At 39.7% G+C, this 60,948-nt stretch overlaps 2 protein-coding genes across 3 annotated transcripts; one reads left to right on the forward strand and one right to left on the reverse strand.

Annotated features, from left to right (window-relative positions):
- Positions 1-16,205: 16,205 nt before the first annotated feature.
- On the forward strand, positions 16,206-22,332 carry mgme1 (mitochondrial genome maintenance exonuclease 1; the record flags this gene model as incomplete). The annotated part of the gene is given in 4 exon segments (NM_001127060.1): positions 16,206-17,176; positions 18,529-18,745; positions 20,500-20,632; positions 21,471-22,332. Coding segments are annotated over 4 exon segments (1,044 nt in total). The 5' UTR covers positions 16,206-16,638.
- Positions 22,333-27,636: 5,304 nt separating this feature from the next.
- ovol2 (ovo like zinc finger 2) lies at positions 27,637-59,400 on the reverse strand. 2 transcript variants are annotated; one of them, XM_012962887.3, is made up of 4 exons: positions 59,205-59,400; positions 55,333-55,592; positions 48,327-48,513; positions 27,637-29,601 (listed from the first exon to the last, which is right to left on the reverse strand). In XM_012962887.3, the coding sequence occupies exons 1-4, from the start codon at positions 59,251-59,253 to the stop codon at positions 29,285-29,287; spliced, it is 813 nt and encodes a 270-aa protein (XP_012818341.1). In that variant the 5' UTR covers positions 59,254-59,400; the 3' UTR covers positions 27,637-29,284.
- Between the last annotated feature and the right edge of the window lie 1,548 nt (positions 59,401-60,948).

The raw sequence follows: 60,948 nt of genomic DNA on the forward strand, positions 1-60,948 counted from the left end.
TAGTTACGACACTGTTGTGGGGCACTGGTTAAGAAAGGGTTTAATCATGGGTAAGGTGATAAATTGTTAATGGATAAGAAGAAGAAGTTTGGGATGTGGGACAGTGGTGTAACTTTATGGACCAAGCACCCCGCAATGAGATTTTTTGTGCATCACGGGCCACCCGCCACACCCCTATGCTGGTCCCATGTAGAGTAAGAAGTCCTGGGCCCCCCGCGGCCCTGGGTCTTCTTCTTCTACTGTATAGTAACGCCACTGGTGTGGGGCACTGGTTAGGAAATGGATAAATCATGGCTAAGGGAATAAATTAGTAATTGATTATGAAGAAGAGAGAAGTTTGGGATGTGGGATAGTGGGACCAAGCACCCCGCAATGAGATTTTGCATGCATCACGGGCCACCCACCACCCTTATGCTTGTCCATATAGCGGAAGTAGACCTGGGCCCCGCGGCTTGGGTCTTCTTCTTCTATAGTTACACCCTGGTTAAGAATGGATTAATCACAAGTAAGGAAATAAGAGGGTGATTACAGATTTGTGTGTGGGGCAGTGGTTAGTAAAAGGGTTAATCATGGGTAATGGAATAGGAGGGAGAGAAAAGTTTGGATGTGGCCAGTGGTGTAAATTTATGGACCACCCTTCACACTTATATGTGGGCCCCTGTGTAGATGAAGTAGATACCTGGCCCCCCGCAGCCATGGGGTCTGCTTCCTCCATAGCTATGCCACTGGTGTGGCCCATTGGTTAGAAATCATGGGCAAGGGAATAAGAGGGTGATCCAACTTTTGCATGTAGGGCAACTTTTAGGAAGAGGGCATACCGCAATGAGATTTTGCTTGCGTTGCAGTTCATCCGTGACCCTCCATGTTGACCCCCTGTAGGAAGTAGACCTGGGCCCCCCGCGGCCACAAGGTCTGCTTCCTCTTTATAATTAACCACTGGTGTGGGGAACTGGTGAGGAAAGGGGTTAATCACAGGAAAGGAAACAAGAGAGAGACACAAGTTTGGGGTGGATGGGGCAGTGATTAGGAAGAGGGAAAATCATGGTGAAAAGGTGGGAGACAGAAGTTAGGGGTGGTGGGAGCAAGGCTATCTTTATAAGATTTATACTCACCATAGCTCAGACTCCTAAATGATCTTACCTTTCTTGTTCCATCATTTAGAAGTTACAGTTAGAGATCCGTGTTGGTGTTGGCATCAATGGTAGAGAACAGCTGACATTCACAGAAGATGGTTTAGCGTTTATTGCAGGTGGATTGGTGGTTCTGGGGTGCAGCGTGATGGTACAATGTTATGGGCAGTAGCTAATGATGTTATCCCACATTATAATAGAGGTGATGCCTTACTCCTGCCAATTCCAGCTGGGATCCACATAGGAGAAATTTTTCCAGTTGGTTTCTTCATTTGGAACACTGAGGGGAGAATGCTGGCTGGTATTCATGAAGGTCGTCTGCTGATGGCTATGAACAAGTTAAAAAAAGTGCTTAACCTTTTATACAGCGTTGTATAGTTTCATTTCCATTGCCACTGTTTTTAACGTTATGACACCTGATTAATTATGCCCCTTAGCCTTCTGAAAAATACCCACATATATACTGGAATATGTTTTAAAATCTTTATAGAAAGCAGCCTTTTAGCTTCACAGAAAAAGAGAATACACTCCTTTCTTTCTGTTATAGGGATATGGGAATCAAACTAATGAATAATGCGTCACTTAGGGATTGCTAACTGCAAGGAAGAAAATGGCTAAGCCAGTTGTCTGGTGTTATTATGGAGCTGACCTACTCTCTATCCCAATAACAGCAGGCGTATTAAGTTACTAGGACAAACTCTTTATCTTAACAATACCAGTCCTATCACTCTGGTAAATATGAAGAAGCAGCAAATTATTGGGCTGTCTTCCTGAATGTGGCCTTAAGTCACTAAGGAAGCCAACTTGATGGCTAAATTTGGATCAAAATGTATGATGATGTTCCACATGACATCACTTGAACAATGGAAGAGTAACTGTTACACCCATGTTTTCATATATTTAATATATCTCTAACAAAGAGAACTCAAGAGTAAAAAAAGGAGTATAGTAGGAGCCCCCGGCAGGATATTACTAGATTATTCATTTGGTTCAGCGCACAAATTTACCATTCCTGGCTGGAAAGGAGCGGTCAACTTCGGTTTTCAGATCTTCCAGTTGATTGTGCTGTAGAAAGCATGCTCCCTGATGTTCCCATTCAGTCCAAGCGCTGACTTCATCATTCTCCAAAAGCTAAAGAGAAAAATAGTCCTTTATTTGAATATTGCAGATATATTATACTGGGTACCGTCTCCACGAAATAGGGGAATAAGAATAAGAAAAGGAAGACTTTTTTATTTATAGCTTAAAAATCCTTATAGAAACAGTTCTATTTTTTTTTACAAGAAGGACTTGACTTGTAACCATCAAAAACTACACCTCCTCATACAAACTACCAGTATTTTAATGCTTACAGAACTAAAACTCCTTCTCAAAAATACTCCTGCTGGGTATAACAGGTATCCCTGTAGGGGCTCAGGTGGGTGCATAGGCTGTACAGACTCTTTCTTAGACATTTCTGTACTGCGTATGCGCCCAGCTGGAACCAGTGCAGATGTTACCTGGAAAATCTGAAAAATGGTGAAATATTTTAAAGAAGAGGAGGGCCAACATGTAGGCAAAAGGATAAAACAAATTTGGACCCTGTAGACATTTTCTCTTACTTTGTCCTTTTAAAAAGTTTGCCACCAGGGACACCTTTCATTCCTTCTTCTCCCAGTTTCTATGAACCTCTTCCCCAATATCGCTCAAATACCTTATCATATGTTAATGTTTTGTCTCCTTTTTTTATCAAATTACTTTTACTGTTACTTCAGGTTAATAAACCAATAAAAATAAAGTTATATAAAAGGTCATCATTACAGTAATATGAAATATATATGTGCAGACCTTTGAGTTAAATATGCGGACACAAATGGGACCTCTGATACTTATGTATACCACAGCTATATACAATATTAATTACACTGCAATTCCTTTATGTATTCCTCTATTTAACTGCTGATATTTACCTTTGGCAGGAGGGTCCAGCATTTTCCTCGCTCATATAATCTGGGTAATTAGGTGTTCTCATTTTAATCATGAATCGTTTGCCTAAAAAGGCTGCCTGAATGTGGAAAAGGCAATTCTCCTGTGGCCATTTCATACATTGTAGCCCAAATGACCCACCAATCCGCTCCTGCGTTATAGTCTTCACTCGATAGAATCTTTGAAGAAAAAAATAAAAACAACTTAATTGGCTACTTATATTTGTGACTTTAATATGAAACAAGGGTTACATTGGCAGTTTTCTCCATAGGATTGCTATCTGGACTGCTTCTCATTACTGTCAATAGGAATCACACTGCAATTCTTGCCCATAACCTGGCATGGCCTTTTTGCTCTAACACGGAACACCTGAGATATGACAGGAAGATACTGGTCTCTTCTCCCTACCACATAACTTTTCCTCCATTTCAATAATAGAATGTTAGGAAGCAAAGCTGTATTTTAGGGAACAGCAGCAAGTGTTTGCATTGGGGTTTTACTATGGGACCCCTGTGTCAGAAAGACTTTCGGTTAGAGGTACCCATTAGGTTAGAAGGCATTTATTTTGATCAAGTAACAAGTGCTAGATAGCGCAAGAATTCCCAGAAAGAATGGGGTGAGGCTAAAACTCATTATTTGGCTTCAGCTCTCTTAATGCATTTGCCAAACTGTTGACATAGGTTTAGGCACTTTGAACATCAAGTTTTAAACAGCCCAAGATTGCAGCACCAATGTGCCTTGAATTACCCCTAATAGATTCTAGGAATCTAAATAACCCGACATTGCATTGTGCCAGCACTTGTTAGATTGATGGTTTCCCATGGCAGTGGGATCATCTAAGATGCTAATGCTATTCTATAGATTTTATATACAAATCTTTCATCCTTTTATATATATATTTATATATATATATATATATATATATATATATATATGCTACTAGGTATATATTGTAAATATTAAAAATAAATTATGTCACCTCTGGTGCCCGGTATCCAGGGGTTCCTGCTAAGCCGCTCGTCTTCTTCTTGCCAATGAGGCCAACTTCAGCAATGCCAAAGTCGCAGATCTTAATATGGCCATCTTTATCTACCAGTATGTTGTCCGGCTTTAGATCACTGTAGGCGAGATATTAGGAACAATATCAAAGAACGTTACAAGACAGATCTGCTCACAGTGAGTGGAATCATGATAACAGTGACTAGTTTAAAGAACACATTAAAGGTGTTAACACAACATATTGAGATTTTACTGACCGATGAATGATTCCCTTGGAATGCAGGAACTGGAGGGCAACCACCATCTCAGCTGTGTTAGAACCTTTCCAAAAAGAAAATAATCATCATTCTTATATCTCACCAATTTCTCATTTTTTTTTTATCTATCTTTTGCCTATTGTCTAATGAAATCCTGTGGTTCTTATTATTTATTGAGTGGAACAGGGCAAAACATGTTTGACCCTTGCAAGGTAGAAGTAAAAACTTATCCACCCCCCTTTGTTTACATTAATATATATTGGTAACCCTATCTTAGCCATTTTCCGGCTAGTGATGGTAGAAGGAGTCACCTTGGCCTCCTTTTCCCAGATGGAAGAAAGTTGGTGTTGTGCCACTACTCCCCTCTGCTACAATAATAAACTTATAACAAAACAATTGATATGGTAAATATCAAAGCAGAGTTTAACCCTCACACCACTATGGAGGCACTAGGTAGGTTTAAGATACACTTTTAGGTTGCCAGCCAGTGGTCCAGATCCGCTCCAACAGAACATTTTAGGAAGTATATACTATGCCAAAATCCCTTCAGGGAATCCCTTGCCCTCAGGGAGCCCTATCTGTAGCTATAAATCCTTAGGTGGAGCACAACGCTGCTCTTTCTAGCTATGTCTCATTATCTTACCTTCCTAGAAGATACTCCAGACAAAAACTAGTCCATAATCTGAAATAAACCTCATTCATAGGGCCCCTGCTCCCTGGCTTTATTTAGAAGAGTTTTCCCTCTATGACAGGACTCTTGGTAAATTGGGCCAGGCTCCCTGGCACATATCATCCATATTAAAGTGGTCACTAATTCTATGGGCCAATAACAAAGTTTCCACTTAGGTAACTTAAATACATTACCAGGACCTAGCAACTAGGGGATTAAATACAGTATATATATATATTTATATATATATATATATATATATATATAGACGGGTCTCTTTGGGGAAAGATAAAAAGCTCTGGAAAAAAATAAAAATGAGCAAGTATTGCACCTGTTTTTGTACATTTACCCTGGAATTGTCATTTCTGCCTGATAATACTCACATGATGCTTGACATTGGCAGTTTTCCTTTGCAATCAATCATATCCCACATGGATTTCCCACTGCAATACTCCAGGACAAGAAGGCTTCAGCTGGTAAGGACAGATTAGAGGAATGTGAGACATGGGACACTACCACCCACAAATACAGCTGGCAATAAGATAGGATTCAAGGTACTTGCTTAATGAACTTAATAAAACCATCCCAGATAACTTGGGATGTCTGCAGTGACCTCTTCTCCCCCCCCCCACCCCGCTGAACTGCACCACACTCGGCTCCAAATAAGATGCAGAGCAGCGCTGTGGTCTGGTGGCTGCCATCTATGGCTGCTTCATGGCATCTTCCCAGCTCTCTGACTGTGATCACTGAATGGCACCAGCTCTTTGCCATACACCATTTAGCTAGGATAGTGATAGAATGCATCAGCCAACCCTGCTGTGCTACTCTGCATTTTAGTAACAGGGTAAATAGAGCGGTATTAGGGTAATGTGTGGTACCTTTTAGGATGTGGGTGGGAGACCTCTGCAGGGGGCTAAAGTTATATAAATAAGTTATATATTCCAATGATAAATATTATCCTTGTAATACACACCATGAAGGTACCACTACTTTACACTAACGTAAATTTATTGACATTGACAAAGTAATTTTTTTGGTGAGTACTTAATGACAATAAGGTCTGGGAGTGCCAAGAACTTAATCTCAGACACACACATACAAAAGAAACATACATATACACATACAGTATGGTTACCTCTGTTTGCAAAACTGCATAAGAATGGCTTAAAAATGCACATCCTCTGCTGATCTTCAAAAAATAGGCCTCTTTAGTGATGGTATAGGTGTTGGGTCTTTGCAGACTTCTTCTTCAAGACCTTTATTGCTACCAGCTGTTTATTTGGTCTAAAAGTAGCCAACATCACCTAATAAAAATAAGAGAAGACATTTAATATCACAGTGTCTCTTGTAGAGATAAAATAATTCCATATTTAATAACTTGGAATATACTTCGCTCACCTGGCCAAAGCCTCCTTGTCCCAGCTCTGAGTGGAACTTATAGTTTTTGATATCCAGGGGATCAGGTCTTTTGATGTCCAAACAGGATCTCTTCTGTATACTTCCACCTTGTTAGAGAAAAAAAATCCCATTAGTAGCTCAATATCACATATAAACTGTACATACTAGTATATGTTTAATTTAATAATTTAATCAACAAGTATACGTATGAAAAACAAAACAACTATTTATATTACATTTATAACTGATAGGTATTACTTATATCTATGGCAACTTGCAACCTCATTTTAAGCCCCAAGGGCCGATATACATTTGTGAGAGGCAAGATGCAAACAACAATTGTACTATAAAGCGCCACATTTATTCTACTTTGCACCTTAACTCTCCTCATTTATTCACAGAGCTCATAATGGAGTTACGCTTCTCTATCTCTGTAAGGGTGAAGACACACGGAGCTACTAGTAGCAGCTCCTTTTTCACGACTGCTAAATGCCAGAAAACCTGCCAATACTGAGAACTGCCTCTGCTAATATGATCTACATGGCAAGTAGCTGTTACTAGTAGCGCCACGTGCCTTTACCGTAAGTGGATCTGCCTGTTTTTCTAAATGTTGCATTGAGGAGCAGTGGGATTTTAGCAGCACAAGGGGTATATATAGAAATTGGCAGTTAAACTTGCTGTTAGTTATTAGCAAATAAGGGAAAGGGTGAAGGGGGACATATAGGGAATAATAAGGTATATTCCCTGCCACACATAATAAAGATTCAGACAGGTTAAATGGCTCCTAATAACATTTATAATAAAGTCTTTGAATATGATAGAGACTTAGCAAAAGTGCTTAAAATTGCACTGAGCAATTTCCCATTTAGTTACAATGTACTGTATGTGTCTATTAAATATATACAAAAAGTGCAGTGTTGTTTCCTTACCTTCTAAGGGGTCTTCTGGGCTCCTTGGTCTTTTATTCCTCTCTTCCGTTTGCTCTATGTTTTTTTCTTTACTGCTTTGTTGACTTTGCTTTTCTTTCTGTTCTTCAGATTTTCTTGTAATGCTCCCATCCTCACTGGTCTTCTTCTCTGCTTGTATTTCCTTTACCTTCTGTTCTTCTTCAGATCTTCTCCTATTAATGCTCCCATCCCCACTGGTCTTCTTCTCTGCTTGGTTTACCTTTTCTTTCTGTTCTTTTGCAGATCTTCTCCTTTTAAATCTTCCATCCTCACTGCTCTTCTTCTCTGCCTGGATTTTTTTTTCTTTCTGTTGTTCTTTAGATCTTCTCCTTTTAATGCTCCCATCTTTACTGGTCTTCTCTGTTTGGCTTTCCTTTTCTGTTTCTAACTGCCCTTCAAGTCTTCCCCTCTTATTTCTCACATCCTCACTTGTCTTCTTTTCATTTACTTTGTATTTCTCTTCACTCCTTCTTCTTTTAATGCTCCTATTCTGAATTTTCTGTTGATTTCCGCAGCTTTTTTTATCATTTTCGGCTTCTTTCTTTTCTATCTCCTGACTCCTTTCCTTGCTCCAATCCTTGTTGGGCTTCTCTTCTACAAAGCTTTTTGCTACATCTAATTTCTCTCCAGATGGACTCCGACTCCTTTTCTTACTCAAACTCATGATGGTATCTTCTCCTACACTGTTTTTTATAAATTTTATCTGCACGCTCTCGCAATTTCTATAATTTTAGCACTCGTTGATCGAAAACACTCCCTCTCCTACTCCCTATCCAAACGTCAGTTGGTCTGAACCCAGCAAATGGCAGTTAAGCTATTGTGAGGCATGTGACCAGCAGCAGTGACATGCAGGGCATCAGTGGCGTTACCTTGGAGACATGCATGAACTAGAGAGCTGAGGACATTGTGATGGCACTACAGGCCTTTCTCCAATGCTCTAAGAGCAAAAAGTTGCCCAACTTAAAGAATATGAAAAGATCAATAATAAGCAGAGCTGTAATGGATCTTATAATGCTTATTAAATTTGAACTGGTCAGGAGAATAATCGGTCAAAATGTATACTGGTTGGTGCTATCAGTTGGTTTATGTATCTACTTCAACGTTTCACTGTATTGTATTTCCTTTTCTAACATTATGGCACCATTATTAATTTATGAATGAAATAAAATAAAAAAGCTTTCAATACATTTTTTATTTGTAGAATGCTAGGTTATAAAAATAACACTAGTAATGGAATATGAATAGGAATAGGGGTGTGACCATAATATATCACATCATAAGTCCCCGCTTGTCTAACCACCCAGTTTTTTAGATGCTACCTGTATTTATACTCCTATTAGGGGTGCAGCAGGGGGTGTGGTCTAGATCAAATGAAGCATGGTTTGGATTAGGTTGAATAGAGCACGGACTGGCCACAACAGGGATGTGTCCAAAAATCCCCCTTGTACACTTAGGGGCTGATTTACTAATCCATGAATCCAAATCCGAATGGGAAAAATTCAGATTGGAAAACGAACATTTTGCGATTTTTTCGTAGCCGTTACGACTTGCACGAATTGTCGCAACTTTTTCATAGCCATTACAAATTTCGTGAATTGTCGTGATCATTACGAAAAAAAACGCATTCGGACGCTTTTCGGACGTTCGTGGATTAGTAAATGTGCCCCTTAGTGGCACTTACTAACATGAACGAGTGCTCAGGTTATTTATGGGCTGATTCAGGATAGACACAATACAAACAGTATATATACACATATATAGGTGATCTCATTCAAGGATTCCATACCTGTGTTTGTTTTACAGTCAAACAGTGGTAGCTATAATACCCAATTATGGAAGCACAAAAAGCTGTATATGTGGGTGCAAACCATGGGTGCAAAATGCAAAAGTATGTAAAGTTCTAAAGTTACGCAAAGATTCCATAACTACCTATGCAATCAAAAGGAAGAATGATCAGACAGTTTAAAGCAGTATTTGTAACTGCAATGTGATTTTATTTTATGTCATAATGTAACTGCAATGTGATATTTAATTATCAAGTGTAAGGGCACGGTTGATAAAGGGCACAACCTGCAACGTAGTTTGAAATCACTTCTACAATAAAATCACATTGCAGTTACAAATACTGCTTTATCCTTTTGTCTGCATAGGTGCACAGACACCTTTAATATGAGCAGCCTTAATCATTTTCAAAAAAATGCAGAGACCAGGGTTTTATTTTTTGTGTTTCTACTATATTAAAGGTAGTATACTTTGTATACTGTGTAAAGCAGGGACATAACTACAGTAGAAGAGGAAATTGTGGTGCCAGGTGGACCCAGGAGTATAAGGGGCCTAGTAAAGCCATAATCAGTTTTTAATATATCTTGGTAGAGACGTCAACTTACCCAAGTTTTGGGGCCCTAAATTAAATTTGCTGTAAAGCCCAGTTACACCACTGGTGTAAAGGCTGCACCCCACAACACCTAATTGCACTTTATAAGGTAAACAAACCAGAGACCCACATATCCATTGGTTACTCCAGAGTAAAATATTTACAGGTTTTGTGAGCCTTTCAACAAAATCTAATAATTCTGTGTATTCTTCTCCGATCACTTTATTGTCCGTATATTCCTTTCTTCATCACCTGATATCTTTCTCTTTGCTCTTACATCCCCCTCACAAACTTCAAGTCTCAGTTTTTTTATCCTTTCCCTTCTTCCATGTGCCACTTTCCCTTCCGTGACCCCCACACCCTCCCTGTTCAGTTCTGCCCTCCTTGCCCCCTCCCCAAGTATCATTTTATCTCTATTGACCCTTCCCATGTGTCCTGTTATATGTATGCAGTCCAATTCCCCTCTAAATGTGCCATTCTCTCTTCCTGGCTCATTAGCCCACCTCACAATTCATCCTGGCCTTATATGGCCAAATAACATTTGCATATATTTGGCACTGATTTGTTGCCTGTATACAAAATGGAGGCAAACAATTGTAACTGCAGAGTTCACTGCACTTTATGTAAATTTTCATGTATTTTGTGGTACGTACAGTGGAGGAAATAATTATTTGACCCCTCACTGAGTTTGTCCAATGACAAAGAAATGAAAAGTATAATTTCAATGGTAGGTTTATTTTAACAGTGGCAGATAGCACATCAAAAGGAAAATCGAAAAAATAACTTTAAATAAAAGATAGCAACTGATTTGAATTTCATTGAGTGAAATAAGTTTTTGAACCCCTACCAACCATTAAGAGTTCTGGCTCCCACAGAGTGGTTAGACACTTCTACTCAATTAGTCAACCTCATTAAGGACACCTGTCTTAACTAGTCACCTGTATAAAAGACACCTGTCCACAGAATCAATCAATCAAGCAGACTCCAAACTCTCCAACATGGGAAAGACTAAAGAGCTGTCCAAGGATGTCAGAGACAAAATTGTAGACCTGCACAAGGCTGGAATGGGCTACAAAACCATTAGCAAGAAGCTGGGAGAGAAGGTGACAACTGTTGGTGCGATTGATCGAAAATGGAAGGAGCACAAAATGACCATCAATCGACCTCGCTCTGGGGCTCCACGCAAGATCTCACCTCGTGGGGTGTCAATGATTCTGAGAAAGGTGAAAAAGCATCCTAGAACTACACGGGGGGAGTTAGTTAATGACCTCAAATTAGCAGGGACCACAGTCACCAAGAAAACCATTGGAAACACATTACACCGCAGTGGATTAAAATCCTGCAGGGCTCGCAAGGTCCCCCTGCTCAAGAAGGCACATGTGCAGGCCCATCTGAAGTTTGCCAATGAACACCTGAATGATTCTGTGAGTGACTGGGAGAAGGTGCTGTGGTCTGATGAGACCAAAATAGAGCTCTTTGGCATTAACTCAACTCGCTGTGTTTGGAGGAAGAAAAATGCTGCCTATGACCCCCAAAACACCGTCCCCACCGTCAAGCATGGGGGTGGAAACATTTTGCTTTGGGGTGTTTTTCTGCTAAGGGCACAGGACAACTTATTCGCATTAACGGGAAAATGGACGGAGCCATGTATCGTGAAATCCTGAACGACAACCTCCTTCCCTCTGCCAGGAAACTGAAAATGGGTCGTGGATGGGTGTTCCAGCACGACAATGACCCAAAACATACAGCAAAGGCAACAAAGGAGTGGCTCAAGAAGAAGCACATTAAGGTCATGGAGTGGCCTAGTCAGTCTCCGGACCTTAATCCAATAGAAAACCTATGGAGGGAGCTCAAGCTCAGAGTTGCACAGAGACAGCCTCGAAACCTTAGGGATTTAGAGATGACCAACATTCCTCCTAAAATGTGCGCAAACTTGCTCATCAATTACAAGAAACGTTTGACCTCTGTGCTTGCAAACAAGGGTTTTTCCACTAAGTATTAAGTCTTTTTTTGTTAGAGGGTTCAAAAACTTATTTCACTCAATGAAATGCAAATCAGTTGCTATCTTTTATTTAAAGTTATTTTTTCGATTTTCCTTTTGATGTGCTATCTGCCACTGTTAAAATAAACCTACCATTGAAATGATACTGTTCTGAGACTTTTCATTTCTTTGTCATTGGACAAACTTACAAAATCAGTGAGGGGTCAAATAATTATTTCCTCCACTGTAAGTACACAGCGCTGAATAGCAGAACATTTAGGGCTCTGGCACACGGGGAGATTAGTCGCCCACGACAAATCTCCCTTGTTGCGGTCGACTAATCTCCCCAAAATGCCATCCCACTGGCGAGAATGTAAATCGCCGGTGGGATGGCATATGCGGCGCCGGGATTTCCACAAAATCGCGGAAGTTGCCTTGAGCGGAAACTTTTAGGTCCTTGCTGAGGTCCTGAACCATATACAGTATATACACAGTATAGTTAAAATTCAAGATTTACTGAAGCACATATGTGCTTGTTCCTGACAGCCAAAAGGGAACACCGGGTCCTTTCAATGGAAGAAAACCTTGGAAGGTGAAATATAGCATGAAAGGAGCACTGGGCCAGGGATTTAGGTTAGCGATTGTAATCAGTTGGTGTGGCCAACACATAGCTCCAAACATCTAAAAACCAGTAAGGGGGACATAGTGGGACACCACTGTGAAAAAATAATGGCCATGCCCACCTTTTAGCCATAACCCCAAATACCATGACCATGAAAAAACATAACCAAAAACCAGTCATTCCAGTAAGCATACTACAGAGATGGCCAATTAGTAAGATGGCTAAATAAACTGATGTATGTATGTATACCTTTATTTATAAACTGATAGCTTGAAAGCATTACCTCGCCTATGCACAAGCAGAATTTCTTGTCTCTCTCTGCCCAGCTAAAACTCCTGTTTAAAAAATCAAATATGTTTGCATATTCCAAAGCAAGGCCATCTTTTGAGTTTTTTCCCTCTCTTTAAAACCCACTGGCAGGTGGTGAAAAGCAAGCAGGGCATTTAAACTGAAATCCAGGACTGTGAGTTTTCTTATGGAAATCACAGTACGGGACAGTTTGGAAGGTATGCTAACATTCTGCCACGTAAAAGCGATGGGGACATGGGGGTCAAGAACAGGATTTGCAGGGGTAGTCATGGGGGCCATGAATAAGTTGCAGGTCTGCAATTATCTACTTACCTTACATGTCAGGTAACAGTATGAGCAGGGCACACTTTTCTCACAAACTGTAAAACAGTATGTTCTTGCTACTGTGTTATTAGTAAGAGAGCAATTATATTGTTTAAATGGCATATTGTTACATTTTTAATTTATACAGCAACAGATACATTGAATAATTATTGAATAAAAATAAGGTGCAGATTGTGTTGGAGGTATGGAAGATAACTAGATTAAGCAAAATTCATTGTAAATGGTTGGCCTTCAGACAGGCTTATTTATTTAATCATATGAGGAGTATGGATTGTAACATAATTGGTTGCTGCGGTTTTACTGCTTACCTAGTTAAATGCTAACTCTAGGGGTTAACACAAGTGTTACGGGAAAAGTCCATAAGATTCCTACAGTAAGTTGGTGCATGGCCAGTAGGTCCATTTGCAAATGTACAATAAAGAAGTACTACTACAGTCTTGATATTAGATCCTCTTTGATAAAAGAAATTGTTTTTAACCACTTAACTAATTAGTCCACCTTTAATATTAACCAAGAAATTAAAAGCAGGGCAAGAAAAGCAGACTTTTGTGTTTTTAACTTTCATTATCACAATTTGACACTTCCTGTGAGGTTATCAACTTTAATTAGCGCCAAATGAACGTGAATCTAGAATGTAGAACTTACATTTTATAGTGTTAAATTATAAATATGTTAATTTTTCTTAGTTACCACTGAATATTTGTATAAATATGTTGGCAGAATCAGAGAAGGGATATCATGAAGGCCATGCCAAGAGACTGGAACCTGTTTCTTGTAGACTAAGGGGCTGATTTACTTACCCACGAACGGGTCGAATGGAGTCCGATTGCGTTTTTTTCGTAATGATCGGTACTTTGCGATTTTTTCGTATGTTTTGCGATTTTTTCGGATTCTTTACGAATTTTTCGTTACCAATACGATTTTTGCGTAAAAACGTGAGTTTTCCTATCCATTACGAAAGTTGCGTAAAAAGTTGCGCATTTTGCGTAGCGTTAAAACTTACGTGAAAAGTTGCGCATTTTTCGTAGCGTTAAGTTTTAACGCTACGAAAAATGCGCAACTTTTCGCGTAAGTTTTAACGCCACGAAAAATGCGCAACTTTTTACGCAACTTTCGTAATGGATACGAAAAACTCGCGTTTTTACGCAAAAATCGTATTGGTAACGAAAAATTCTTACAGAATCCGAAAAAATCGCAAAACATACGAAAAAGTCGCAAAATGTTCGTTTTCAAGTCGGAACTTTTCCAATTCGGGTCGGATTCGTGGGTTAGTAAATCAGCCCCTAAGACTAAGACAATAAAGGTGGCCATACACGGGCTGATTGTAGCTTTGTAGCTAGACAGATTCGGCAGCTTATCGGCCCATGTAGGGGCAGCAACAACGGGCCTGCCTGAACGACATCTGGCCTGAAATCGGGCAGATATCTATTGGGCAGGTTAAAAAATTCAGCCGGATCGGGGACCACATCAGCTCATTGATGCGGTCCCCGAACCGACTGTGCCCTTAACAGGAAAAACTGGGCATCTTGTTGAATTTAGAATGAAGGGCACTAAATACAGGGAATCACTGCAAGAAAAACTGCTACAGTTTTCTAACAACATTGAAACCTTGAAAACGTTCAGTGGCATAAAGATCCTAAACTCAAGGATAAATGAGTGGCTTAATGGGCAGCAGAAAGAGAGAGAACATATTTACATATTCTTTTCTACAAATTTTGTAGAGGAAGTAGTAGGGCAGGGCCTTCCACAGGGTTAAGGTGTCTGTCATCACAAGATGGTAGAAACATTGCAGGTCATACAGAGCAGGAGCAGGATCCACATTCAGCTTTGCTCTGGTCTTTTTGGCTCTTTTAACTGCTGCTGTCCCTTTAAGAGCTGATGAGCACTTGGACCCATGAGTTCCTGTCACATTAGGGCTCTTCCTCTCTGGCAGGAGCCAATTAAAACCCTGAAGGCAGCACTACTCCACTCTGCCTCTTCTCTGTGTCTCCAGGTGCCGGAGATCCTCACAGAAGCCGGAGACCCTGTAAAGTAAAAGTCCTCTGATTGGTCAGCTAATGCAAAGTAATTTGAAAATTCATATTTAACTATAACTTAAGAGCCACATTGATTTTCTACATCAGTTTTAACACCTTGAATTCTTCCAGTAAAGGAAAGCAGGGTGATAACTGGTGTCATTATTAGCCCAAGGGTGATCACATGTTCTGACCAGTCACAGTAGAAACATAGTAGAAGCATTATTAGAAGCATAATTAGAAACAGAACAGCTGGATAGCCAATTGGAATTGTCATTTTAAATCATTTCAGATACCGGGTAAAACAGATTCACTAAAAACTGGTCTCCTGCTTTGTTACTGACGTTGTATTTATGTTTCGGGGGTAATTAATCCTCGTTACAGGGCACTCTGCAAGTAAAATATAGAGACCACAATGGTGCAATACTAATAATAAATGGCCGCACACACTCAGGTAATTGGTGACAATGTAAAAGGGTGATGTTGGGCCATTTTATGTAGTTAATAAACATTTGGTTTTGGCTTCAGGACATGAAGGTGTTAATTCTAAAAGGGAACTTTGGATCTGAACGAGAAAGGAAGATCTATGAATTCAAATGTAAGGAGTTATTTAACAAATTAAGACAGGGCCTTAATTTGGGGTCAGGTTTCATGTCACACTATCTGATCTGACTGAATCTAGACCCCTGGACTATTTACAACCCACCCTAATAAACCTTAATTACTTTCACTATCTTCACAAGTTATCTCTATCTAACTTCTTAATTTATTGCTTGTAAACACTTCTCTTTGATCTATCAGTATAAATGTTGTGCCATTTCTGTTCTCATTTGTATTTTGCCTGATGAAGGGGCCTTAGAGCTCCGAAAGCTTGCAATGTATTTTTATTGTTAGCCAATATAGGTATCATTTCTACAATACTTTTGTATTTGTGTTTTGTTGTTTTTTTATTATTATTTTTGACACTGGCTAACACGGTACTACAGTTTTTGTTTTGTGATAAACAAATAGATTGAATCAGTCCTGCTTTGCTTGCTGAAAACTCGATCTAGCTCCCCCCTCCCTGCTCTGTTGTGACTATCCTGGTAGGAGAAGGAACAGTGTGATTGGCTGTAGGTGATCACATGGTACCAGGAATCCCCAGGACAGGAAGAAGAACTGAACTGCTGCACGGAGGTGAAAGTTACTGCAGACAGAACTGAACAGTGGAGAAGGCATGATATGCATGCACGTTTGGACACACTGTAAGAAGAACTGATGCGTTATTGTGTGCTCCTGTCGGTACACTCTTCACTATCAGCGTTTAACTGTGTAGGTGCTGGAGTGTGGAGAGGGAAGGCACGCTGCTGCAAACCAACTGTGACATGCACATGTAGAAGATACACTGAGTGTGTGCGGCCATTTATTATTAGTATTGCACCATTGTGGTCTCTAGATTTTACTTGCAGAGTGCCCTGGAACGAGGACTGATTTTTTTCTATAAGCGCACCTTTGAAGGATTTGTATTGAGTTTAAGTGGAGGAGTGGATCCACGTTTTGCTGGTGCTGCTGGACTATTTCATTATTATTATAGCCCGGTGTTATACTAATCTGTACGTATGTTTCAGGAGGTAACTGATCATCAGATGTGAACTACTGGTGTCAAAAATGAAGCCGCTTCAGCAGATTCACCTTACCTGCAGAAGGATAATAAGGGATGTACTGCAGCACAAATCTTTCCTTCCTGCTTTTATATCCACCTCCTGCACCTGCCTGAGCAGGAAAAAGAAACACAATGGTTATGATGAGGTTAACCAAGCAAAATACGAAGGTTTGGTGCGTACTGTCACTGCCTCCCGCATCAGTCCACAGACACCTGATAGGTTATTTGAAGAAGACAATTTTTTGTTTGGCAAAGTAGTAAAATCAAAGACTGCAACACAAACACCTGAGCCTAAGGCTCCTCAGAACTGGGTCCCACTAAGCAACCCAAATAAAGTTAGTTTGCCCCTAGAGAAGACCGACTTTGACTTACCCCTGAAGATCAGTTTACCAGCAAGAAATCATATGGCAAATGGCACAATTCCTAGTGTTACCAGAATCCTACAGCAAACCATGCCCATGGAACAGGCATTTTACCTTGAGAGATGGAAGCAGAGGATGATCATGGAATTGGGTGAACAAGGCTTCGCTGAATATACTGCAGGTTTCTGTATATTCCAAATCATAATGTATAATGCCAAATTGTGTTTTAAAAAAAAAAAATGTATGGGTAAAATATAGAATATGTATTTTTTAAATTGAAATGCCATTATTGCACTGATGTGTACAGGTATTAAGTCTGACCTGTGCACTTCTTTACTGTAAATATATTGTCTAATTAATATGAGACATTGATTAATGAACCTGCCAAAAAAATGCAGAAAATGTACGAGATAATAGATAGGTCTTGGCTTGAGTGTAAAAATAATCTTTGGCCATTTCTTCCAAAACAGAATTAGAGAGAGAGAGACCTGGCATTTCATTATCTTGAAGAGTAGATCTGAATGTTACTGGGAGTATCACTATTGTTATTACTACTTTTACTAGTTGTCGCCAACAACTGGTTCTTCTCATATGTCTGTGAAAGAACCAGAATCTGATTTGGGCCCTACACAACTTCAGAAACAGGAAAGTTGTTGTGTTACATTGGACTTGGGGGGCACAGGAAGGCACCAATAGGCTGCAGGGCAAGTGTAAACATTGCCTTATCTGATCTGTACTGGTGACTAAATGAAAAGTATTAACTGCTAAAGGGCATCAAAATTTAGTAGCAGGCTAGATTTTATGCAATAAAGGCATAGTTGTTTTACCAGGTCAAGGGTACAGGGACTGTGTTGATCATTGATTTACAACCTCTAACAAAGAAATGCTCCCAAGGAAAGCTATGAGTTGTAATTCTGCTGTTTCAGGACAGCAAGCTGGCCACCTCCTGTCAAAGAAAATATATTCTTTCTATTTACTCTTGTTAAGCAAAAGGGTAACTTTCTGCTGATAACTGAACTGTAGATAGTAGGCAGACTAATTCTAGTGAATTAACAGTATAGGTACAGGCCCAAACGGCCTAACATTAGGATTATGGTTACCACTCACACACTGAGAACTTTGTTGCCACTGCTATCCAGTGGAAAACCACAATGACAAAATTCTCCTGTCTACCTGACAGCTACAGTGACAAGTAGACATGGGAGCTTACACATGGTAAAGGTGGACCCATGTGCCTCTGGCTTTTTTATGTAGATCGCAGGGCATTTTAGAGGAGCTGGTATGTGTAAAAATCCACAGCACTAGTCGGTACAAAGATTCTATAATCCAGTAAACATCCGTCTGACATCTGAGATTTTAAATATGAGGTTAGGTCTAATTTTTGTTTTTATTCCATTTCAAACTGGGATTATATCTGTAAAATTATGTCAAGTTGTTCTTATGCATATTCAGGTCAGAATAATGTTCATAAACCTGTAGACTGAAAAATGACTGCATAAGTATAATTCTGACAGCAGATTGTTGTTTTCCAAGCTCTCTTCTCACAGGGAAAACAGTTCCACATGCAGCTGGAAGATCTGCTTTTGGCTCTGGATCATGGTAAAAAAGAGGAGCCTGAGGGGTCCACAGGGTACCTGAGCAGTGTTCAGCATGTTCTGACAGACATTATTGGAGTTAAGTCACTTGAAAGTGCAGTGCACCACTCAGAGCTGCAGTACTTGGGTCTTGTAGACTGTGTGGCTGAATATCGGTGAGAAAATGTTCTTAGTATCTCAGTGAATTGATTAAAATCAGTTTTTTTTTTTATTTTAAATGTGTATGTGGGGATAATTATCTTCTTAGGTCACAGGGTAAGATTTGTAGCCTAGGGGGATAAATGAGCTAAGGAACTGGAAGCATGTTTATCAAGAGGTAAAACAGAGACATACATTTTAATAAGGTTAAAATTGTTTCAGAGAACATTGTCATAGCAGCCAACCCATTAAGGTTAATTCCTTATAAAGAATGTTTTTAAACTTGTTCCCATTATAGGACAATTGGTGGTTGCCACTAGAGAAACTTGCCAGTGACACCAAGTTTCAATAATTTCCAATGACACGTGACATTTATATGGGAGGTACAACCACCCTTCTGTGACTTGAGAACTGTGGACACATATTACTTACATGGCTGGCTTCTGGCAACTGCTTCATACAAGTCTGAAGAAAAATCTGCAGGGTTTGGTGCCTTTAGTCTCCTAAACCTCAAATTGAAATGTAATCAAGCTGTGGCAACAGCAGTCCTATCATCCTTAGGGCCACCACCAGAAATTCACTTTGCTCCATGGGACCCTATAGATGTTACATATCCAGGGACTCTGTGACTTCCTGAGCAACAGTGAGAGACACAGTACACCAGGTGGTAATGGGAGAAATGTTGTACATTCAATGAAAACTACCATCTATTCTACAAACATTGATGCTCTCCCCTGCTCTTTCTGGAGATGGCAGCATTAGCTACAATGTTCATCCTTAAGACACCCCCCCATCGCCAACTAACTACCCCCTTCTAGGGGAATAAAAACTGTTGTATCCAGAGAGAATGGGGGAGGCACATTAAAAGCCAAGTAATCTTCTCCCTTCTATTGTAAGTGGTATTGTCCAGGTTCAGCAATTTATAGGTAAGGGTGCATACGGCAAGAGAAATCCATTGTGCTGTCCTTGGGAGTTGAGGGTTCTGAAAGTCCCACAGTCTGATACTTCAAAGGGACTGAATGTTTGGGAGTATTTGAATAGTTTTGACAGCTTTCTTGGGCCAGGGAAATTGTTTGTCAGAATCACAACACATCTATTTATTATACATTGTTTCCTGTCTTTGATAGGAGATGTTAAAGGGGAGAGTTTGGGTCTAACATGGATATCTGTATACTAAACAAATCAGTTGACTAAATTTATGTTAAGATGCAATGCATACTACCTTGTGGCCTCTTGAATGCTTACATGTCTTTGTGACCCTAATAAATATATATATGCCCTAAGCCACTGTTCCCTAACTGTGAGGTGTGACCCCCCCCCCCTCCCACCTTGGGGTAAGCCATGGATCGTGAGGGATGCAACATTTACTTATTGGGGAGGGTGCAATGTAGGCCATTCTGCAGCAGTCATTTGTGGGCATGCCCACCACTGTTATGATGTCTTTGCATGTTCTCTTACGTGCCACCTCCCATCAGCCTCAGATTAGGCCCTCTTTCCTGTAGGACTATAAATTTTGCCATTAGTTTCATGCCTGTAGAAGACTTCTACTTATGCTAATTGGTGATTGGTTGCTATTAATGCAGCCTTCTCCACTATTTGTCAAGTTTTGGTAACTAAGATTTTGGTTGTTTTCATGTTTGTATACATACGGCTTAACATTTATTTAACACAGTTGAGAAGGTGTTTTCTGTTTTTTATTAGTGATCAGGCTTTTTTTTTCAATTATCTGCATGCCTTCTGTTCAGATTTACTGTTGTGTGTCATTTTGCAGGCAAAAGCTGTGTGTAATAGACTGGAAGACTTCAGAGAAACCAAAGCCATATATACGAGACACGTTTGATAATCCACTGCAAATTGCAGCTTATATTGGAGCAATAAATCATGACAATAATTATAATTTTCAGGTAAGTATACACAGAAGCTATCTCATTTCTGGAGGTCTCTTTCTGCTTCACCATTCTGGATAGGAGGGATGGCTTAGGCTTAATATCTCATATGCATATTTCTATGATTGGGGGCTGAAAACATTGATGGGCGACCTAGCCTATAAATATACAGTTTTATAAAATGAATAATGTATCAGTGCATTTTCAGAACTATAAATTGGTGACTATTATATTTTCATATGTTTGTAATGTTATTGTGAGTTAAGGGGGAGCCTAATGAGAAATAATCCACACAGTCAGTTTCTCTTATTCCTTCCTTATGTGAGTAACATTTATGCTGAAATGTTAAAGAAGCAGGTCTGTATTATGTGCTAGAACCCAAGACATGTCCCCTGTTAATTGCTTGGTACAGACAGACAGTGCAACAATAAATTATAACCAGTACTTAAGAGTAAGCCACCTGAAACCTGTGGGAATACTGCCCCAGACCCTGAATAACAACTTAGTAATACAAAGTCTCACAGCTAAAATGGTGCACAAAACAATCCTAAATGTATACAGATCTCCAAATAATCAGCTATACCATAAGGATAGAGGTCCCTCAGTTCTCCATGGTCCCTTAGATTCTCTGATGAAGCATCCAATGATGCAAAACACATAAAGAAGATGGAGCTCATGTACTATGGAGCACTGAGGTTCTTCTGTCCTTTTGGTATGGTTGATGTTTTTTAATTGTCCAAATAAATGTTAAATGTATTGCAAAATTACAATAGACATTCTTTTTAATGTTTTGTATCCAGTCTTAAGAGAGAGCCTTGAGATATCCTAACCTACTTTATAAAATCTAATATTTCAGGTCAACTGTGGTCTCATAGTGGTGGCGTACAAAGATGGTTCCCCTGCCCATACACATTTCATGGACACAGATCTTTGTTTGCACTTCTGGAATAAGTGGCTGCTACGCTTAGAAGAATATAAAAAGAAGAAGGAGGAGAAGGAGAAACAGCAATGACAACAGGACATGGCAGTGACATGTTTTGTTTAAGGTCCCACATTTAAAGTCTGTTCTACTGCCCCTGCATACACCTGGACCTAATGTGAATGAAATACAATATGCAGAAAGGGAGGAACTTCTCATCTGTACTTTATAGGTGGCGCCTACAGACAGCGGATCCAACCACTTGCAATATGAGAGCCTGCAGTGGCAGACACAGGTTGCTAGAAATTCTGCTACCTACCCTCTATGCACTTGTAGAGGCATACTTATCAAAGGGTGAATTCTCACTTTAACCCTTTGACCAGTATGTCTTTGAGCTTTGAGCTGCTGGACAGTGGCGCACTCTATTTTTACTGTTGGATAAATGTCCTTATTTAAGTAATTCAGTGTATAAGTCACCATGTCACCTAGACGTAAAAGATAAAACCTACATGGTAATCTATTTTGTATGCATTTTTACCATGAACTTTGAATTACTTAACCTTTATGTTTATGTATATTGCCTATAAGAACCCATTTCCCAACCGTCTAACTACGGCTGATTGTGATTCGCTGTTCAAGAAAGTGAAGGCATATATTCATGTTATATTGTTATACAAATACATAAAGCTGGTGTACAGAGCTGCAGAACTTTATACATACATTTTAAAAATAATGATATCCTAACTGTTTATTAATTCAGCATAATAACTGTTGAACAGTAAAAGATATTTTACTAAAACCCCTTGCATATGTTTTTGTCTTTATTTAGTTTTAAGGTGCCCATACAATGGTAAACACTGACTGCATATTGATATAGACATACAAGGAGAAATGTTTGGATGAGCAGGGGGGCTACTAGAACCGTTCCTGATACCCTAGTGGAGCAGTCCAACGCTGATTGGGTGGACCAACATTTTCAACTTATGAGCTGAAATAAATTAGAAAAAAGACAGGTCCCCTTTAAGTAACAGGAAATGGTTCCTACCAAACAGAGCACAATTACTAGCCTATCACAAAGTGAACAGGAAAAAATGACAATTTGCTTTGTGTTCTTAATGCAACATTATTTTCCAGCATTAGGTTAATAGCTTATGTAGAATTCACATGCAGGCCCAGACTGGAAATCTGTGGGTTCTGGCAAATGCCAGAGGGGCTGCTGTAAGATGCCATAGACAGTCACTATTATTGGGCTGGTGGGGGGGCTGTTTGGGCCTCTGTGTACTTGAAATGCCAGTGCCTGTTTTGAATCCCAGTTCAGGCCTATTCGCAAAAAATTTGTATTAAAGTACAGGTATGGGATCCCTTATCCAGAAACCTGTTATCCAGAAAGATCCGAATTACGGAAAGGCCATCTCCCATAGACTCCATTGTAAGCAAATAATTCTAATTTTTATAAATGGTTTCCTTTTTCTCTGTAATAATAAACCAGTATCTTGTACTTGATCCCAACAAAGGCAAAATAAAAATTGTATTAGAGAATAAATATAAATCCTAATGATGACTGTGGCCTTGCCAGTTTTATTTTTGAGTAAGCCTTTATGCTACTATTCACTTTATTAATAGCAATTAGTCTAAATATGTTGTTACTATGAATAAGAGTAAAACGGTGTAAACCAGCCCAAGCGCAGGCATTAGAATATGTTGCTGATGTGTTCTAGTATTATTAATTTCCTATGAACACTGGGAGTATATTTATAATGTAGATAGCTGGATTGGGTATATAAAGGCCTTTTCCCTGCAGAGAAACCAGCCGGAAGTGGAACCGCAGGCTTCTGTTTGCAAGCTTTTTGGGAAAAGTCTCAGTAATGTAAGTAGCACAAAAGGCAGTGTTTAAAGGTATATTCCTTTCTGTCTTTAGATGTGCATATTGGAATGGCTAATAGTTTTTCTTGTGTGCCCTCTTTAGGGCAGGGGTACGCGGTGAGATTAGTCGCACCGCATCAAATCTCTGTTGTAGCGAGCGACTAATCTCCCCGCAATGCCATCCCACCGGGTAGAATGTAAATCGCTGGTGGGATGGCATACGCGGCGCTGCAAAGTCGTATTTCGGGGAGATTAGACGCCCGCAACAACGGAGATTTGTTGCGGCGCAACTGAAAATGCCTAGCCATTCACTAACCTTCAGATCCACATGACATAACCTATGGTAATCGGTCTTAATCATGGTAAAATACCTGTCCTTGTTCTTGTAGACACCAATCATGTGCCCTCACAAGCACCTTTGTGGGTTTCTGCTGTTTCTTTAACTCATTAATATCCTTCTTAGGGACTGAAGCCAAAACTGCACTGCATACTCAGGTGATGTCTTACCAAGTATCTATAAAAAGGCAAAATAATGTGTTTTCATCCTTTGAGCTTCCAAAGTTACCAGGGACAGCAAAAAGCCGCTCCTGGTATTAAGAGACAAATTTCCATTTCTTAAAGCAGAAATTCAGCTCTGCTAGTGACGCGAGCATAATTGCACTCTTTGCACTAGCGATGCAGCCTCCCCAGTCCTTCTCCGGCGCTGTAAAGGTAAGTGCGGGGGCGACATTGGAGGAGCCGCCTCAGGCAGCCCAGGGGCCGAAAACACCCCTGCCCTTGAGTAAACGCCCTTTTTATTTGCCCCCTCATATGCCAACCTCATGATTGGCCGGTGGGAGGAACATTTTATATACAACAATCCCTTGAAACATTTTTTTGCATTTTATGGTCACTGTATTGACAATATTATCATCTGGCAAGGTTCACTGGGTGACTTAAAAACTATAAAAAGTAAATAAAAATAAGGTGGACTTTTTAAACACATTTTTGATAAACACTCCAGCAACTTTTTTAGTTCTAAATCTGTAAAATATAAATAATAGAAACTATTTTGATTTCTATAGAAAACCCGGGAAATTTACAATTACAGGCTACTTCAGGCCGTGCAAAACACATCATCAGGGCAGTCCCTACGGGACAATTCAATTCTTTACGTCGACTATGCTCATATGAGAGAGTCAAGCAATCAGGCTAGAGGATACTCAGAAATACATTTAAATGATGCTTTTGAAAAAGCTTTAGTATGTTTTAGAATGGGCAATTCTAAGAAATTTTTCAATTGGTCTTCATGTTTTCTTGTTTTTATCGTTTTTTTAGTTATTTGCTGTACTCTTTTGATTCTTTCCACTTTTCAAATGGGGGTCACTGACCCCATCTAAAAGTGAAATGCCCTGTAGGATACAAATTTGTTATTGCACATTTTTATTACTCATCTTTCTATTCAGAAAATCTCCTATTCGTATTCTAGAAGTATCTTATTCAATTAAATGCATGGCTGCTAGGGAAATTTGGACCATAGCAACCAGATTGCAAAAATTGCAAACTAGAGAACAGCTGAATAAAAAGCTAAATAACTCAAAAACTTTAAAAAATAAAAAAAATTTCAACCCACTGCAAATTGTCTCAGAATAGCACTCTTCATCATACTTAGTTAATTTAACCCTTTAAGTGCTACATGACGTAGAATCTACGTCCTGTGTATAAAAGTACCTAAGTGCCACAGGACATAGATTCTACGCCCTGCTGCACTTCCGGGTTTGGCGGGGAGCGAAGGGGCGGCTCCACTCCCCGCTCGTTCCCCAGCCCCTAGACAGCAGTCAGAGGGGGGGAACGAGTGGCCCCTGGGGCATGATTGCCCAGGGGCCCCATAGCAAAAGCCTGGAATGTGCATTCTACGTGCCAGGCTTTCCCTGCAGTTCCTCTCCCCTTCCTCCACTCCCCCTCTGCTCCTCGCCCCCCCCTTTCTGCACCGCCCATCGTTCACATCGTTTTCATTCTTGCCTGAAAAAAGTTTTATCGCCATTGCGGATAGCGTATTCGCTAACCGCACTGCACAATTCCTTTTGTGTATTATTTTTAGCCATTTTATTGCATTTTTAGCTATGCATAGTTGATGTTCGCTTGACTTTGTCTGTAAAACTTATTTGCCCAAACCAAAATACTCAAACTGTTATTCTGACCGCAGATATAATTAGGAAAAAAAAAATGATTTTAGTGATTTTTTTTTTTTTTTTTTATCAATTTTATTGCTTTTTACATTGTTCTTTGTTACTTGTCTTTGCACATGGACATAATTGGGTAAAATGCAAGCTTTGTGACAATTTTCAGAAATGTCATAAAAACCATTCTATTTAGCATAGCTTTGTAGTTTGGTAGTTTGCAGTAGAAAGGTTTATTTACCCATTTTTGTTTTGTTGCAATGTGTACTTTCGGAAAATATATAGTTTTCTAGGGTCTCCGTACTGTTAGGGGGTATTATGGCACATAATACACATACCGGGTGCAAAAACTGCACGAGCCGGAGAGTCTTATGTGAAAATTCATATGCACTATTTTTATTTTGGTGCCCCTGTACACCACATAGTTTGGTAAATCTATGCATATAGGGCATCAAACTGTTCAGTAGACCCCTAGCGTTCATATTTAGAATGTTTTATGTTGGTACGGTACAAAATGTGGGGGTACATAATGGGGTAAAATGCAAGCTTTGTGACAATTTTCAGAAATGTCCTAAAAACCGTTCTGTTTAGCATAGCTTTGTAGTTTGATAGTTTGCAGTACAAAGATGTATTTACCCATTTTTGTTTTGTCAGAATGTGTACTTTCAGAAAATGTATGGTCTTATAGGGTCTCCGTACTGTTAAGGGGGTCTTATGGCACATAATGTACATGCTGGTAGCTTATATTGGAGCGTATACACTTTGTATGCACTAACTTCCTTTTGGGGTCTCTAAATGCCAGATACATTAGTGATCCTATGCACAATGGGCATCAAACTGTTCAGCGGACCCTTGGCTTTCATATTTAGGGTGTGTTTTCTTGGTACCTAATGTTATGTGGGAGATAAGGTGCTTGAAAGTGGAAGATTTGATGTGATTTTCAGGTATTTCATCAAAACCGGCAATTTTTGGAAAGCGTTGTGACTCTGTAGTTTGGAGTAGAAAGACATGGGTACCAATTTTGAATTCGCCCGAATGTGTACTTTCCAAAAATATATGGTTTTGGGGGGGTCAATGTATTTTTTGTGTTTTTACCCCACAGAAAACGCAGTAAACATGTTGAATTTTCAGTAGCTGGGGCAATTTGTATGTAGTTACTTTCTTTTGGGGTCTCTAAATGCCAGATACATTGGTGATCCTATGCACAATGGGCATCAAACTGTTCAGTGGACCCTTGGCTTTCATACTTAGGATGTATTTTCCCATTTTATGTGGGAGATATGAGGTGATTTTTTAGAATTTTCATAATTTTTTATAGAAACTTCTAAATTCAGTAAAGCATTGCCGTTTGGTACTTAGGAGTTGGAAGACATAGTTACCCATTTCGGATTCATCAGAATGTGTACTTTTCAAAAATATATGATTTCCTGGGGTAAACCTAATGTTCCAGGATTTTTGGCTTTGGAATGTAAAGTATGCCGTATTCTGCTGTAATGCTTTGAAAATTTAGTAATTTACTGCTGGGAGTTTTTGATCTATAGAAGTCAGAAATCTCAATAAAACTCTACATATCAGGTACTGGCACGTTCGGGAGACATGAGGCTTTCCAAATCAGTTGAATTTTTGTCCATAAAATAAAATATGTTTCTGGTATAAATCCCTATAGCATGAAAAATAGCATTTTTTCTTTTTTTTTTTATTTCAAGCTCTTAATCTTGTTCCAGAAGTGGAAATACACAAAAACTCAGATTTGGAAAGCTCAGGTTAACAATATATAGTTTGCCTACCTAAACTTAACCCTGCCCCCAGTAAAAGCCCCTAAATTGAGAGAGCACAGAATGTTTACAAAACTTCTGGCACTGAGGGGAACTGAAATGTCAAATTCTGCTGGCACTTAAAGGGTTAAAGGTGAACAACCCCTTTAATCATTATAGTTTACAGTCAATGCAACAAAAAGTAATAACGTGTAACCAAAACCTAGATATGATGGTACACACAGCCTTACAAAACCATGAGACAAAGTCACCGGTGTTCTTTATGACACAGTATAGCCCACAATTCCACAAAATACCAACACAAACTTTGTTTTTTTTGTTTATTAAAAGGCACCAGCACCCATTCTCTCTATATACACAACAATGTAGTCATCTTGTTAAAAAAACATTTTATATGAAAGTAAAAATTATTCATTTTTTACAAAAATTGCTTTTAAGGCACATGCAGATCAAAAGGGATCTACCACAGTTTTGCATTTGGTTCCAGTATCTTAGTATTATTATTTCATTCTTACCTGCTGCCAAAGCCACGTTCAGGCTAATGTCATTTGTGAGATTTTCTCTGTGACTGAATACACAATGCTACATAATGTATCTGCGTTTTTAGTTGGAGGCGAAAACCTCATGTGTGACATAGCATGAATGTTTGTTGCAGTAATTAATTCCCAGTTTAATACCATGCATATTAATGAGCTGTCAACCCACTGAATAAACAGGTGATTACTTGCGTCTGTCCCACCACTACATGCAGTAGCACAACTACAGACACAACAGACCCCACGGCCACAGGGGTCACCCGCAAATTTTTGTGCGTCGTGGGTGCCGCCCATGATTTCAGCCAGGTGCGGGGGTGTTTGGTTGGGGTCCTGGAAATAAAAACTGCGGGGGCAGGGCCCCAAAACTTTCGCCACTGGCTAGATGTACAAGTAAACACAAAGGCGCTTTCTGATATTATTATTATTGCAAGATACATATTTCATTCCGCCAGTAGCATCTATAGGACATTCTTTTGTAAGTGTTCTTTTTAGAATTTACATCATACGGAAAGGAAGTTATAGATAAAATATAAAATGTTCCCATAAGAAATGGCAGGTGTGTAATATTTTGATATATTTTCCATGAACAAAAATATGCATTAACCAGTGAGTCAGTTACACACAATATAAATATGTTATAAAAACATATATTCACCCATAAGCACATGAATGTAGGAATATTGGGATGTTATAATATGGATGGAGCAGACTTTATTGCCAGAAATGCCATATCATTATCTCCACTGAAATAAGCGGTGAGCACTATGTACCAGATGCACCACAAAATGCCTATTCCACCTGTATAAGGCCACACGCACTTCAGTGTTTGGTCTCCCGCTGCAAGTGGGAATCAATTTATATCCATAGGAATAAAAGGGGAAATTATTCTTGATCTGACTGAAATAATGTGGTGCTGCAGGTCCTTCTGTCTGTCTGATGGCATTACGACTGCCACAGGGATGCACTGCATTGCCACATAATGCTCTCACCTCCCACAAATAAGCAGATGTGTGTGAACTGGATTAAATGTATCAAGAGGATGGCAGGGAAAACACAGCAATCATTTTATCACAAAATTCAAACTGTAACCCATGTGAAATAAGAAATCTACTCAGTATTATTGAGAAAGGCACCTACTAGCATTATACTTCAATTTAAGGGCTAATATATTTATTTACACTGCTATACAATTGTACAGTTCATAACACATTCACAAGATAATCATATTCTAAAAATGTATACTTGAATAAATTTTTTGGCCCAATCATTTGTCATAATGTAAAAAAAGATATCCAACCACAGTGAGTTCATTGTATAATTTAGAAATCTCCCCACTTTAAAAAAAGCAATAAAATAGGCAATAAAAAATGGGAAGTTCATAAACTCTGTAAACATCTGTCTAAGCGCCGTTTGTCTTCTCACTCTGCCTCCACCTCTTCTTGTGCTGTGGACTTTATCTGAAGAACAGATGTGATTTTGGTTTGTAAAATGGCTGCCAGTTTTTTGGTGGTTTTCTTGAGGAAAGCACTTCCTGGGTGGCTATCATAAACATGTAGGTACAAGTCCTCTTGGGAGGGTCCAGTGTAGCCACAATCCTCACAGACAAAGAGCTTATCCCTGCGTTGTTTGTAAGCGTAACCCTGCTGAACCCCGTGGATTTTCTTAAGGTGAGATTCCAGGGAACACCTCTGAGTAAATGCCTTGTTGCAGATCTCACATTTGTAAGGGCGGATGCCTAGAAAATAAAAAACACAAACAAAAAAAAACATCATTCCATGTTGAACCTTCTAAACTGATAAAGCAGTTTCATATACCTCAGGGATCTTTTGTATTTATTCATGTAAAACAAATAAGTGGTTATTGCAGCACTCCAACTTTATCACATTAGATCTCTCTGAAACTTTCATAAGAGACCAGAAATAAAGGATATAAACCGTTGGTATTAAATCATTACATACTATTACTATAGCCTTATGACACAAGTTATATAGAGAATAATGTACCCACACTGTAAAATATATGCATATTATAAGTTACAAAGGAGTTCCATAACCATATAAAGGCACATGGAGAGTGTTTATACAGGTCAAGGAACTCCAAGGTGACTTTTAATATCCTCATATTTTACAACAGGAGCAACATTATTTATTATAATACACAAGTTTGAGACAGAAATTACATCATTAAGCACTGATTATAACCAGGGTCGGACTGGGCTGTCAGGACACCGGGAAAAATTCCGGTGGGCCCCGGCGGCCCAGGCCCAACCCTTGTTGGCGCGCCTGCCCGTTCCTCCCCTGATGCATTAAATTTACGCGCGCTCAGAAGAGGATGTCGGGTGGGGGACCCTGCGGGGGGTTAGGGGGGCCCTTGGGGGAGGAATTCGGGGATGTGGCCGGCAGGGGCACCTGCAGGGTGCCTGGGGTGGGAGCCCAACACTGATTATATATATATATATATATATATATATATATATATATATATATAGAATATGCAAACAAGTAGGCACTCACGTTTAACCAAGTCCAAGTATGCCTGGGTGCAGTATAGTAAAGATAGTACAGTCCAAAGTAGATGCCGCACTCACAGGACTTAATGTGATCAAAAAGTATTTATTGATGAAAACACGTCAAACTAACGTTTCGGCCGTATCCACAGCCTTTCTCAAAGTGAACAGAAAAAGTTACAAACCCACTCTTAAACCCAGTTTGGCGCCAAACTGTAGTTCATGACGTCACTATGTGTCAAACCAATCACCAATCACCAGAAATTGGGTACATAAACAAACATATACCTATATTTATATACAAAATTCATGAATATAGCGTCAACATCAAGTAACAAGTCAAAGATCGAGGAAGAAAGAAGCAGGTGAGTGTAGAGAAATTATTTTTCGGTGCAGAAGGCTGTCCCATACTGTTGAACTATAACTCACACACTGTGGGCATTGGGTATGGTTAAAGGAACAGTAACTCCAAAAAATGAAAGAGCTTTAAAGTAATAAAAATATAATGCACTGTTGCCCTGCACTGGTAAAACTGGTGTGTTTGCTACAGTAACACTACTATAATTTATATAATAAGCTGCTGTGTAGCCACGGGGGCAGCCATTCAAGCTGGAAAAAAGGAGAAAAGGCACAGGTTACATAGCAGATAACAGATAAGTTCTGTAGAATACAATAGTGTTTTATCTGTTATCTGCTATGTGCCTGTGCCTTTTCTCCTTGGAATGGCTGCCCCCATGGCTACATAGCAGCTTATTTATATAAATTATAGTAGACTTTCTGAAGGAAACACACAACTTTTACCAGTGCAGGGCAGCAGCACATTATATTTTAGTTACTTTTATACACTTTCTTTTTTTGGTGTTACTGTTCCTTTAAGGATCAAGTTATAGTAAAATGGGAGTTGCAAGAGTAAATTCCATGTAGCTGATATCTTTAGCACAAGGAACTACTCTTAGGGCAGGAAGGAGTATATAAACCGCTGAAAATACCGTACACTGTAAAGCGCGTTGGCATGGTTACCACATCGCGATATCTATCCCCTTCATGTGCCCACACTTGCGATCACTTCATACCAAGGGGTTCGTAGTAGGTAGTAGCATCAGAGCGCTATGCACACAGGGGTTGGGGATCAGAAGGAAGTCTCCCCCGATCGGCACCGTACCTGAACTGTAGTTCTGAGCCGGGTTACCATGGTGACCGCCCCACTCGCCGTCAGTCCGTTCATTAACTAACTCGTGTTCAGTAAGGATATCAAGTCCACTCGCCCAGGTGTAGTAAGGTTCACGATCTTACCACTCTGTTGTAAGTGGAAATGCTGTATTTATAATCGTGTACTCCATTGCAGGAGATTACCTTCTTAAGTGGGGAACACTCATAGGATAGGGGGTCGCAGTGGATCAAAGTTTACTGCCGTGACACACATGAAACCCCCAGATCAGAGTTACGTCTACACTCACCTGCTTCTTTCTTCCTCGATCTTTGACTTGTTACTTGATGTTGACGCTATATTCATGAATTTTGTATATAAATATAGGTATATGTTTGTTTATGTACCCAATTTCTGGTGATTGGTGATTGGTTTGACACATAGTGACGTCATGAACTACAGTTTGGCGCCAAACTGGGTTTAAGAGTGGGTTTGTAACTTTTTCTGTTCACTTTGAGAAAGGCTGTGGATACGGCCAAAACGTTAGTTTGACGTGTTTTCATCAATAAATACTTTTTGATCACATTAAGTCCTGTGAGTGCGGCATCTACTTTGGACTATATATATATATATATATATATATATATATATATATATATATATATATACTGTTTGTATTGTGTCTATCCTGAGTCAGCCCATAAATAACCTGAGCACTAATTCATGTTAGTAAGTGCCTCTAAGTGTACAAGGGGGATTTTTGGACACATCCCTGTTCTGGCCAGTCCATGCCCGATTCAACCTAATCCAAACCATGCTCCATTTGATCCAGATCACACCCCCTGCTGCACCCCTATTAGGAAGTATAAATACAGGTAGCATCTAAAAAACTGCGCAGTTAGACAAGTGTAAGCGTATGATGTGATATATTATCGGCACACCCCTATTCCTTCCATTCCTATTCATATTCCATTACTAGCATTGTCTTTATAACCTAGCATTCTACAAATAAAAATCATTCATAGATTACAACTCTGCTGGCACATATTGTTACTGGTCTTTTTATATTCTTTAAGTTGGGCAACTTGAGCTTTTTGCTCTTAGAAAGTTTTCTTCTGCATTGGAGAAAGGCTTGTATGTCTTCAGCTCTCTAGTTCATGCATGTCTCCATGGTAACGCCACTGATGCCCTGCATGCCACTCCTGCTGGTCACATGCCTCACAATAGCTTAACTGCCATTTGCTGGGTTCAGACCAACTGCCGTTTGGATAGGGAGTAGGAGAGGGAGTGTTTTCGATCAGCGAGTATTAATATTATAGAAATAGCGAGAGAGAGTAAATAAAATTTATAAAAAACAGTGTAGAAGATACCATCATGAGTTTGAGTAAGAAAAGGAGTCGGAGTCCATCTGGAGAGAGAGCAAAAAGCTTTGCAGAAGACAAACCCAACAAGGATTGGAGCAAGGAAAGGAGTCAGGAGATAGAAAAGAGAGAAGCAGAAAATGATAACAAAAGCTGCGGAAATGAACAGAAAATTCAGAATAGGAGCATTAAAAAAAGGAGTGAAGAGAAACACAAAGAAAATGAAAAGACGACAAGTGAGGATGTGAGAAATAAGAGGGGAAGACTTGAGGGGCAGTTAGAAACAGAAAAGGCAAGTCAAACAGAGAAGACCAATAAAGATGGGAGCATTGAGAGAAGATCTGAAGAACAACAGAAAGATAAACAAATCCAGGTAGAGAAGAAGAGCAGCGAGGATGGAAGATTTAAAAGGAGAAGATCTGCAGAAGAACAGAAAGAAAGGGTAAGGCAAGCAGAGAAGAATACCAGTAAGGATGGGAGCATTAATAGGAGAAGATATGAAGAAGAACAGAAGGTAAGGGAAATCCAAGCAGAGAAGAAGACCAGTGAGGATGGGAGCATTACAAGAAAATCTGAAGAAGAACAGAAAGAAAAGCAAAGTCAACAAAGCAGTAAAAAAAGAAACATGGAGCAAAAGGAAGAGAGGAATAAAAGACCAAGGAGCCCAGAAGACCCCTTAGAAGGTAAGGAAACTACACTGCACTTTTTGTATAAATTTAATTGACACATACAGTACATTATAACTTAATGGGAAATTGCTCGGTGCAATTTTAAGCACTTTTGCTAAGTCTCTATCATATTTAAAGACTTTATTGTAAATGTTATTAGGAGCCATTTTACCTATCTGAATCTTTATTATGTGTGGCAGGGAATATACCTTATTATTCCCTATATGTCCCCCTTCACCCTTTGCCTTATTTGCTAATAACTAACAGCAAGTTTAACTGCCAATTTCTATATACTGTATACCTTGTGCTGCTAAAATCCCACTGCTTCTTAATGCAACATTTAGAAAAACAGGCAGATCCACTTAGGGTAAAGGCACGTGGCGCTACTAGTAACAGCTACTTGTCATGTAGAGCATATTTGCAGAGTCAGTTCTCAGTATTGGCAGGTTTTTTTTCTGGCGTTTAGCAGCCGTGAAAAAGGAGCTGCTACTAGTAGCTCCGTGTGTCTTCACCCTTACAGAGATAGAGAAGCGCAACTCTATTATGAGCTCTGTGAACAAATGAGGAGAGTTACGGTGCAAAGTAGAATAACTGTGGCGCTTTATAGTACAATTGTTGTTTGCATCTTGCCTCTCACAAATGTATATTGGCCCTTGGGGCTTAAAATAAGGTTGCAAGTTGCCATAAATATAAGTGGGTAAGTAATACCTATCATATACCTATATCATATAACATATACTAGTATGTACAGTTTATATGTGATACTGAGCTACTAATGGGATTTTTTTTCTCTAACAAGGTGGAAGTATACAGAAGAGATCCTGTTTGGACATCAAAAGACCTGATCCTCTGGATATCAACAACTATAAGTTCCACTCAGAGCTGGGACAAGGAGGCTTTGGCCAGGTGAGCGAAATATATTCCAAGTCATTAAATATGGAATTGTTTAATCTCTACAAGAGACACTGTGATATTGAATGTCTTCTCTTATTTTTATTAGGTGATGTTGGCTACTTTTAGACCAAATAAACAGCTGGTAGCAATAAAGGTCTTGAAGAAGAAGTCTGCAAAGACCAACACCTATACCATCACTAAAGAGGCCTATTTTTTGAAGATCAGCAGAGGATGTGCATTTTTAAGCCATTCTTATGCAGTTTTGCAAACAGAGGTAACCATACTGTATGTGTATATGTATGTTTCTTTTGTATGTGTGTGTCTGAGATTTAGTTCTTGGCACTCCCAGACCTTATTGTCATTAAGTACTCACCAAAAAAATTACTTTGTCAATGTCAATAAATTCACGTTAGTGTAAAGTAGTGGTGCCTTCATGGTGTGTATTACAGGGATATTATTTATCATTGAAATATATGAACCTATTTATATAACTTTAGCCTCCTGCAGAGGTCTCCCACCCACCTCCTGAAAGGTACCACACATTACCCTAATACCGCCCTATTTACACTGTTACTAAAATTCAGAGTAGCACAGCAGGGTTGGCTGATGCATTCTATGGCTGCTTTCCCAGCTAAGTGGTGTATGGCAAAGAGCTGGTGCCATTCAGTGTTCACAGTCAGAGAGCTGGGAAGATGCCATGAAGCAGCCATAGATGGCAGCCACCAGACCACAGTGCTGATCTGCATCTTATTTGGAGCCGTGTGTGGTGCGGTTCAGCGGGGTGGTGGGGGGGAAGAGGTCACTGCAGACATCCCAAGTTATCTGGGATGGTTTTATCATTAAGCAAGTACCTTGAATCTCATCTTATTGCCAGCTGTATTTGTGGGTGGTAGTGTCCCATGTCTCATATTCCTCTAATCTGTCCTTACCAGCTGGAAGCCTTCTTTGTCCTGGAGTACTGCAGTGGGAAATCCATGTGGGATATGATTGATTGCAAAGGAAAACTACCAATGTCAAGCATCATGTGAGTATTATCAGGCAGAAATGACAATTCCAGGGTAAATGTAAAGTACAAAAACAGGTGCAATACTTGCTCATATTTTTAGAGCTTTTAGCTCTCCCCCAAGAGATCACTCTATATTATATACTGTATTTAATCCCCAAGTTGCTAGGTCCTGGTAATGTATTTAAGTTACCTAAGTGGAAACTTTGTTATTGGCCCATAGAATTAGTGACCACTTTAATACTGAAGGATGTGTGTCAGGGAGCCTGGTGTTTACAAGGCCCAATTTTACAAGAGTCCTGCCATAGAGGGAACCCCCTTCTAAATAAAGCCAGGGAAAAGGGGCCCTACGAATGAGGTTTATTCAGATAATGGACTAGTTTTGTCTGGAGTATCTTCTAGGAAGGTAAGATAATGAGACATAGCTAGAAAGAGCAGCCTTGTGCTCCACCTAAGGATTTATAGCTACAGATAGGGCTCCCTGAGGGCAAGGGATTTTGGCATAGTATATACTTCCTAAAATGTTATGTTGGAGGGGATCTGGACCACTAACTGGCAACCTAAAAGTGTATCTTAAACCTACCTAGTGCCTCCATAGTGGTGTGAGGGTTAAACTCTGCTTTGAATATATGTAACATTATATATCTACCATATCAATTGTTTTGTTATATGTTTATTACTGTAGCAGAGGGATGTAGTGGCACAACACCCACTCTCTTCCTCTTTCATATAACAAGGTTCCATCTGGGAAAAGGAGACCATCACTAGCCAGAAAATGTAGTTTGGGCTAAGATAGGGTTACCAATATATATTGGGGTAAAAAAGGGGGGTTGATAAGTTTTACTTCTTCCTTGCAAGGGTCAAACATGTTTGCCCTGTTCCGCTCAATAAATAATAAGAACCACAGAACTTTTCGTTAGACAATAGACAAAAAGTAAGTTCCCCACAAGCACAACCTGCAGTCATGTTGAATAAGGGGATACACTGCCCCTTTAATAAGTGAAATAAGTTTTTGCCCTTGTGCTCTATACACTAATGGATACACAAATTAGTGCATTTTTCTGTTATTAAGAGAGATGAGAAATTGATGAGATATAGGAATGATGATTATTTTCTTTTTTGGAAAGGTTCTACACAGCGGAGATGGTGGTTGCCCTCCAGTTCCTGCATTCCAAGGGAATCATTCATCGGTCAGTAAAATCTCAATATGTTGTGTTATACCTTTAATGTGTTCTTTAAACTAAACTAGTCACTGTTATCATGATTCCACTCACTGTGAGCAGATCTGTCTTGTAACATGCTTTGAGATGTCAGTTTATTAAATATAGTAATTCAGTTATACACATACAGTCATTCAATTATACATATAAGGCCTATGTCATACTGACGGGATTAGAAGCAGCGACCTGTCAACTATAATAAAGTTTTATTGCTAAAGTGTAGAATGTTCTATTACGCCCTCAAAGAAATCTATAAGGGCAGTGGCACACGGTGGGTTTTGTTGCCCACTAAATTTCTCACTTACTGGCAGATAACAAAACACAGGCAAATACTGATGCAATTGCACTTAAATTTGCTCAGTATTGCATATATGCACAATACTACAGTTGCACCTGCAGGGTTAGCATGATTATCATTCTATGTACATTTATTTTCAGCATTTTGTCCTCCCTGCCTGCATATGAAAAAGTGGGCAATAAAATGTTTCAAGTCTTTTTCTAGCCAGATGCAGGTAGCAGCTACTAATCTGGAGTTTTTAGGAAGCTTGTTGCAGCTTTTCATACTGCATGATATTTCCCCATACGCCATTGGCCTAAGGGCAGATCCAGGAAACCAAAGGTTTCTATGACAGAGTTCATCACTGGTACACTCTAAATTCCTTGCTGTGGCACAGAGCATCTTGTGGGATCCATAACCAAGAGCTGTTAAGATCTTTTGGATTGCCACCTTCTTTTGTGGTTAATTGTTAGCTCATTGCAAAGTTTCAAAAGAGCCAAAGAAGCCCTGCGCAATATTTCTATTTCCTTTACATAGCTGACAAGAGTTCCCACAAATAATCTCCTGTATTCCTCAGCAATACATAATAAATTACCTGCCACCACTAAGACAGTGACCTTAAGAATATGTGATTATAAAGACACTCTAAAGTAGCCCTTTACCATCCTTTAACGTCTTAGAAAATCCTTAACTTCCTTCCCAAAACTCTATGTACATTTATACGATTGCAAATTGTTCCTAATATTCCGCCTACAGTGATCTGAAGCCGGACAACATACTGATAGATAAAGATGGCCATATTAAGATCTGCGACTTTGGCATTGCTGAAGTTGGCCTCATTGGCAAGAAGAAGACGAGCGGCTTAGCAGGAACCCCTGGATACCGGGCACCAGAGGTGACATAATTTGTTTTTAATATTTACAATATATACCTAGTAATTATATATATATATATATATATATATATATATATATATATATATACATAAGGATGAAAGGTTTGTATAAAAAAAATCTATAGAATAGCATTAGCATCTTAGATGATCCCACTGCCAAGGGAAACCATCATCTAACAAGTGCTGGCACAATGCAATGTCGGGTCATTTAGATACTTAAAGGAACAGTAACACTAAAAAATGAAAGAGCTTTAAAGTTATAAAAATATAATACACTGTTGCCCTGCACTGGTAAAACTGGTGTGTTTGCTACAGTAACACTACTATAATTTATATAATAAGCTGCTTTGTAGCCATGGGGGCAGCCATTCAAGCTGGAAAAAAGGAGAAAAGGCACAGGTTACATAGCAGATAACAGATAAGCTCTGTAGAATACAATAGTTTTTTATCTGCTATCTACTATGTGCCTGTGCCTTTTCTCCTTTGAATGGCTGCCTCCATGGCTACATAGCAGCTTATTTATATAAATTATAGTAGACTTTCTAAAGTAAACACACAACTTTTACCAGTGCAGGGCAGCAGCACATTATTTGAGTTACTTTTATACACTTTCATTTTTTGGTGTTACTGTTCCTTTAAATTCTATTAGGGGTAATTTAAGGCACATTGGTGCTGCCATCTTGGGCTGTTTAAAACTTGATGTTCAAAGTGCCTAAACCTATGTCAATAGTTTGGAATGCATTAAAGGAACAGTAACACCAAAAAATGTATATATTTTAAAGAAATTCAACTATAATGTACTGCTGCCCTGCACTGGTAAAAGTTTTGTGTTTGCTTCAGAAACATTACTAGAGTTTATATAAACCCTGTTGTGAAGCCGTGGGGGCAGCCATTCAAAAGAAGAAAAGGCACAGGTTATATAGCAGCTAACGGATAAACCCTGTAGAATACAATGGTGTCTTATCTGTTATTTGCTATGTAACCTGTGCCTTTTCTCCTTTTTTCCAGCTTGAATGGCTGCCCCCGGGGCTACACAGCAACGTATTTATATAAACTATAGTAGTGTTCCTGAAGCAAACACCCGAGTTTTACCATTGCAGGGCAACAGTACGTGATATTTTAATTACTTTAAAACACTTTCATTTTTTGGTGTTACTGTTCCTTTAAGAGAGCTGAAGCAAATGATGAGTTTAGCCTCACCCCATTCCTTCTGGGAATTCTTGTGCTATCTAACACTTGTTACTGAGCAAAATAAATGCCTTCTAACCTAATGGGTACCAAAAGTCTTTCTGACACAGTGGTCACACAGCTTTCCTAACATTCTATTACTGAGATGGAGGAAAAGTTATGTGGTAAGGAGGAGAGACCAGTATCTTCCTGTCATATTTCAGGTGTTCCAGTGTTAGAGCAAAAACCCATGCCAGGTTATGGGCAAGAATTGCCTCGCTATACCATAAGCAGCAGTGTGATTCCTATTGACAGTAATGAGAAGCAGTTGACAGCAATCCTATGGAGAAAAATGCCAATGTACCCTTGTTTTCAAACTAAAGTCACAAATATAAGTAGCCAATGAAGTTGTTTTTATTATTTTTTTTTAAAGATTCTATCGAGCGAAGACTATAACGCAGGAGCGGATTGGTGGTCATTTGGGGCTACAATGTATGAAATGGCCACAGGAGAACTGCCTTTTCCACATTCAGGCAGCCTTTTTAGGCAACGATTTATGATTAAAATGAGAACACCTAATTACCCACAATATATGAGCGAGGAAATGCTGGACCTCCTGCCAAAGGTAAATATCAGCAGTTAAATAGAGGAATACATAAGGGAATTGCAGTGTATTTAATATTGTATATAGCTGTGGTATACATAAGTATCAGAGGTCCCATTTGTGTCCCATATTTAACTCAAAAGGTCTGCACATATATATTTCATATTACTGTAATGATGACCTTTTATATAACTTTATTTTTATTGGTTATTAACCCTGAAGTAAAAGTAATTGATAACAATTAACAGGAAAAAGGAAACAAAACATTAACATTTGATAAGGTATTTGAGCGATATTGGGGAAGAGGTGTATAGAAAACTGGGAGAAGAAGGGATGAAGGGTGTCCCTGGTGGTAAAGTAAGAGAAAAACTCTACAGAGTCCAAATTTGTTTTAACCCTTTGGCCCTCCTCTTCTTTAAAATATTCACCACCTTTTTCAGATTTTCCAGGTAACATCTGCACTGGTTCCAGCTGGGCGCATACACAGTACAGAAATCTCTAAGAAAGAGATTGTACAGCCTATGCACCCACCTGAGCCCCTACAGGGATACCTGTATACCCAGCCAGAGTATTTTTGAGAAGGAGTTTAGTTCTGTAAGCATTAAAATACTGGTAGTTTGTATGAGGAGGTGTAGTTTTTGATGGTTACATGTATGGCTGAGTCAAGTCCTTCTTGTAAAAAACACAATAGAATGGTTTCTATTAAGGATTTTTAAGATATAAAGAGAAAGTCTTCCTTTTTGTTATTCTTATTACATCTATTTGTGGGAGGCGGTACCCAGCTTAATATCTGCATTACTCAAATAAAGGACTATCTTTCTCTTTAGCTTTTGGAGAATGATGAGACTCAGCGGCTTGGACTGAATGGGAACATCAGGGAGCATGCTTTCTACAGCACAATCAACTGGGAAGATCTGGAAAACCGAAGATTGACGCCTCCTTTCCAGCCAGGAATGGTAAATTTGTGCGCTGAACCAATGAATAATCTAGTAATATCCTGCCGGGGCGCTACTACTCCTTTTCCTTTTGAGTTCTTTTCCTTTGTTACTGATATATGAAATATATGAAAACGTGGGTGTTACTCTTCCATTGTTCAAGTGATGTCCAGGTGGTACATCAATCATACATTTTGATCCAAATTTAGCCATTAAGTTGGGCTTCCCTTAGTGACTTAAAGTGGACCTGTCACACAGACATGAAAAGCTGTATAATAAAAGTCCTTTTCAAATTAAACATGAAGCCAAGATTCATTTCTATATTAACACATTCAAACCCATTATAAAAGCATTTAAAAATCCCAGCTGTCAATCATATACTGCCTGCCCCGCCTCTATGCCTTAGGCATAGAGGCGGGGCAAACAAATACTTAAACTTTCCATTCAACACTCACATTCTCCCTACCTTCTCACCATCTAATAGTGTAACCAGTGCATGAGCAAAGGCATCAGGTCCCCCATTCTGGCACATACACAAGATTTTGGGGTGATACAAAGCTTGCCTTATTAACAGTGCCCACAAAAGGGCAGCTGCCTCCTGGCTGTGATTGTATATTTCCAAGACTGAAGGAAACAAGATTTATATCATTTATATAGTATGTGAAGTTAATTTTGCTTAACAAACACAATAAAAAAAGAAATTGGAATTATTTCTTAGGGTGACAGGTCCCCTTTAAGGCCACATTAGGAAGACAGCCCGATAATTCACTGCTGTTTATATTTACCAGTGATAGGAGTTGGTAGTGTTAAGACAAAGAGTTTGTCCCAGTGGCTTAGGATCCCTGCTGTTATTGGGATAGAGGGTAGGTCAGCTCCATAATAACACCAGACAACTGGCTTAGCCATTTTCTTCCTTGCAGTTAGCAATCCCTAAGTGACCGCATTATTCATTAGTTTGATTCCCATATCCCTATAACAGAAGAAGGGAGTGTATTCTTCCCTGTGAAGTTAAAAGGCTGCTTTCTCTATAAAGATTTTACACATATGCCGGTATATATGATCGGTATTTCAGAAGGCTAAGGGGCATAATTAATCATAATGAATCTACGTTAAGGGCTGTGACACACGGGGAGATTAGTCGCCACGCAACAAATCTTCCTTGATGCAGGCGACTAATCTCCCCGCAATGTAATCCCACCAGCTAGAATGTAAATCGCCAGTAATGGCATACGTAGTGTACGCGATTTGCCGAAGTCACCGAAGTTTCCTCTAAAAGCAACTTCGGCAAATCGCGGCACCGTGTATGCCACCCCATCGGAGATTTACATTCTAGCCGGTGGGATGGCATTGTGGGGAGGTAAGTCGCCCGCAACAAGGAAGGTTTCTTGCGCGGCGGCTAATCTCTGCTTGTGTCACAGCCCTAAAAACAGTAGCAATGGAAATGAAACTATAAAATGCTGTATAAAAGGTTAAGTACTTTTTATAATTTGTTCATAGCCATCAGCAGACGACCTTCATGAATACCAGCCAGCATTCTCCCCTCAGTGTTCCAATGAAGAAACCAACTGGAAAAATTTCTCCTATGTGGATCCCAGCTGGAATTGGCAGGAGTAAGGCATCACCTCTATTATAATGTGGGATAACATCATTAGCTACTGCTTGTAACAACCTGAAGCCCATAACATTGTACCATCTATGGCACGTTGCACCCCAGAACCACCAATCCACAGGCTATACCAACGCTAAATCATCTCCTGTGAATGTCACCTGGTTCTACCATTGATGCCAGCACCACACGGGATCTCTAACTGTAACTTCTAAAGGATGGAACAAGAAAGGTAAGATCATTTAGAAGTCTGAGCTATGGTGAGTATAAATCTTATAAAGATAGCCTTGCTCCCACCCACCCACTTCTGTCTCTCACCTTTTCACCATGATTTCCCCCCTTCCTAATCACTGCCCCACCCAACCCAAACTTGTGTCTCTCTCTTGTTTCCTTTCCTGTGATTAACCCCTTTCCTCACCAGTTCCCCACACCAGTGGTGTAATTATAGAGGAAGCAGACCTTGTGGCTGCGGGGGGCCCAGATCTACTTCCCTCAGGGGGTCAACATGAAGGGTCACGGATGAACTGCAATGCAAGCAAAATCTCATTGCATGGTGCCCTATTCCTAAACGTTGCCCCACATGCAAAAGTTGTATCACCCTCATTATTCCCTTACCCATGATTAAACCAATCCTAACCAATGGGCCACACCAGTGGCATAGCTATGGAGGAAGCAGACCCCATGGCTGCGGGGGGCCAGGGGTCTACTTCCTCTACAAAGGGGGACCCACATAGGGGTATGGAGGGTGGGCCATAAATATACACCACTGCCCCACATCCAAAACTTGTCTCCCTCCTATTCCATTACCCATGATTAACCCTTACTAACCACTGCCCCACACACAAATCTGTGATCACCTCTTATTCCCTTAGCCATGATTAACCCCTTTCCTAACCAGGGGGCGTAACTATAGAGGAAGAAGACCCACGGCCGCAGGGGGCCCAGGCCTACTTCCTCTATATGGGGACCAGCATAGGGGTGTGGCGGGTGGCCCGTGATACACGCAAAATCTCATTGCGGGGTGCTTGGTCCCATAAAGTTACACCACTGTCCCAGATCCCAAACTTCTGTCGTCCTCTTCATAATCAATTACTAATTTATTCCCTTAGCCATGATTAACCCGTTTCCTAACTAGGGGGCGTAACTATAGAAGAAGAAGACCCACGGTCGCGGGGGGCCCAGGACTACTTCCTCTATATGGGGACCAGCATAGGGGTGTGGCGGGTGGCCCGCGATGCATGAAAAATCTCATTGCGGGGTGCTTGGTCCCATAGAGTAACACCACTGCCCCACAGTAATAATCCATTACGAATTTATTCCCTTAGCCATAATTAACCCCTTTCCTAACCAGGGGCTTACCTATAGAAGAAGAAGACCCACGGCCGCGGGGGGCCCAGGACTACTTCCTCTATATGGGGACCAGCATAGGGGTGTGGTGGGTGGCCCGCGATGCACGAAAAATCTCATTGCGGGGTGCTTGGTCTAATAGAGTAACACCACTGCCCCACAGTCATAATCCATTACTAATTTATTCCCTTAGCCACGATTAACCCCTTTCCTAACCAGTGCCCACACCAGTGGCGTAACTATAGAAGAAGACCCAAGGCTGCGGGGGGCCCAAGTCTACTTCCTCTACAGGGGGCCCCACATAGGGGTGTGGCGGGTGGCCCATGATGCACACAAAATCTCACTTGGGGGTGCTTGGGCCCTATAAAATTTCACCACTGCCCCAAATTTCAAACTTCAGATTATGTTTGTTGTGTGTGCGGTGTGTGTATGGGTGTATGCGTGCTGTGTGTGCATGCGTGCTATGCGTGTATGGGTGTATGCGTGCTATGCGTGTATGGGTGTATGCGTGCTGTGCGTGTATGGGTGTGTGTATGTGTGCTGTGCGTGTATGGGTGTATGCATGCTCTGTGTGTGTTCTTTATATGTGTGTTTTATGTATGAGAGTAAGTTTGTTGTGTGTACGGGTGTATGCGTGTGTATGCGTGCTGTGTGTGTATGGGTGTATGTGTGCTGTGTGTGTTCTTTATATATATGTTTTATGTATGAGAGTATGTTTGTCGTGTGTATGCGTGTGTGTGTGTATGCGTGCTTGTGTGTGTGTATGCGTGCTTGTGTGTGTGTATGCGTGCTTGTGTGTGTGTGTGTGTATGTGTGCTTGTCTGTGTATGCGTGCTTGTGTGTATGTATCAGTTTAGTCATTTGAAATGCTCACCCATTTCTTGAATAGGGGAACACTGAGATACATTTCTTCAGTATTATCCGCTGGCATTTCTAGGTGCTTCTAGGGCCATTTTACTTGCAGCACAGCCCATAGCCATATATATAATATTGAGAGCAGATGGCGGCAGTTCAGCATATTTACAGAGCTTGCATTAACAGCGCAGGAGCTGCTGACTGCACTACTGGTGAGACTGGCTTAGAAGCACCCCCAAATGCCTGTGTGTTTATATACAGCCTTACTGTTCTCCCATTCAACGAAACCAGTAACCAGTGTCAGGATATTTTTATATCCTGGTACTTTACCAAACGTATGCCAATACTGAACCAGCTCATACGCCCAGGTTGTAGCAATGTACTTACTGTACAAGGCTACTGCTATTAGTATATTTAGGACCCCATTGATCCAGGGACTGTACCGATTGCCATTTTGGAGTCAGGAAGGAATTTTTTTCCCCTTCTGAAGCAAATTAAAGACTGCTTCAGACGGGGCGTTTTTGCCTTCCTCTGGATCATCTAGGCAAATTTTATCCCCCTTCCGATCCTAATTAGCATGTGCTAATTAGGATTCGGTTCGGGATTAAGCAGAATTCATCAGGGTGGGTTCGGTGCATCCCTACTAATAAGTAATTAAGTCAGTGCAGATGAGACCTAAAGTTACCATTAGAATTAAAACAAGTAAATAAAACGGTTTCTACAATGAATCAAATAGCAGCGGTTCAGTTCTGGCTTTTTTAAGCCAGTCATGGGCTTCATATGTAACTAGGGTTAGATACTATTAGCAATAATATACTTTTTTTTTTATATCAATTGCTTACAGTGTGTTTTGTCTCAAAATGTATGAATGATGTATGGTTTTGTGAGATATGTGTGTGAATGTGACAATAGGGCACTGTAAAAATAAGACCAAATATCTCAGGCCATATTAGGCATAAAATACAGGGAAACTTAGATTTAGAGAAAACCAGGCAGAGCTTGATTAACCAAAATGCTGCCTGCTACTTTACCCCCACTTTTTAGTAATTTATTTATCTACAGCATAAATAGGGCCATCATCAGTGATTCCTTAGTATTAATATTCTAAAATCATTACTGGTTAGGGAAGTATTGCTGCAGATTATATGGTTAGCCAAGCAGCGGAGGTATAAACCCCATCTATGCTCTGCTGCCAACGTGATTGGCTCCAACACAGTAAAAATAGCCAATATATGTGTGAGCGAGTGATGTGTCTGAACACCTAAATAGGGACCGTATAGGGAATCATTGCAGCAAATCATATGGTTAGCCAAGCAGTGGGGATTTAACCCTCATTACACCTATGATAACCAGGTGATTTGCTCCAACAAAATAAAATTAGCTAAGATCTGTGTGAGTGAAAGCCAATTAAATATGTATGTATGGATAGTTAGCTAATTGTTCCTTTCAGTCATTACTGAAGAGGAAAGGTCCCATGACAGTTTGTCACTAGGTGCTGGACCAGATAGGGAACTATTGCAGCAAATGATAGGGTGAGCCATTTGCTGGAATAGGTGTGTGAATGGACAGTAACAAGAGTTGAAGCCTTGACGTGGCGTTACTGCTCACATGGGTAACCGTGTGCCAATTCAACCATTTATGAGAGTGGAATTATGGAACATCTAAGGTGCCTTGCAATAGTATTCAAACCCTTGAGCAATTCTAAACAATTAGAAAATATTTTGTTTGCAAAAGTTTTCTAAAATTATGCTTTGCCACAATAACAGGTTTAAGCCCGTGGGTAGGCATGTACCAGCAGGGTGTGCATATGGCCGCAGAAAGGACTGGGCTTCCTACATAAAGGGTGGGGTTTAGCTGGTTTAGGACAGAGTTTTGGAGGATGAGGGGGATGGATTGTGAAGATCAGGTTGATGTTTGGGTCCCCAAAATTCCTATAAGTAACCCTGAGTGTAGAAGAGCCACCTTTTTCTTACTAAAGGACAAAGAAACCTACATTTATTGGGTGCAAGTGTCTAATCTAGCCCTGATCTCTTTCAATCAACTAAGAAAAAATTGCTCTGGCCCTGGGAATTTCTATAGATTATTTTATATCAGATTATTTTTTTGTGATTTTTCTTCACTTTTCCAGTTTTAGACTTGCATCTGCACTGTAGTGGGAAATCTGAAAAAGGGCAGGCTTAAGTCTATGTATGCTGAAGGGTGACTGGAAATGGTTATGCAGCACTCCTTCAGAAAAATCCCTCCCCCCAAAAAATATTGGCAAAATATTGGTTAATTTGGGATTTCTTGCCCTTGCATTTTACCTCAAATTTGGCATCTTTGTGCTACTGAACTTTTTTTAAGTAGCAAATAGTAACTGTTTCTCTTGCACTATTTCACTGTATTTTGAACCCTTCTAATTTCAACAAGATGCCCAGTATGTTTTTTGTCTTTAATTTACCAAATTACCAGGGGTGTATCTTGGCAACTACAAGAAACAGGTACCAATCTCCTGGCATGACAAAGGCCTTTATGAGATTCTTCTTTGGATTCTACCAACATATTCATGTAACAATGCACTGGTAACTATGAAAAATCTGTTGTTCATAGCTGTTACCAGTAAACAAAATAAACACTAAATACTCTCACCAGGTTATTAGTGGGTGCTGGTACATAATACATACCCTGCCCCCCCTTGCCACAAGACAAGTGGTATATTCTCTGTAACACCTTTACAAAAATATATTTAAAGAATGTAAAAACAAATTGCAACAAAGTGTTAATCTGGTGAACAGCTTTGTTATCAGAATGTAAATGTGCACAAGTCTCATGGCAACTGTATCTAATCAGGAGTCAGTCGGCTGTTTGCTGCCATTTTATTCGGTATCATGTGCAGTGACAAACATATACATATATAACCTGCTATGGAAACTCAGTGTGCCATGATTTCCTTTTTTACTTCAAAATGTATTAGCCTAACAAGATCATGGGCTGAGCAAACATAGCTTACCCTGGATTTATAGACTTTGCGCACATAATACACACCTAGAGCTGCAGCAGGCAGCTGATAACGGAGGGCAAAGTTTGCACTTCCTGGATATTCAGCAGTAATTTCCAAAGCTCAGGTAACTCATTAATGGCTGACCATTTAACTATTTATTTCTAGATCTGAATGTAGTACAATGAGTCTCTGGCTCCATCAGCAACAAAACTGCCGATTACTCCTGAGGGCTCTAATTTTAAAAGGCTTTAATGCACTTCCTGATAGAGGTATGGGACCGGTTATCCCAAATGCTTGGGACCTGGAGTTTACCGGATAAGGGGTTTTTCTGTAATTTTGATCTCTATACCTTAAGGGGCGTATTTATTATGCTGTGTAAAACTAATTCGCTGAAAAAACGGAGTAAAAAGCTGTGTAAAATAAATGGAAAAGATCGCCATCTGAACGCCAGATATTACGCTGTTATTTTCCATAAGTTCTGGTGGAAGCAAAAACGCGTAAAACAATTACGCCGATTTTACACGGCGAAGCCTGGCGACGTGTTGCGAATTTTCTCTTTGTTTTTTACACAGCATAATAAATATGCCCCTAAGTGTGCTAAAAATATAATTTAAACATTAAACTTAATAGAATTGTTTTCCACAAATAAGCATTAATTGTATCAATTAGTTGGGATCAGTTAAAAGGTGGTTTAATTATTATAGAGAAAAAGTAGTCATTTTTAATAGATTATTTGATTAAAATAGACTCTCTGCTTTCTGAATAACAGATTTACAGATAACGGATCCCATACCTGTATTTGGAATCTGAGAAAGGAAAGGAAAGACTCTTTCATGTAACGGCTGAATAACAATATTTTAGTAGGAAACTCCTCAATGAAACCATTGAAAAGTCATAAAGAATATAACCTGTATAAATAGCACTGATCTACAATACACCAAAGCAACCATTAGAGGGCAGCAAAGAAATACCATGTTTTACTGATGTGTCCATACCTGTGTGTGTCCTCACGTGTCTTTTTAGGTCAAAAGTATCATTAAAGCCTTTCCCGCAGAAGGTGCACAGGTGCCTTTTTACTTGATTATGACACTTGAGGTGACGATTGAGCATGCGTTGTAAACGGAAGCCTTTGGCACAGATCTCACAACTGTAAATCTCCTCACTGCACGACCCAGTTGTGAACTGAAAGGGCAAGATGATGAGAGTTGGTAAATAACAGGAATAACAGCTTTGGGTGGTGATTACTTGTAAAACACAAGCAGTGTTTTACACTGTACCTTGTATAACACGTGCAGAAACACACACAAAAAATCCAGCATTGCATGTTATGTTATTTGCTTACTACAGGGATTTTTTTTGTCGGTTTGTCTGCTTTCTTGGGTTTTCAAGCAAAGTAAATGCCAGTATTCCGACCATAACCACAAAGTATGAATTGTCCCAATAAAAGTATTTGAAAAAGTGGATTTTTTAACTTAATGAGGCTAATGGCACACGGGGTCCTATAGCTAAAACATCAAAGTGATCCAATAGCCGAATCTTTGCATATCACATTCTAATATTATCAATGGGAAGCATTATGGATCACTCAAGTGATTACTAGTTGCTTCCATTGGCCAAAATCCTAATCCAATGAGAACTGTGTTACTCTACAATATTCACAGACAAAATCGTGAGCAGCCCTGTATGCTCCTGGCTTTAACCATGAAGTCTAGGTCAGTATCTTCCAACTTTTACTATGGGACGGGTGACGTATATTCTACATATCACATGGGGTCTAGTTCTGAGAATGCATAAGATAGAAAAACAAATGGCAAAAGTAAGACAGCATTCACTGCAATCTCTATGCATTCACATATGCTTATTTGGAGTGGATGAAGCTAATATTTCAGGGGCAATCAAGGAAGTGCACAGTATCTGTCATTTGTGCACTGCAGCTGCATATGCCAGCCTTGGAGGGCCCTAGGGTGCCTGGTCAAACACTGTTTGTATTACAAATGTCACACCTGTTCTAACATTGTTATCTGAGAAGGCAGTATACCCTTTCCAAAATGAGTTCATTTAAGGGGGTGGGTTCACCTTTAATTTAACGTTTAGTATGTTATAGAATGGCCTTTTTAAGTGATCATTATTTATTTCTTATAGTTTTTGAATTATTTTCCTTCTTTTTCAAACTCTTTGTAGCTTTCAAATAGGGGTAACTGACCCCAGCAGCCAAAAAACTATTGCTCTGTAAAGCTACAGTTTTATTGTTACTTTGTATAACTTCTATTTCTATTCAGGTCATCTCCTATTCATAAAAAAAGTCTCTCGTTCAAATCACTGCTGGGTTGCTATGGTAATTTGGACCCTAGCAAACAGATAAGTATTGAAACCCTGAACTGGAGAGTTGCTGAACAAAAATTTAAATAATTAAAAAACTACAAATAAGCAATGAATACCAATTGCAAATTGTCTCAGAATATTACTCTCTACATCCTACTAAAAGTTAACTCAAAGGTGAACAACCCCTTTAAATAGGGCTTTTTAAACATAATTTTGCCTAATTAATTCATAAATGCATTATGTTAAGTTTTTCATTAAACAAGAAAATACAGATAAGACCCCTGTATAATAAACTGCTCTTTATCTGAAAGGCTGCAGTATAGGCAAAGGAGGGGTTTGTTTATACAAAGCTCATCTTATCAAGTGGGAAGTTCAGCACAATAAAAATAAAACTGTATATAGGTGTATAATGTCCCATCATTAAAGGACAAGGAAAGCTGAATTCACTGTGGGGATGCCAAACAAATGCACTAGCCTTGGAACTTTCTAACACAATGCTGTCCAGCTGGTGGCCCTCAGCCCGCTGACCTGTCTGGCTGCTGTGACTAATTACATTTGTGTAAGCTTTAAATAATATCAATCAACTGAGATTAACTGGCCCCCTGCACTGTTCACACCACAGATTCAGGTTGTAAACCCCTGTGTTGTTTACACCTGGAAGACCCTGTATTGTTTACACCTGTAAAGTTATGTATTGTTTACACATTTAAGACCCTCCATTGTTCACAACTCAGGCCAAGACTGTAAGCGCCTGCACTGTTTATCTGTTCACACCTCAAACAGATTTTAGGAGCAGCACCTGCATTGTGTCACTGTATGTACTGCAGTTCAAATGATTCATCTTGGAGTGGTCATAATCAGTTACCTTCTTAGACATGATAGGTTTCCCTGTCTTCCTGCCCTCCTCTACTCTGCCTGCCCTGCTCTACCCTTGCCTATGTGTGCCATACTCTGCTTGCCCTATGCTGCCTGTGGGAGGTAAACCTGGTAGGGGTTTGTTCTGGAAGTTTGTTTACATTTGGAAATAGAAGATATGGGGTCCCTAAGGTGTGTGGGGGCTTGTTGTGCTACTGACAGGGGAAGAGGCATATGGATTTAGGGGTGTGGCTTAATATTACTTAATAAACTTTTACGTATAAGTGATGGGAGATATCCCTGCAGTGAGCACCAACTCTACTGCACAGTTGCAATCTAAGTCTACCTAGGGATGACTGAGAAATTCAACTAGGATGGCTGTAAAGGGTAGTTAAAGGGTTAAAGAAAAAAATGGAACCAACAAGGGGAAAAGTTATTGGATTCACCATGAGGGGGGCTAACACCAGAAGGACCTCCTACACAGCCAATCAAGCCCTACTAACTACACTGATAAACTGGTAACGAGCATATTTAGCCCAGTATGTGGGAAATGGGAGGGGAAGTGTGCCTATATATTTAGAATCCTGTAATGGCATCACTGACTTTACTTGAAGGCTTACTGTCAAAGGCTGCCGAACAAAACTATAGTGGTGCTTCCTATCAGGTCAATCTGACACTATGGCCATTTGCTGCCAAACGGACACCTAAACCATAGCGCTCTGCCAGCCTGAAAAGCTAAATGTCAGTAGCGGGATATAGTTTGCAATGTCAGTTGTTTTTGAGATGAAACCTGCTCATATGGGAACAGCAGTCATACAATCGCAGAGGAATACTTGAAAAATGCAAGTGATTATTGATAAGTTTTTGTAAAAGGTTAAAAATATGATTTACATAAGTGCCACACTTTAGTTAATTTTTTTAGACTTAGAAACAAAAGGTTGTGGTTGCTCAAGCTGTGAGAGATGCTTAAAAAAAAAAAGCTTGCTCCAACATTGTTATCTAAACGGCAAGCTAAAGGAAATAATAAAATAATACGCCATTCTATTAATGGGTACTGTATTTATTAGGTACATATGTAAAAAAAATATGTCTCAACAATTAATGAATTGCATATTCCAACTGGACATTTTTACAATAAACTGTTCATTTGAAACAAAGGTGATGACTTTTGGTAAGAAGCACCACAGAGGTTTTAAATGTATCTAACAGTAGCAAATATTTCCAATTAAGTCCACTTAAGCAAATATAGGGCCAGGCACCTTATAAATATAGTTTCCAAGCATTGCTATGACAAAGATCAATTTCTGACCTGCCCTCGAACTCTCATATTTGCATAGGAAGAATCAGCAAATTTAATGGCAAAGTTATTATCAAGTAATTTGACCAATCGCATTGCTGTAACAGGGACTCCAAAATGGACTGTTCCAGATTTTCCTAGTATTGCCCCGGCTTTGGCTTTTGTATACCGGTTTTTAATCAGAAACACGTAAGCTATTAGTTAAAGGGTGAATTGCCTTATTTGTTGTGTTATTCTTCAGAAACAATGTTTCAGAAAGATGCTGTCCTCCAGCCAAGGCTCTAGTTCTTACAATGCCTTTCACACTTCTGATATTCTCTTTCTTCTTTATTCAGTTAATCATAGAATGTACATGGCATTGTTGGAACTAAAGTCTTGGCTGGAGGAAAGCTGACAATTCTGCAGTGGTGACTAGTCAGGAAAGGAATTATTAGAGGCAGACAAATGGCTTTTAGCAAAAATTATATTTACAAATAACGAATACAATTAATATTAGCAAAATAATGTATACATATATATATATATATATATATATATATATATATATATATATATATATATATATATATATATATATGGTGAGTTGTATGGAATTTCAATTCTTTTTTTTTTTAAATGTATTTGTGTGAACATATCTTTAAAATGTACAAACATTTAGGCTTAGGTTTCATCTGTCTAGGAAGACTAACTGATCTGAAAATTCTTAATTAATCCAGATACTCTAATTAACAGCATAAAATAATTGCTTGGCTTTACTAAGCAGCAAATTTTAAAGTAAACATTTCTCCTACTCAGTTTCTTCTTTATTCTACATGTATGACCAGAGGCTATTGTGCAGATGGGATAATAGTGACAATAGTCAAGAACTAGAAATATAGTACAGTATATGTAACAAATGGAATGTTACTAGTTTTTACAGTTTGCTGTTGACCTGCTTCAAACTGATTTAATTTGAACTTTGTTTATTTTCAGTTGTATTTTGTTTCTAGTGAAAATTCTCATTAGTGAATTATTCCAGCTCTACGTTATTGATCCTTGGGGGAACTGCATGGGCCATTGGGCACTCAAAATACTTCATCAGCCATTATACTTTTCCTGCTCTATTTCATTAGCCTGATCCTTCATCTGTAATTAAGGAAGACACTACAGGAAAAGGGATCAAAGGATCTGGTGTTCAAGTAAGGGAAGCAGTAAATCCTCAGAAAATTACTGAAACCTCAGTTCAATACATCCTCAGTGCAAAAAAGGGGCTAAGACAGTTGTACTTACAAACCAGTTAGAAACTAAATGATGTTTATAAATGCAAATTCCTGATTGTTGTACTGGTAAATCATTTACGTTTGATTCAAGAATCTAAGAATCATAATCTAAGGATTTTCCCATATAACTATAAAATATACCGACATACAGGTATGGGATCATCTGGAATGTTCCGAACCCATAGTTATCCAGATAAGGGGTCTTTCTATAATTTAGATAACCATATCTTAAGTATAATAGAGAAACTTTAAATAAGAACAGTAGTATTGTTTTGCCAATAATAAGCTGTATAAATCCTTAAATAAAAGGTTAGACACCTTGTAGCCAGAAAGCTCAAAATTACAGGAAGGCAATCTCCCACAGAGAAAATATTTGTAACTTTTAAAACTTGTTTCTTTTGTTCTGTAATAATAATAATAAAAACAGCACCTTGTACTTGATGGTAACTAACTTGCATGTATCCTTATTGGTGGCAAAAGAATTCTATTGGGTTAATTTAGTGTTTACATTTTTTTAAGTAGACTTCAAGGATTGGGGTACCTTTACATTAGCTTTTAGTATGTTTTAGAGAGTGCTATTCTGAGACAATTTGCAATTGGTCTTCATGTTTTATTATTTGTTCTTTTTTTAATTATTTCGCTTTTTGTTCAGCAGCTCTTCAGTTCTGAATTTTAGCAGCTATCTGGTTGCTAGGGTCCAAGTTACCTTAACAATGAGATGTTTGCTTTGAATTAGAACGATGAAGCCCAAATAGAAAGATAAGTAATAAAAAGTAACAATGAAATTGTTGTCGTAAAGAGCAATCATTTTTGGCTGCCAGGTTCAGCAAACCCCCCCTACCATTTGAAAGCTAAAAAGCTACTAAAAGTTAACTTAAAATGACCCCCCCCCTTTAAGATATGGTAATCCAAATTACAGAAAAATCCCATAAATGGACAACCCCAGGAACCAAGAATTTCCAACAATAGATTCCATACCTGTGCTGTTTTATTATTACAGATAAAATGGAAATGTAAAAAAAAAAAAGTATTTGTTTAAATAGGAAAATGACATTCCTATATTCCACCTCTTTCTGGATAACAGATCCCATACCTTCCTTTAAAGAATAAACTATCACTAAGTATTTATAAAGCTATGGCATACTATGCGCCCCTGCACAGTTACCAACGTAATGAAACATGATCAGCAAACATTTACATTTGTATTTGCACCTATGAATAAATATTTAAAGTTTAGTAAAGACGCTTTGGTTGTTGCAGATCCTTTTACGCTTCTATGGAGGAGTGTACTCCCATACCGCTCTTGTTCCTTTTATCTTAACAAGTAACATGTCACAATTTGCAGCTAAGACACCATAATTAAAAGCAACTTTCCAAAACCGATTAAGTTTCCCCCCCACCCCCAAAAGTTATTTGTAAATGTAACTGCCACTGAAATCTGTATATGTTTATCTCTTTCTGTTTTCTCAGTCTGACTACAGAAACAATGTAGCAGTCAGTTCCTCTACAGGTCTTTTAATCATCTGATACATTGTTTCAGTAGTCAGCCAGTAGTGCAGAGAATATAAAAAAACAGACTGATATTGCTTTAAATAGCAATTACAGTAGAACCCCAATTTTACATTTTTCAGGGGACCGGAAAAAAATGGTGCAAAATCCGGGAAATCTATTTGTTATATATTGGTGGGACCACAAAACAATGGTGTAAAATGCAGGAAAACTTAAAATCAGGGGATGTAAAATTGAGGTTTCACTGTACTTTATCAACAACTACTGGAAAAAAATAAGTTAATGTATGTTAAAACGCTGCTTAGAATATTTTATTTCATTTAAAACAAAATTGAAAATACTGTTGTCAATAGGACCATAATAATAATATTTTTTCAGTAGATTTATTTGAAGCCGCAATTGTGGTCATTTGTTAATGTCTTTCCGTTTTCCGGTTATTCATGCAAAAAAACCCAAAAATTCTTTAGGTGAAGATTTCTTTTAAGCTAGAACCACTCCTGTGTACATCTATACCTATTGTTATTGTCATTATAGCAGCCGACTGCTTTGTCAGATCCTTTATTGCTATTATAAGGATTAATGGCTAAATGATTTTAGAAACAGTAAGACAACTGTAGTGTTAACTAATGTAAATACGCAGCCAATGGGGAAATAAAAGTGAACTCTGGATACATGCAAGTAGGACCAAGGTTATAGGATACAGCATTGCCCTCTGACTTAAATATATCATTCCCATGAATGAAATAAACTTTAAATTACCTTAATTTTTGATCTGGCCGATGGTCTTTTTCCATGAGGGTCTGAAGTCTGTTCCTCCTCATCCTCTTGCTTTGTGGAGTCCTTTCTAGAGGGGGACACAAGTCCACTTTGGGGTGTGTTGTGAGGGGGGGTGGTGATGCTGCCATTACAGCTCCCAGAGTCACTGCTGCTTCTCTCAGGACTGTCCCCAGCAGGGTCCCCAGCGCTGCTGTTACTGAGGCTATCTTCAGTGACATACTTAAAGATACAGTCTATGGTGTCTGCAGACAAACAGAGAGCAGGAGATGAAGAGATAAGCAGCTACACAAAAGCCCAGCATCACCTGCAGGTAACTTCTATTTGCCTTTCATTAAGGCAGAGCTGAGCCCTTGTCCCCAGGAGCAAGAATCACTAAAGAGGGAGGGGGAAGGTGGATTACTGGGGAGGAGGCAGGCCAGGGCTCTTTTCCCTCTCAGTGTACTGTTTGAACTGAGGGTGTAGCTACAATGTTAGGTTCTCTCATTAACAAGTCAATGGCACAATGCAAACAAGCAGGGCTTGGAGTGATGGCGTGGAGCTTTTCCGTTAGATTGGAAAACACCTATAGAAGTACACATAGCCACCCCCCTGGCAGTTGTGGGATAGCCAGGTGTGTTCCAGGGGTACCTGCGCCACTGAGGCGGGTAACACTATATCGCCCGGGGGGGTGTGACACGATACAACATGAGTCCGCTCCGTGCGTGGCACCTGCGCCAGTCGCACCCACACCCCCACAGATAGGACCGTCCCAAGCCGAGAGCACAGGGCGCCCAGTTTATCAGTTCAACTCTGCCCTACCCCATGAGCACTGGCACACAATGCAAAGCGCCTCAGTCACACACCGCTGGACCTCGGGCCGCAGCTCTATTCATCACTTTTCACCAAATGTGTAAATATACGGTGCAACTGCATATATCATAATCCACACAAGATAACCATTTAACTATGAATAGTAGGGATTCTATAGGGCAGCCCTAGAAAATATAAACGATCCATAAAGCATTGGCATACACTGGCCAGGTGTGAGGGGACGGTGCATCGCCAACCCTCTCAAAAGTAAGCGGAATTTTACTATAAAAAATATGTCCATATCGCCCTTAACATTAACTTGCTTGAGTTCCCCCGCTATAATGTAGTGCGCTAAGCGGATCCGTCTCGGCGCTACTATAAAGCCACATGCTAGCCGGAGCGTTCCACTGTGCCGGGGGGAGAGAACAGGAGCGGAAAGGTAAAGGGAAGGTGCGTCATGTAATAAGAGAGGCCAGGGAAAGTAGCCCCCTCCATTCCCCAGCTGGGGTCTCCGTGCTCACCTGGGATATAGGTATCCGCTCTCTCCTCGTCCGGGAGTTCGTCCCAGTTGCGGATGACGGGCGGGGGGCTCCTTCGCTTCACCAGGAAGGCTCTAGGCATGATGGCTGGTGACGGGGGTGCTGCGCTCACGGACTAGACTACTTCACCTTGCGGTTTCCTCCTGAACTTTTCCTTCCCCGCTCACTCTCACGCAGTCTCCCCCCCCGCCCTCACCCAAGTGCCTTTAGCGCAGGACAGATCCCACACAGGTAGCGAGAAGTATCCTATGGGGCGCCCTAGCTCATCCCGTGGGGTACAGGCGCCCACTCGCTGTACCCACAAAATACCCAGAAGAAAGTGGAAGAAAATAATGAGCAGGAACTGGAGCAGCGAGCATGCGTGCTGCAAATATAACGGTGTCAACAAGCACTCCTGTACCTGTCCGACCGGTTTGAGCAGCACAGTCCCTGCCCTTCCTCAGACGCTGGCTGTTTGCAGAAGAATGCAACGTCTGCCAGAGACAAAGCACTCGCCCAGCAGTCTCACTCCATCCCTGGGCCCGCCGGCTCAGCAGCGCACCTCAAGGGCCACCTCACATGGTGGGACTCGCATTACAATAGCCAAAGGGGAAATACACTAGTGGCCTGTATTTGTAAAATGCCAAATGATACGAGACCTAGGGGGTGGGGTAAGTGTGAAATTATCACGGAGAAAGCCGATACGACAAGTTAGTGGAACTGATACAGGTATAAAGTCTGATTTCTGCCAATGTTTCAGGCCATGTTCTGATAATGAGCAAGGGGTTAATAACATATCTACATCTCTATATATTATATCTCCTTAGAAAACCTGCTGGGCATCAGTTACTTGCTTATGAATGAAAAAAAATATTAAAATATCATTTTTATTTATTAATCAAGTCCTGAAGTGCAGCAGCTTTTCTATAAGACTACCAAGAAGAGTTCCATGACAATTCAGGGTGGACTAATTATATCCTCATATTTAATACACAAGTTTCAGTGAGTCATGTGACATAAATTACATCACTGATCACCAGTTATGATTTATGATATCTCCAAGCACTTCTAAGGATGTAATTTAGAGGATATTTATGGCTCTTGTTAATGTATATTATAAATATATATATATATATATATATATATGCGAGTGTGTGTGTGTAAAATAGACAATGCTGATTGTTTAATCATAACTGTCTCTACGTTTTATTTTAGCAGAGGCAATTCTCAGTATTGTCTATGGCAGGGTATTTTCTGGTGTAATAACCGTGACAAGTAGCTGCTACTAAGTAGCTCTGTGTGTCTTCGCCCTAAGAAGAATATCAGAGCCTGGGTGCAGTCTAGATGATGAGGATAGTTCCCACAATGTACTGTGAGTGTGGATTCCTTAATGTATAGAGGTATATATGTCTGAAAAGAACATAATAGCCACTGGGAATGTCGGCTTCCATAGCATTTACAGCTCATCATTCCCTAATCCATCCCTATAATTAGTGCCATTTAAAGCACACACATTCATTCTCCTCACTGCAAAGCTCTCTAAGGGGAAACTGCAGCACAGATGTACAGATGGAAGGCTATTTGCTGGTTTAAGGCTGTACTTCAAAGTTCTAACAGTCTTTGTGCGTGCAGCCCTATGCACAGATATATGTACAAAAAATCTTTCTATGATGGGTGGCCAGTAATTTCTTTTTCCACATACAGTAGCATGATGAGCATTATTAAATTAATCTTCATTTTCTGAACAACTAATTCTGTTGCATTCACTGTAATACAAACACATCAGGCTTAGTTTTGAAAAATGTAAAAGAAAAAACTGTGAATGTAAAACCAAGACCTAATCTGGCCAACATATGCCAACCACACATTTGGGCATTAAGGTGTTGTGCTGTGGCGCTTTGCGTTGTTTCATGCACAGCTGGTGCAGGACCTGTGGTTTCTGTTGGCTGGGGGTGATTTAGAGCCACTCCACACATTACAAGTATGGCATCCATTATCCAGAAATCCATTATTCAGAAATCTCAGAATTATGAGAAAAACATCTCCCATAGAGTACATTTTACTTCAAATTTTTTTTTTTTTTTAATTATTTCCCTTTTTCTGTTGTAATAAAACAGTACCTTGTGCTTTATCTCATCTAAGATGTAATCAATCCTTATTGGAGGGAAACCAGTTCTGTTGGGTTAAATTAATGTTTAAATGAGTTGACTTAAGGTAAGGGGGTTCAAATAATGGAAACATCCCTTATTCAGAAAACCCCAGGTTCTGAGCATTCTGCATAACAGGTCCCATACCTGTACTAAGAAGGAGTTGCACTTTGTGCCATTGTGCTTAATGTGGTATCACACGCACATTTATACATACTTGCAAACCACAAATGTTTAAACTGCAAAATCTGACTTTATAATGTTATATGATGTGGCTATTTATTGCAAGAAATGATGGACACATTGCTGCCTTGGGCACATGCCTCGGCCATTTCGGTTTGGGCAACACGTGACCCATGTATCATTGCTCTTAATGAAACACAACATTTGCGTAGCTTACCTTGTCTGTTATTGTTCTGGAAACTTGCAAGCTTCGTGTTTTGGGTCATTCACTGAAGGTGTGGCTCATTCATCAGAACTGATAGTTTCACTTGTGCTTTAACGTCTTGAACATCATTGTTCAAATAGCTGTATTCACTCTGGCTTTGGCCCATCCTGACACCTGAAATCTCATTTATTTTTAAGTGGATTGTCTTGTTTTTAGTATGTCATTGTTTGGTATAGAAAAGCTTTTTGAAACCCCACCCATCACCAGCCCTCAAAAAAAACAAGTGACCCTTGTTAATTTAGTACCTTTGAATTTTTCTTCACTTGATTAAATTGTAAAAAAGCACAAAAGGTGATTAGCAATTAGCCTTGATACCTTTCATTTTTAAACCTATTAACACACCAGTTACATAATTTACACTTGTGCAAAGTCCATCTTTTGATTAATGAATAGCAGTTTCTCTTAGTTGCCTTTTCCCCAGTCAAGTCCCCAGCCCAGTCTTCTCTATGACTTGCCCAGTCACATTGCAGCAGGCATGTGTACCTACAAACTTTCTTTTAAACTACAACACTCTAAATACATGCCAGGTACACTGAGAGCTGTAGTTCAAGAGCAGTCCACACTGGCCTTAGAACTGGCATTTATAACTCACCAAGGATTGACAGTTATAGTCTCCCTAAATTAAGTTTCATTATTATTTTTAGTTTTGGTACGTGTGCAGGGACATGCATCTATAAGTGAACTAACTGATTTTCTCTCTAGTAGAGATTGTTTGTTGCTACTAATTAAAATTGTGCCACAAGATGTACAATATCTGAGAAGCAATATATTTTGGCAGTGCAATTCACTGATGGGTTCAGTTGCCAAGTCTGCACCTAATTCTTTATTTCCTAACAAGTCTTTGTAAGACTTGGGGGCCTTATAATCACATATGCTGTGGGGTGGGAATTGAATTGCAATGAATTACTATGGCGAGGCAGAATTAGGTGGCCATACATTGAAATATATGCTTGTTTAGCAAGGTTGCCAAACAGGCAGATCTTTCCTCTATATGTCCACCTTAAGGATGTGGATACAAGCCATTAACCTGTCCTATCAGTATCTGGCCTTTTTTTGCCCAGATATCCTTCGGGTGGGCCCCATACATGAGCAAATAAAGTGCAAACCTGGTGTGAAGGGGCCAAATCAGCAGCTTAAATCTGCCCATGTATGGCCACCTTTAGGGCTGTGACACACGGGGAGATTAGTCACCGTGCGACTAATCTCCCCAAAATGCCATCCCACCGGCTAGAATATAATCGTCGGTGGGATGGCATACACGGGGCTGCGATTTGCCAAAGTCACCGAAGTTTCCTCTCAAGGCAACTTCGGTGACGTCAGCAAATCGCGGCACCGCGTATGCCATCCCACCAGCGATTTACATTCTAGCTGGTGGGATGGCATTTCGGGTAGATTAGTTGTCTGCAACAAGGAAGATTTGTTGTGCGCTGACTAATCTCCCCGTGTGTCACAGCCCTTAGACAACCCCATGCAATTGCTGATTCTGTAAAGAGGTTGTAACTGCAGAGATGTACATTATAGTTGTATGTTTACCATTGCCATTATAGAAGTCCACTTAGCAGTTTAGTGGAAAGTTTGCTCCAGATCTAGTAAAGCTGCCCATACCCGTACCGATAAAATGATTTAGGAATTATTGTCCTAATAATTTTCGTACCATGGCGATAAAGCTGGCCATACATGATTTCGTACAATATTT

This window comes from Xenopus tropicalis, chromosome 5 (genome assembly GCF_000004195.4).
Source record: "Xenopus tropicalis strain Nigerian chromosome 5, UCB_Xtro_10.0, whole genome shotgun sequence".
Classification (NCBI taxonomy): Eukaryota; Metazoa; Chordata; class Amphibia; order Anura; family Pipidae; genus Xenopus; species Xenopus tropicalis.

Coding starts and splice junctions, on each gene's coding strand:
- ovol2 (XM_012962887.3), bottom strand. CDS start 59,253: ATGACCCAAAACACGAAGCTTGCAAGTTTCCAGAACAATAACAGACAA. Junction 55,593..59,204: donor CCAGAACAATAACAGACAAG/GTAAGCTACGCA, acceptor GTTTGTCTGCAG/ACACCATAGACTGTATCTTT. Junction 29,602..48,326: donor ACACGTGAGGACACACACAG/GTATGGACACAT, acceptor TTTATTTTCTAG/GCATCCGCCCTTACAAATGT.